General features: G+C 35.9%; 1 protein-coding gene and 2 long non-coding RNA genes across 3 annotated transcripts; 2 read left to right on the top strand and 1 right to left on the bottom strand.

Moving 5' to 3' along the window:
- Window positions 1-11,293: 11,293 nt before the first annotated feature.
- On the bottom strand, window positions 11,294-15,709 carry LOC116160228. Its single transcript, XR_004143164.1, has 2 exons — window positions 13,834-15,709; window positions 11,294-11,540 (listed from the first exon to the last, which is right to left on the bottom strand). It is a non-coding gene; the product is annotated as an uncharacterized LOC116160228 (long non-coding RNA).
- Window positions 15,710-17,342: 1,633 nt separating this feature from the next.
- LOC116179215 lies at window positions 17,343-52,821 on the top strand. The gene is made up of 2 exons (XR_004146975.1): window positions 17,343-17,633; window positions 51,950-52,821. It is a non-coding gene; the product is annotated as an uncharacterized LOC116179215 (long non-coding RNA).
- A 4,438-nt stretch (window positions 52,822-57,259) lies between these two features.
- On the top strand, window positions 57,260-58,204 carry LOC116175185. Its single transcript, XM_031493346.1, has one exon. It carries the CDS (start codon window positions 57,260-57,262, stop codon window positions 58,202-58,204), a length of 945 nt encoding a protein of 314 aa, XP_031349206.1.
- Window positions 58,205-61,119: the final 2,915 nt, after the last annotated feature.

Below are 61,119 nucleotides of genomic sequence, written 5' to 3' on the forward strand. Positions count from 1 at the left end.
GTATTTTTAGTAGACATGAGTAGTATTCCATTTTAATATGGGTAGACAAGTGTAGACACAAACAAATTATTATAATAAATATGAACAGAGATATTATGAATGTATTCTAAGAACTTCCCAGCTTTAAAAAAATTAATATGGATAAAGGGCAATTTAACTGTAATTATGAGTAAAAAGATTTGAAGAAAGTTTTAAAATTATGAAGAGCTGGGACTGTAAAAACTAAAGTCATATTAAACTTGCCATTTTTTACATCAGAGCGATCAGAATCACAGGATTCTTCTTTTTTCAAGTGACTGACCATTAAAACGGCTTAAAAGATTTACATGACATTTCATAAAAAAAATTAGTGTTGACCACGGACGACTGAAATTCGCTGACACTTTGAAATTTCCGGGTGCGTGTTGCCCTCAAGTACGTTTCGCGTCACAAACTGCATGCACGGGATTAAAAAATGTCCCTAATATTTTCAGAAGCTCAAAAAAATGATCCAAAATTAAAACCATTGCTCGAAACGAATTCCTCCTCACTCCACAAATACATTTGTTTCAAAAACTACGTCAAGAAATATTCAAGAAGGGAGAAGCCTTATTATCCACGGTATGTGCCATCCAGGAATTCGCGCAATTAAGAAATTGGTATCACTTACCAATATTACAGTACCAGCTGTAGCAACAGCATTTCTGAGCATTTATCCTAGTACCTAAATGTGTTTGCACAGATCAAGAGAAACAGGTTGAAATTGTACTGTTTGAGGAGGGCAACAGGACTACTGCAAATCACCCCAAGGTCATTAAACATGGTAACACTGAAAACAATAATTACAGGTATCGGCACGGAAGAAGGCGAAATATCACCTATCCCCGTGAAAATAATAATTCGAAAGCCAGTTATAGCAAATGAAACATTTGTAGATTCGACGATTGCATTGCACGCATGTTTTTTATGCGATCTGAGTGTGTGAAACCACCTCTGAGTCTGACTACATGTGAAGGCTTCCATAGAGCAATAAAACGTGATAGGACTATAACGTCAAGAATAAGAATGTTAAAGTATCCATATCTAGTCACGTTTATAAAATGTTGCGGATGTAAAATTTGATGTCTTGATGCCGCTTGTGGGATTTGATCCGATTTATGCGTATTTGGATTTTTCAACCACGCGCTTTGGTATTGTCTTTGTTTGTTTCGATGTTACATTTGGGGTTTATTTTTAGCGGAATCCGGTAGGAGCTTGTCTTATCTCTGTCGCATGGTAATTAATCTTTGGGGTCATGGGGGTATTCGAGGGAGAAGCCTTATTATCCATTCAGAGCATCGTATAAGTATGGGCCAATTTCAATCGACATAAAAACGCAGTGCTCAACATAGGTACGCCTTGAAGGTTAGGGGAAGAGTTTTTTCCCTCGCCCAAATTGTCCTAATATAGTCGCCGAGTGCAAAAACATAAGCGGGTCCGATGAAGACCAACCACGTCTGTTATACATGTAAGGGTATAGCAGAAGATTGGCCCCTCATGCTCCGTAAGAACGATCTTTAGAACCGTCAACACTGTGGCGTTTCAAGTCTTATCTGCTTGCACACTCGCTTCTTATCTGAAAGTGCTTCATTCTATTGTCTTTTAGTCCTGTTCTTTTTTGTTATGAAACGGTACATGTACAAAACTTCCTATATAATTGCAAATTTGTAACGTCAAAACAAAATCTTCCTAAGTGCAAGTCTTACATCCTATGCCGTTAGTTTAGAGAGAAGTGAAGGAAACATTTGGACTTTCAGAAAATTTTTGAGACAAAAAATAATGTTCCTATTTTTTTCAACGCTTACTAAGCCGCAGAAACCTGGAAAAACTCACTGCTGCCTATTCACATTAATATTCAATTCTGATTTTACAATAAGAAGCTTTGCCACAGAAATAAAATGTCATTGTAGGATAGTAGTAAATTATAGACCTGGTTTTTTCAAGTTTGCTTTACTGGCCAAAAATTTTACTTGGTTGCTAATTTTTTCTTGTGCAGAGCATTCGTAAGGGCTTCTTGGGACCGAGTATGCGAGGGATTAATTTTTCAGCGTTAAGTATTTCAGGGGTTTACGCTTTTGAGCAAACTTTGCTCTATAACTTTGGGGTCGCATAGTAGCTTGAACGAAATCGATCCATTTTATGACTAAAGAACGTCATGCACCATGGTCTCAAAAAGTAGATATCCCTACGTAATAATCAAGTGGTTATTCAAGGATCACCGGATAATAGCCATCTGAAAAAGAATTTTTTTACATACACTGCAAGTAAGGCGAACATGTAAAGTACGTTTCATTTAAATTATTACGACTATTTTATGGCGCAGAAACGCTCCAACCTGGCAAAAATAAATGTGTGTAACATTAAAATTTTGCTACTTTATGACTTCACAAAAGTTACCGACATAATAAAATTCGTGGCAATATATGTTGTACGCGTATACTTATTTTTTTTTACTATTGTAGGTTAACTTTTCATTTCCTTTACATTTATTTACGTCTGCAAGTGCATTAATGTTAAAATTTGATGTTATATTGCTAGTCTCATGCTCGGTTTCACAAACGATGATTAAGGTTAATCGTTGAGGCGTTTGATAGTGTCTCACATCATATACTAATGCGTAAACTTAAAGAAATATGTAATTTTGACGTAAATAGCCTAAAGCTAATAGAATCGTATCTGTCTGATAGATTCCAACATGTGACTACTAACGGAGTGATCTCTGATAAATTACGCATTAAAAGAGGAGTACCGCAGGGGTCAATATTAGGTCCACTGCTTTTTCTAATATATTTTAATGATTTTCCTTATTATATAAAACCGTATGCGGACTGCATTCTCTACGCAGATGACTCAACGCTCTTGATAAACCGAGAAACTCTGGAGGATGTCTTGCCCATACGAGATGTACTACTCTCTCTTACAACCACATGGTGTACTGCAAATGATTTAATTCTGAATCGTACAAAAACAGTGGAACTCTTGTCCACATTAAAGAGACACACCTATAATAACCCCGAATCTATTAAGTTTCTCGGATTACATATCGACGCTACGTTAACATTAAAAATGCATACTAGAAATACTTGTAAAAAAATAAGCAGTAACATCTATGTCTTACGGCGATTGGCAAATAATGTCTCAAAGAACACGCTTGTAACTGCATATTATGCCTTAGTCCACGCAATAATCTATTATGGAATTTTAATTTGGGGAAACTGCGCCTCATCCATCGACGTCTTTGCTCTACAGAGGCGATCTATTCGCATACTGGATTCAGTACCTTATAGAGCTGACTGCAGAAACTCATTCCGCGCATTGCGTATACTAACTCTGCCATCAATTTATATTCTAGAATGTGTTCTATACGCTAAATCCAACCAAGCGGATTTCCAAACGCACTCGAGCTATCATAATCATAATACGAGGCATAAAGACAACATTCGAACGCAATACTGCAGACTAACCAAATCGCAAAACCACCATTCGTATCAGGCACAAAATTTTTTTAATATGCTCCCAAGGCATATTCAAAATCTTGACAAAGTGCAAATCAAAAAAATTCTTAAAAGACACCTTATTAATAAAGCATATTATTCCACCACTGAATGTATTCACGATGGGTTTAGTAATCTCTAATTGTTAGTGATTTGTTTATTTATTTATTTGCTTGTTGTTAGTTGATATACGTTGTTTGTAATCTCTACTATATATTTTTAGACGAATGTAAGCGCTTTTGCGTAGTAGCATGTAAAATAAATATTATTATTATTATTATATTATTATTATATTATTATTATTATTATTATTAATGATTAAGAATATTAGAATGTTAGCCACCTTTGATTATACGCTCAGATGTTTTCCATTCTAATATTTTAACCTTAATCATAGTTTGTGAAACCGGACATCAGTGTCTTTAGTAAAGGACGACACGTGGGTCATATCACATACCTATGTGATCATATTATTCACACAAGAGCCAGTGTGATCTCAAGAATTTACGATTATACTGCGATTCGTGTGTCAATTGCCCACAACTTCTTTAACAAGCTGGCCAAGTTACGTACATACTGTCAAAAAAGTAAAATTTGCAATCGTAAATCCCTATTTCATTCATTGAATCACCGGTTTGAGGGATTTGTGGCTTTACTATTGCAGATTTACGTTTTTTTTTAAATTTTGACGTGCAATGGGCGTAACATGTGTTTACAAAAAATTCACTGATTTCGCAATCCTTGCAACCATCGGAGACATTGGAAATGATACTTAACCGTATAACCTATAAAGTCATAAATAACCCTTATTCACACGTAATAATCTTGCTCCACTCGCTCGCAAGCTCGCTCGTGTCGCAAACGTAAACTTTCTGAATAATAAGCGGTTTAACATGATTATAATACTATCACGGGCGATGTGCGAGAAATTTAAATTCGAATTAACCAAACCCCTGCTGTCTGTTAAGTAAGTACCGTATCGACAGTGTCCGCGACTTTTCCTGAATCTACCGATTCCAGTCGAGTACGGTACAATCAACACTAGACGCGACACAACGTGTCTTCTTTTCTACCCGGTAAACCTGGTAAATTCATACCTATACAAAACATAAGCATTTCCAATGCAAAAAACGTTGTTTTTATCTAACCAAGGTTCGGAAATCTTTCCTTTGCGAGTCGGTGCCGTTTTCAGTTATTTATTTTTGGAAGTGGACGGGGTTTCAGTCAAAGGCTGCTCTAGCAACCGCACCTGCCATACACTTACAAATATCCATGTCCGAACCCGGATTCGAACCAGGGACCCTTAGTGCCGCAATCGGACTTGTACGCCACTGCGCCACACAGGCCGGTTTCATGTATCAACACCATACGTATATCTTCCTACACTGGATACAATACGTGGACTCATTTTGAATAGAAACAAATGCCTGGAATCATTTTAAAGTTTTAAATTGAAAAGCATCCCATGGATCGGATTATTGGCGCTTCGAATCAGGTAGATGCGGATGCATTAGGATAGCAAGTTCACCATAACCAGTACATTAGTGCCTACTCTGTGATATCGTTTGAGTAGTCTCTCAAAACTACAAAATCTGCTACCTATTAAGAACGTTGATATTTTCATTTACTGGCTGGGGGCACTTGGAAACAAGGCAGTGCATAAGATAATTAGCATGTTAATGTACAGTTCTATTTAGGCACTTCCGAGATGCTAAATACACGAAGTCAATTTTTGATAGGTACCTTTAAGGATATGCTATTCTTTAATGCTGTCTAAGTACCAATTAAATATGCATTCAATTTTCTGATACGTTTAGGATTATACTCGTACTGGCGACCTTCCAAAGACCAAATGCCACTTAACTAGCCAGTACAGGGGATATTGATGTTTGGTACATAAATAGCCTAGATACAAAATATAAATGCGATCAGTTGCGTTGTAACTTACGGATGTGCTTTGTAATGGTAGCATGTTGCATTTAAATTTTTTCTTAGAATTAGGCAAAGTTGGAAACGAAGGAAAAGGTTTCTTCGGTAAAAATTTATAAACATGCAGATTTTCCGTCGGCAAGTGATTAAACTTGTCATCTGAATTTAAGCACAAAGAAATTATTTGAGCCAGTAACAGTTACACGAAATTTGCGTGACTGAGCTGTTGAAATGTATAAAGACAATTTATTAAATTTGCAGTTTCGAAGTTGTTTGGTCGGTACGAAGGAGCGATTGTTTATGTGCGAAATTACATCTGCGCGATGTTAAAATAACATTAAAGGTATTGACCTTTAAATTTCGAGTACGTAATAAGTAGCCCAGTCAATAAAACTTTTTTGTCGCAACTAATTAGTGGAAAGCTGGATTTTTTATATGTGATACAACCTTATGAGACATGTATTTCCCCAAAAGTCCCCGCTTCTCCCCTTTGAGCTTTCTCCCTCAAAGGTAGAAAAAACAGAGTTTTCATATATTGATTGTAGAATGCTTATTATTTATACCAGAGTGATAATTTTTTTTTAATTGTTCCTAAATAGTTGCCCTACAGTATTTGTTTTAAAAACATTTTTATTAAACCATTGGTTTTTCAGACATACCACTAAAAAGTGAAAAAAAAATGAAATTTTTAGTAAAACACTTTTGTTTTTGCTCTGCAACTTTGTAATTGTAAGATTAAGTAAAAATGTAATATATAACGCATGTAGCACACCTTTTAAGCTTTAAAAATATATAGTACATCAGTCTTATGATTGTACTGGCGTACAACAGAGCATCGCTTAAGAGAGCGCGTGCGTGCTGCTCGAACGCCCCCGCCGCACGTTATCATTTCAAAAATCCACTTAAGCTCCTACATTATATTACATCTTAAAGCCACCATCTCACTTGGATTGTTTTTTTAAATTTATTTGTCTGATTGGCATCACGGACCACCCGCCCACCCACCACACTCGAATGAACATTTGTACAGTTTTATTTACAGAGAGATTATAGTTACATATTCGTCTATTTACTTACAATATTTACAAATATTTGATTGCTACAGTACAGATACAGTAAGTCATTAGGGGCAAATGGCTCTGTATTAGGAACAGGCCTTAAAGCCTTTTTTGTCATTCCATTTTCTCTCACAGTAGCGTACTTCCAACCCCATTCCGTTGGATTAAGTTTATTTCCTATCCAAAATTGAATTTGAAGATAAACTCTCAACAGATGTTGATGAGCTGCACTCGAGGTTGGAGGTAGTTTTACTAGGTCGAAGTTGGATCTGACTGAGCTGACAAAGCAAAAAGGTTATCACTCTGTTATAAATACTAAGCATTCTACAGTCAATATATGAAAACTCTGTTTTTTCTAACTTTGAGGGAGCTGGAGGGGAAAGCTCAAAGGGGAGAGGCGGGGACTTTTGGGAAAATACTTGTCTCTTAAGGTAGTATCACATATAAAAAATCCAGCTTTCCACTAATTAGTTGCGACAAATGGTAATTTTAGGCCTTTATTTACTGGGCTAAAGGGTAAACGGATAGTTAACACACGTATTAAAGAGACATCCATAAAAATAAAGTGTCTTGTTTATGGAAAAATTCTCTTTTTTATGCAGTAACATAAAAAATATTTAAAACCTTGATAATATTCATAAATTGTCGTGATAACAAAATTTGAATTTCTTGCAATGTATAAACATTGGAGGTAGCCGTTGGAGTAAATTTCATTTTGAAGGCAGCTGTTTTGGTCAATTAGTAGAAGAAAAAGTATCTGACGGAAGGGTTCCAAACTGCAGCTCTTCTATACTAGTGGTTCTCAACCGGTGGGTCACAGGACGTGTCCGAGGGAGTTACAGCTATTGTAGACGTTTTTATTGTGTATTGAACACTTATAATTTATAGGGGGGGGGGGGGGGCCAAAAAACCTAAACCTAAAAAGGGGGTAAGGGGGTCGCAGGTTGGGAATTACAGTTCTATACCATTGTCGATGGAAGGGGGATGTTACCGTCTTGTTACTGTATCATCAACATTAGCTACAAGGACGTTCTGTTTACGAGGTACTGCAGTATGTATGTATTTATATCATATTACCAGTTTTATATTTATAAGAAAAATTTTCATAGTTTTCAAACACCTTGACGTTTAAAGATTATTAAGGAAAACATAAATCAGAGATTAACGTCTAGAAAACATTTCAAACAGTTTTTTATTGCATCTGTTTGAACCCATGAAAATTAGATTTGGTCTCGGATTTGGTAGAATAAATAAGTTTTTCATTTAAAATCGAGTTCATTAGAGAAAATATCTACATTCATAGGTTCATTCCGATTATGTGTAAGGTAGTTTTGTTTTATAAAATCTTATGCCTTTTATTGTTATTTCATTTCAATTTAACTTGACTTTAGTTCACAAAGACCGCGGTGAGCATCTTAATTTAATTAGTTGGAATTTCCTAATGAAATAGAAAAAGATGTGTAAAGTGAAATGTAATTTGGAACCATAACATCATATAAATTTTTGCATCAATATATTTGAATGTTGAGATTTGATTTTGCAAGCAAGTTATTCAGGAAATTAAATTTTCTTGCAAGTAACCATAAAAATTATCACAGGAGCTAGCCGTCGGTCATTCAACAAGGTTTATAAAAGTTTATCAAGTTACAATAAATGTCAATAATGATATAGAAGGCATCAATATTAAACTTGTTATTTGTTTATTTGTTTAACCAGACACCATACAGAATAAAAGTTCCAATTACATGGCACTGGGGCTCTGAACAAACATTAGAACTTAAGATCTAATTTGATTTATTATTGCATTTAGGGGATCGTGAAAATTGCGACATTTTCAGCTATCTACGTGCAAAATTAGATGAGTTAGTAGACGTGGGATACTTTCTGACTCGAAGGACCAATTTTCAAATGAGTATAACCAAAGACATATAACTTTTCTTAGAATAATGATTTAAAAAAACTGTTCGACCATTTTGTTCCTTATCTGACCAAGTAGGTACACAAAAATTTCGTGGAATTCTCTCCATTTTCGTCGTCCGGCCAAGAATTGCAGTTTTTTTTTCGAAATTCCAAAAAATGATTTCAGATTCGTGATTTCATGTTCAAAAACCCCCAGACACCAGATTTCGTGGAAATAAGAATTTGCTTGCACCCCCTATTTAGGGCGGAAAAGGCATATCCCAAAAAGTACTCAAAGACGTGCCATCGGTCTTTGTAACTTGCTAAGAAAAAATTAAAGAAGAAATGCAAAACTTTTTAGCGCATTATGTGCTATTGTTTGCATTTTGTCCGTCTGTCCGTCGGGACTCACTTCTGCCGTGTTGAACTTTTAGGGGAATGGGTCCTAGTCCTGGAACTTTTCGCAATAGGTAGCCTATATCTTGAAGGTGTACTAGACGGCCATCAAATTTCGCTGTCCTGGGGGGGTGGGGGGATATGAATTATTTTCTGAATTTCTTACATGCGACAACCTCAGATTCTGCATACGCATGCCTCTAGTGGTGCCATGTAAAACTGGCTTTAACTCTAATGAAAGGGCTCAAAGAAAGAAATTCATTTCTACCAACCACAGTCCTCCTCGACCCCTATAGTGATCGCTTATAATTCTTCCTATCTCCAGAGCGGAGTGTCGGTGGAGGGTACTTATAAAAGCCGATTGGAACTTCTAGACGAAATATACAGGGTTTCAATTTTAAAACCTGCAGTTGAAAAGCTACTGAAAAATGGTTTCCAGTAGTACCAATAAAGTCATAATTCATTAAGACAATTTCAGAAAAATTTAATAACTAATAAAAAACAGATCCCGTTTCTTCGAATTTAGCGACCAAATCTTGAACATAGGCATGGCTTAACATTTCCCCCGGTATGTCTCTCATTAAACGTTCTAGCGGTTCTAAAAGATGATCGATTTTCCGAGCCATAAATGTAAAAGATTCACTAACTTTATAAAGGATTAGGGGTATTACACCCCTTAATTAAACACTATACGACAATTTACAGTGGGCGTTTATTGAACAGTAACAATGGCTCGATACATTGCTCTATTTCTCGACCGTCTTTCTTGGATGTCGCGTACGAAGTCCTCATATGTGGGCCGCGCTCCTTCGCGCACCCCTTGGTATAATAAAGCTGCCTTAGCGAGCCGTAATAAAGCGTGATGTTTTCATGTTTCACGAAGTTCCGCTTACACGGCCATCCTGTCATCGGTGCGTCCTCGCGCCGATTTCTCAGGTTAATCTGAAAATGCAAAACAGCGAAACAGATTTCTGTTGGACAACAAAATTTTTTTTTTTTTTGTTTTTTTTTTTTTTGTTTTTAAATTTTATTTTAGTATTAAATCCTTTCTTTTCTTCTGTTGAATTCATTTTTTTTTTTTTTTTTTTTTTTTTACTAATTACATTAAAAAAAAAAGTGTTTAAAGAAATTCGCGCCGCGACGGTGCGGTCCGAAAAAGTGTTGTTTGTAACGTCGAGTGCCATGCAAGACAACAGACAAGTGAGTTGCAGAAAATTTTGATTACCTAAGTGGAAGCGCAATAACGTAAACCGAAATCGTATAGTAGGGAACAGTTTTCGTTTTTTATTGACTAGCCCTCGTGCGAGTAGGTGCCCGGATGAAAAGTTGTGGCACATTAAACTGTTTACATGCTCACTTCTGTGAGTAGAGTACAATTCGGTTAGAAACTTGCGTTCCGCCTTACCAATACAATGACCACAATTGGAACGTGAGCTTTAGGAACTTAAGCGGGTTCGACGCAAGACCATTAAATTTAAATCGGTCAAGAATTCCAAATACGTTTTGATATACGCGGGAAATAATACAAAAGTTACGACGCAAAACCCGTTTTTAGGAAGAAATTGCCATCGCCAGACATTGAAAACAATGCATTGAATTTCTACTTCCAAATCAAGCATTTATTGCCAAAACCAAGATACCTCAATTAAACTTTTGATTAGAACAGTGACATTTCGTAACCAAGGAAACGCCTCTTTAACTTCTTAATTTATGACGTCTGAAACCCTATTCGAACTGAATGTGAGTGGTAAAAACTAGTTTAAAGTTAAAAATAGAAACCGCATTGACCCTTTAAAAACTCATCATTACCTAAGTGAGGGAAAGTTGCTGTCGTCTTAAAAAAAAAACGCACTTTAATACATCGCGCTCGTCGTTTGGTGTGCAAAAAGAGCAGCTGACCGCGACAACACGTACCTAAGCTGGATGTTCCTCAAGGATTAGGGGTATTACACCCCTTAATTAAACACTATACGACAATTTACAGTGGGCGTTTATTGAACAGTAACAATGGCTCGATACATTGCTCTATTTCTCGACCGTCTTTCTTGGATGTCGCGTACGAACACGAAGTCCTCATATGTGGGCCGCGCTCCTTCGCGCACCCCTTGGTATAATAAAGCTGCCTTAGCGAGCCGTAATAAAACGTGATGTTTTCATGTTTCACGAAGTTCCGCTTACACGGCCATCCTGTCATCGGTGCGTCCTCGCGCCGATTTCTCAGGTTAATCTGAAAATGCAAAACAGCGAAACAGATTTCTGTTGGACAACAAAATTTTTTTTTTTTTTGTTTTTTTTTTTTTTGTTTTTAAATTTTATTTTAGTATTAAATCCTTTCTTTTCTTCTGTTGAATTTTTTTTTTTTTTTTTTTTTTTTTACGTTTCGAATATTTTTTTTTTTTATGGGATTAATTGGGATAATTCAGGAATAAAATCGTTTTTGATTACAAAAAGGCTTTTTTTTTTTTTTTTAAATTGAATGATGATTTCAAAAATATTTACGAATGCTGCTTGCACCTTTTTTTTTTATCTGTTTTTTTTTTGACGATATGAATCGAGTTAAGGATCAACGTGACTTACACTTTTTTCCATTAGCATTCTCGAGGTGTGGAGGTCAGGCATTGGATTCGCCATGAAGAGATACTGTAACTCGTAGTTTGTGTTTGGGTAAAGCGTGCCTCTCTGTTTCGAATGGTGGATGGACTTTTCCATTCTAATATTAGGTGTCCTCCACCAGCTATCTGCTAACCTTCTATACTCTACAGCCACCGAATATATCCAACCAATTGGTGCTAGAAAATAATTAAAATTTATTATAGAAAACTGATGCATTGACAGTGAGCCTTAAGACTTCCCTTGGATTAGGCAGCTCTACTTCAATTGATGCACATAGAACGAATGGTTCATCTATGGGAGACGATGCCCCAGCGCTAAAGGACCATGTGTAATTTGTAAAGGGCCGAAATTTGATGTTTTCTTTTCCCCAAATTCGATGGAACTGCCATATTCCGAACGCTTTTGCAGATTCCATATTGTGTTATGTCTGGATTTGCGATGATTCGCCGAGTAGTGACAGTTCTTGCGATAGGTGTTGAAGGAAATCCTTTATTGAATGCTGCGCATACTCGCAGGCGTGACATCGGCGAACTTTTTGCAGAATGTCCGTTTTTTTCCGCTACGATAAAAGTTGACTCTTCCGAAGGTAATCTGGTATAGTCCACCGGAACGCTCTTGTTGTCATTCGCTTGGAGTTCTAGGTGAAGTCCGCAGATTATACAAAATATTGTAGTTTCGTTATCCCGAGGAATTGATGGGTGGTATTTTAATTTTGCGGGGTAATAATGCATCATGATCTCCTGTGTTCATCTGTGGTCATCTGAACCGAACGACGCCGGGATGATATTCCATCCTCTTATTTGCTACCTTCCGCTAATTCCTTCATCTTTGATGTCGGAACGCGCGAGTTCCCCAATAAAAACATTCCGATGATTCCGGAATTTCAAACATTCCGAGTGTTCCGGAAAGTGTTCCTAAAAAAAAAAAAAAAAAAAAAAAACATTCCGATGTACAGAAATTAAAAAAAAAAAAAAAAAAAAAAAACACCCATCCCAACGGCCATCCTGTAATCGGTGCGTCCTCGCGCCGATATCTCAGGTTAATTGGAAATCGAAAAGCAGTGATCTTTTTTTTTTTTTTTTTTAGTGTGATTAATGTGCTTTTGTAATTATTATTCTTAGAATGGGATTCATTGGATGGGGGTTTTTTTTTTTTTTTTTTTTTAATTTCTGTACATCGGAATGTTTTTTTTTTTTTTTTTTTTTTTTTTTTTTTTATTCCGGAACACTCGGAATGTTTGAAATTCCGGAATCATCGGAATGTTTTTTTTTTTTTTAAATTCCGGAACACTCGGAATGTTTGAAATTCCGGAATCATCGGAATGTTTTTTTTTTTAATTCCGGAACACTCGGAATGTTTGAAATTCCGGAATCATCGGAATGTTTTTTTTTTTTTTTTTTTTCCGGAACACTCGGAATGTTTGAAATTCCGGAATCATCGGAATGTTTTTTTTTTTTTTTTTTTTTTTTTTTTTTTTTTTTTTTTTAATTCCGGAACACTCGGATGTTAAAAATTCCGAATCATCGGAATGTTTTTTCTTTTTTTTTTTTTTTTATTCCGGAACACTCGGAATGTTTGAAATTCCGGAATCATCGGAATGTTTTTTTTTTTTTTTTTATTCCGGAACACTCGGAATGTTTGAAATTCCGGAATCATCGGAATGTTTTTTTTTTTTAATTCCGGAACACTCGGAATGTTTGAAATTCCGGAATCATCGGAATGTTTTTTTTTTTTTTTTTTTATTCCGGAACACTCGGAATGTTTGAAATTCCGGAATCATCGGAATGTTTTTTTTTTTATTTTTTTTTTAGTCCGGAACACTCGGAATGTTTGAAATTCCGGAATCATCAGAGGTTTTTTTTTTTTTTTTTTTTTTTTTTAATTCCGGAACACTCGGAATGTTTGAAATTCCGGAATCATCGGAATGTTTTTTTTTAAATTCCGGAACACTCGGAATGTTTGAAATTCCGGAATCATCGGAATGATTTTTTTTTTTTTTTTTTTTTTTTTTTTTTTTTTTATTCCGGAACACTCGGAATGTTTGAGATTCCGGAATCATCGGAATATTTTTTTTTTTATGGGATTAATTGGGATAATTCAGGAATAAAATCGTTTTTGATTACAAAAAGGCTTTTTTTTTTTTTTTTTTAAATTGAATGATGATTTCAAAAATATTTACGAATGCTGCTTGCACCTTTTTTTTTTATCTGTTTTTTTTTTGACGATATGAATCGAGTTAAGGATCAACGTGACTTACACTTTTTTCCATTAGCATTCTCGAGGTGTGGAGGTCAGGCATTGGATTCGCCATGAAGAGATACTGTAACTCGTAGTTTGTGTTTGGGTAAAGCGTGCCTCTCTGTTTCGAATGGTGGATGGACTTTTCCATTCTAATATTAGGTGTCCTCCACCAGCTATCTGCTAACCTTCTATACTCTACCTCTACAGCCACCGAATATCCAACCAATTGGTGCTAGAAAATAATTAAAATTTATTATAGAAAACTGATGCATTGACAGTGAGCCTTAAGACTTCCCTTGGATTAGGCAGCTCTACTTCAATTGATGCACATAGAACGAATGGTTCATCTATGGGAGACGATGCCCCAGCGCTAAAGGACCATGTGTAATTTGTAAAGGGCCGAAATTTGATGTTTTCTTTTCCCCAAATTCGATGGAACTGCCATATTCCGAACGCTTTTGCAGATTCCATATTGTGTTATGTCTGGATTTGCGATGATTCGCCGAGTAGTGACAGTTCTTGCGATAGGTGTTGAAGGAAATCCTTTATTGAATGCTGCGCATACTCGCAGGCGTGACATCGGCGAACTTTTTGCAGAATGTCCGTTTTTTTCCGCTACGATAAAAGTTGACTCTTCCGAAGGTAATCTGGTATAGTCCACCGGAACGCTCTTGTTGTCATTCGCTTGGAGTTCTAGGTGAAGTCCGCAGATTATACAAAATATTGTAGTTTCGTTATCCCGAGGAATTGATGGGTGGTATTTTAATTTTGCGGGGTAATAATGCATCATGATCTCCTGTGTTCATCTGTGGTCATCTGAACCGAACGACGCCGGGATGATATTCCATCCTCTTATTTGCTACCTTCCGCTAATTCCTTCATCTTTGATGTCGGAACGCGCGAGTTCCCCAATACTTGAGGAACATTCAGCTTAGATACGTGTTGTCGCGGCCAGCTGCTCTTTTTGCACACCAAACGACGAGCGCGATGTATTAAAGTGCGTTTCTTTTTTTTTTAAGACGACAGCAACTTTCCCTCACTTAGGTAATGATGAGTTTTTAAAGGGTCAATGCGGTTTCTATTTTTAACTTTAAACTAGTTTTTACCACTCATATTCAGTTCGAATAGGGTTTCAGACGTCATAAATTAAGAAGTTAAAGAGGCGTTTCCTTGGTTACGAAATGTCACTGTTCTAATCAAAAGTTTAATTGAGGTATCTTGGTTTTGGCAATAAATGCTTGATTTGGAAGTAGAAATTCAATGCATTGTTTTCAATGTCTGGCGATGGCAATTTCTTCCTAAAAACGGGTTTTGCGTCGTAACTTTTGTATTATTTCCCGCGTATATCAAAACGTATTTGGAATTCTTGACCGATTTAAATTTAATGGTCTTGCGTCGAACCCGCTTAAGTTCCTAAAGCTCACGTTCCAATTGTGGTCATTGTATTGGTAAGGCGGAACGCAAGTTTCTAACCGAATTGTACTCTACTCACAGAAGTGAGCATGTAAACAGTTTAATGTGCCACAACTTTTCATCCGGGCACCTACTCGCACGAGGGCTAGTCAATAAAAAACGAAAACTGTTCCCTACTATACGATTTCGGTTTACGTTATTGCGCTTCCACTTAGGTAATCAAAATTTTCTGCAACTCACTTGTCTGTTGTCTTGCATGGCACTCGACGTTACAAACAACACTTTTTCGGACCGCACCGTCGCGGCGCGAATTTCTTTAAACACTTTTTTTTTTAATGTAATTATCTCGGTAGCTATTAGTTAATTATTTGGGCACATCCCACTTCTGATGTAAAAGATTCACTAACTTTATAAAGGATTAGGGGTATTACACCCCTTAATTAAACACTATACGACAATTTACAGTGGGCGTTTATTGAACAGTAACAATGGCTCGATACATTGCTCTATTTCTCGACCGTCTTTCTTGGATGTCGCGTACGAAGTCCTCATATGTGGGCCGCGCTCCTTCGCGCACCCCTTGGTATAATAAAGCTGCCTTAGCGAGCCGTAATAAAGCGTGATGTTTTCATGTTTCACGAAGTTCCGCTTACATAAATATATGAATACGAAAGTCGAGTGTACTAACCTGTACCTACAAAGGAAAAATGCAATATTGCAGAGAACTTCTGTAAGGACTTAATTATTTCATTCTATAGCCGTTATAGAATGAAATAACAAATTTTTCGTATCCTCCCAAATAAAAAAGATATTGAGGTGACCTTATTATCTGAAATACACTGTATGTACTTGTTTTAAGTTTCGTTTTTTTTTTGCTTTTATATTCTTCATATTTTTGTCTCACTTTGATAGCTTGTATTATCTTTTCTTTCTCTTATGCGATATACTTGCACTGCAGTTTATTTTATTATATTGTGCTGTTCTGTTACTGTAAATTATGAACAATAAATACAATTACATTTTTACATCATCAAAAACCTCTAAAAGTGCAGTCGCTGGTTTTACGAGGGCTGCCGTAAGAGTAAACAGTGTCGTTTTCATCATTGTTGATATTATTAATAACAATATCATTTGGAAAATTTATGGGTTTGAAATTTTCAAAAAAATTCCTTCTTCCGTTACCTAGAGTTTGTTAGTTTTATAACCGCAGTTGTAAGGTACTCATACGTTTCGTGTGGTTAATACAAATATTTTTGCTTCCTATGAAACCTTCCTTGTCCACTCAATGTTTTTAAATATTTTTATGTGAATTTTTGTTGGCACTGTGGTAGCATTTAGTAACTAAGCAAGTGTGATCCATGCATTTTCTAAGAATGGCGAACTGATTCAAAATATAAAAAGAATGCAGGTCCGTTTTAAAAAAAACAATTCAAGTGGAAAACAGTTTTCTAAGAAGTGTTTTCATTTTGTGTTGAAGTTGCAAATTTGAGAACCCAACTAAAATCTAGGTAACTTGGTTACAAAACACATTTTTTTCCCTAAAAGGTGAAGTACGTGATACGCTAAATTACGGAAATAGGTGTCTTTATTTTCGGAATGGAGCCCTTTACAGTAGTTCTCTTGACTTTACTACAATAAGACGCTTTATTACATCAGGAATATGGTAGAGGTTGTTTTGCTATTGTCACGGAGCTTTAACTAAATGCTACCATGTATTTCCAAGTAGGTTTGTTGGCCGTAGCGAAATGAAAGCTCACAGTTACAAATTATTTTTGCCAGTTATAATACACAGTTCTCTCTTACGTGTGTTTCTAGTTTTTAAAACATTCAATAGCTACATTTCAACTACGTACCTACCAGAAAATCAGTTTAGCTCCACAAACTAAACATTTTATTACATATCTCATTAAACTGGGTAATTAATGCTAATTTGTGTGCATAAGTAGGACAATAATTAATGCCAATTATTATTTCAATATTGGTGGATGAGTAATTGTGTAGTTGAACGAATTTGTGCTCGCAATTTGAATACGAAATGTAAAAAAATTTGACGATTTTTCAATTATAAATGCACTTAATCGTAAAGTAATAATAATTCATGATCCAATGGAATGGAGGAGTACGTACTTAAATTCAGGTCTAGATAATGTAATAAACGATGTATAACAGAGAGTAAAGAGTAATTTTAACATTGTATTACCTACTACAGGAATAAATTGTTGTTTCTAATGCCATGAAAGTCAAAATACTGATTCAGTTTGATGAGGTCGGCATGAAATAGAAATTAATTTGGCATTTGTTTTTCAGCATTTATCGAAATTCGAGCGTTAGCGGCAGTCGAGGCAGCGAGGTATACACATAACTACATCCCCTTCAACCACTTCAGTCAAGGATTTGCACCTACGGGGTTATATCCAACACTTTATTCGCCAATCTGCTTACCTCCCATGTCTGCTTACTCGGGTGTGTTGCTAAGTAGTGTTCATACAACGCCACCACCACATTCACCTACGACACCAGCCAGGCCAAGAAGTAGAGCGTGACATTTCCCAAATGAAAGCTTAATGTGATGGTGAGTCGATAACTTGATTTATTCCAGTTTTTGAGATGATATTATTAATCGTGAACATTTCCATTTCGTTAAGGTAAGGTCGGGTGTAAATTGAAATTCCACTCGTAGACGAAAATTTGCCGACAAAGCAATTCCTTGTGTCAGCATTAATTCTGCTGCCATTATTTGTGATTTAAAAATATTCTGTTAAACTATCGCCATTTTTTTCATTCATGCCCACGTTCCGTTTATTAAAAGGCAAATCGAAGTTTTAGTTTTAATTAGCGCGAGAGGATACAAAAATAATAAATTTAAACTGACCGAAAGGGAATAGCCTGCTATTGCTATTCTAGGTACCGCAACATTAACCGTGATCGTAAAGCGCAGTTTATATCCATTTTATGGCATTTGTAAAATATTGCATTTCAAGTATAATATATGCACTTGACTGCAGTCTGAGAGAACTCTAGACGACCCAGATCGGATCCCATCTTAAAGCTTTTAAACTATCATTTTGATTAAAACGATCCAATCCCAATTCGAAATCAACGCACACCTCCTAATTTGTTCTCGCGTCTGGCAGCTTTGCAAATTCTTCGAGTGAACAAAGCTTTTGTCGCGAACAAAATAATTTATAACCATTGTTAGCCATCTATAAAATTGACAATTTATACTATTTCCCTATCATAAACAGCTGCCCACGGTAAGAATACAATAATACATGTTATATAGCTTATCCTGTTCTGCACAAAGCCGTCATAAGTGCTCTATAAAAATTATAATTTACAGAGCTATATAAAGATTACTACCGCTGTTAATGATTTTGTTATCTGCCTCACCGTAATGCTGTATAAAAATCATCTTCACGTAAGTGTACGGTAATTATATTTATTCCGAATGGGATTAGTTGTGTGTATTTCATCTCTATGTGTGGTGAAGTACCTAACAATGTAGGGAAATGCACAACGTTTCAAAAGCACTTGAATGTTTTTAACTTGAAGCAAACGTTGACATAATAATTAACAGAAAATTACCATACTACAGTTTTGTACCGGATTTCTCATATTTCAAATGGCAAAGAAACTAAACATTTTTATACGAATTACATCGCATGTTTCAGATAACAAAAATGTGACTTTTTATATGGAACACCCTGTATATTACATTAAATGACTCCTTTTTAATTCGGTGATGCAAGTCAGACCGTCCGCAATGCCAAAATACTTCAAATAATAATATATATATATATAATAATTCAAATTTAATAAATGCTCACAAAATATTACAAATAGGGCACTATAGTAGCTAGATCTGAAGTGTCAATGTTTAAATTTAACTCAATTTTTCGCAAAAAAGGGAATCGACTCGTAATCAGGGAAATTCTTAAAATCAAAACGGGCGTCCGCAGAAAAGAACGGAGCTATATATTGGTTAAATGACCATTCAAACAAATGTAGTAATTACAATTCAAAACCAATATGTAATCAAAGTTATATTAAAGAGCTGACGAAAATAAAAACAATTATCTTTGACCTCTGGTTGTAACGACCTTTTGAGTTCAGAACGGCGCCTGTCTGCCTTATCTGTAGCAGATAACCACACAGACAAACAAACAAGAGGGATAATGAGTAGCGCGGCGCATAAACATTGCGGTTTTAATGTCTAACGTCTGACACTAATCGTGTACTCGTGTACTAAAACTGTTATTAATACTCAATAAGAATCAATAATTTAAATGGCTTTACAAAAGCCGCGACATATGCCAAACAATGTGGTGGAGTTTGTAGATTGGGGGGTTATGGGGAGGGGGGGGGCTAACTGGGTGTTATCCGACCCGAACGGGTACGGCCACAGCTTCGCCACTGGTATATCTGCCTTAGAGGGAACTCTGCTTTCTAGTGATAGCTTCTTCTTCGGGCGTTCATTTGTTTCCGATGTTCCTATCCTTTGGTATCGTTCCCTTCCCTGTTTCTTCCCCTGTTCCTCCCCTTTTTATTGTCCTCTCCCTGCGTTATTTTCGGTTGTCCCCTCTCCCTCCTCCTCGTGGCTACTTGTGCTTATGTCTGATTCTTCCTCCACCTCCAGTATTCTTCTGCTTTCTTTCTTCATTTGATGCTTGTCTCTGCTCCACTCTTCCCTTCTTCCCATGGGAATCCCCGAAGCCGTTACCGTTTGGTCTATGGTGGTGTTGGATCTGAAGCAGGGTCTACCTACCATTCCGAGGCACATAGATTCTTGGCAGCCCGTAGGATATGGTCTTTGTTCCTCCTGTTTATATGTCCCCATCTCATCTGCCGTCTTCAGTCTCCTGGTGATCGCATTTCCCTCTAGTAATTCCCTTATCTGCTTTCTTGTAAGGTTGCTGTTTTCCATTAGTATCCTGAGTGTCTTCCGCTCCGCCCTCCTCATAGTTCGTCTGTTACTTCTTGTTAACGCTGAGGTGTTAACTCCGTATAAGATTGTCGGTGCTATGATCGTGTTGTAAATCATCATTTTCAAGCTGTCCGGTATTTTCTTCTCTCGTATGAAGTTCCGAATTCCATATGTGATTCTGAATGCGTTGGTTATTCTGTCTTTCACTGTGTTGTGCCTGCTGAGTGTTCTGCTTATGTACACTCCCAGATTTAATCTTGTGCTTCATAGTTATCTCCTTCCCTGCTATGGCGATCTTGTCTCCTTCTTGTACTGGGTTTTGCTTCTTGGGTCTCTTATAATCATGTAGCTCTTTTCGTTGTTTATTTGTGAGCCGACCATTTCCAGGTATACCTCGCTGGTTTGGACGAAATCCTCAATGTCTTCTAACTTATCCGCGATTACGAGTAGGTTGTCCGGTAGTGGTAATTGGTCGCTTGTGCTGGATATACTCTCACCTTTTCTACAAATTTCTCCACCTCAATGCCTCGGCACTTCTTGATTACGATTGCCGTACCTCTGCTGGTTCTCTCCTTCTTCCTTGCACCTATCCACCAGTCGTAGTTCCTTGTCGCAGCCATCCCACTTGCTAGTTTGGTTTCTTGTAGACAGGCTACATCTATTCCTTGTTTCCTTAATTCATCGTCAATTAGCTGCCTTTTCCTTGGGTCGCTTGCCCCTTGCACATTCCACGTGGCTATCCTCATGCTGCTGTCTCCTTCTATATCTTGGCTCCTATCCTGGTTTTCTCTTCTCCCCTGCGAGGCACTCTTTCCGGACACTATACTAAGACTGTATTCGTTAGGGACAGCGGCTTCTCTCGCTTTTTCGTATTTCTAATTTCAAAATTCAAAATGTAAGTAAGATAGTATGAACAAATTCTACGGAGTGATACAAGTAACGTAACTAAAAATCGTAGATATCTGTTTCGGACTATGTCTCGGTAGTTTCAAAGACTAATTTATAAAGCAACGATAACTAATACCCTCGTACAATAAACCTAATCTGAGGAATACAATGTAATAGGAACTCGGAGTAACAAAAGTAATTGTGGGCAATGCAGATCAAATCGGGTCTCCGAAGGTAGCGACACAAGAGCTTTCCAACGACATATCACACATTGGGGGGGGGGGCACTATTTATGATTTAAAAGTTGGTGTGGCTGGGGCGCAGAGGGTTGGGGGGGGGGTGCGTGGCTAATTACCGAAAGGGATTTTGATTTTTTCAAATATCTCGTTTATTTACTAAGACATGGGGGGTGGTAAGTTTTCAAATTGCCACCCTGTATATGAAATTTTGTAAATCTCCCACGGAAAACTCGTTCCTTAGTGACTACGTTTTCTGATCTATAGATAGCGCTGTTGTTTGTATATAATCTGAAAAAAAAAAGTTAATCGTAGTAGCAGAAGCTTTAGATAGAACCGCAGTTTGGAAATCGCAATGGCTGTCCGTCCACCCACATATGCGTCCATCCCTCAGTCTGTCTTGATATGTCTAGCTTTTGATCATTACCCACCAGTTAGAATATCATAATAGTCATTTACATAAAACTCAGGGAAATTACACATCACTGCCGAGAAAATATTTAATTACGACGCCCCTTTTCTATAGTACAGATGATTCATTTCGTCCCAAATTAAACGTTTTAGATTAAATTAAATACAAGAATTTCTTAGTTTCAGACGATCACACCTAGCCAAATTTAGGTCCAGAATATTACAGGAATTAGATATCACTCGTGAGGGAATGTATGGCGAGTAATTTTGGAAGAGAAAAGCAATGGAAAGCAGTTTGTGTACAGGATAGAGAGGAAATTTCTAATGTAGGTGAAAGGCTTGTAGATTTTGGAAATCCAAATAAAAGAATTGGAAATAGGGAGGTATAGATGAAGGATTAGGGAGGAGGGATGGCCTGGTCCAAATCGCACTTGTTGGTGGGCTCGCATATTGAACGGCTTGCTTCAAAAATGCATTTTGGATTCGTTTCAAGTTTAAAACTATTTTTTCTATGTATGTATAAAATTTTGCTTTTCGTGCTAGAATTATAACTATTACATACGTATAGTTTTGGCAAATTTTGATGTATTATTCACGAAATGAGCTGTTTCATTGCAATTTTTTTTTAATTGGCTTTATTTTATAGTGGGCGGAGTGTTAGTTGAAGTTCAGTATTACATTACATATTTACTCTTAGTATAAAATTAATTTTTGTTGCATAAACCATCTATTAAAGATACACCATAGAAAAAAATACATTATTTCGTGGTAAACAACCTAAACGATAATTATCGGCATACATAAACCGAATTAATGTACAGAAAATTAATGAAGTTTCTAAATGTGCACACATAAGACTTCCGATAAATATGAAAATATTTGTAATAATAATAAATTCAATAATCCAGTTCGCTTTCCAGTATGAAGATCTTCGTATAAATGTCTAATTATGGTTTGGTACCTAGATTACTACAGATGGGAATAGATAAAATCGATTATAAAGATATTTGCATTTGAGTAAGGATATTATGGTTGTCTTCATTTAGTGCAGTAATAAAACCGCAACATTGAATACTAATTAGATAAAAGTTTTATTATATGTTTAGAAAAAATATTTATATTACTGTGTGCATTGATCCCAGGCCAAAAAGGACCGTACACAAAACACTTCAAACATCTCATATTTTGATTCACGGCAGACGATGGGCTAGAGGAAAATCCTTAAATTCCAAACGGCCATGTAGGTAACTACATTTTCTCTAACACTTAAAATGGACTTTGGGACTTTGAGCCAGAATAAATTAACTGTAATTGAACAAGAAACTTCTCTGTTCGTAGTTAAGAAGAAAAGGGTCCGAATGAACACACAACTTGCGTGATATTAAAAAGACAAAATTTTATTCTACAAACACAGGAAATACTAAAAAAAAACAACCACTACATTCCAATTAAAATGGACATGGGCCACAATATCAAATTAATAAATCCACATGGATGCTCAGAACATCATTATAATCAAACTTAAAATTACTGACCGTTTTCTTCGAGAGAAAGTATCCGAATATGGTTCATACACAAAAATCACTATCAAACTAACAGAAACCAAAAACACCTGATGAACCGTAACGCACAAGGCACGAAGTCGGCCACGAACTGGGCATCTTGACTCCTTTTCATATTCTAAATAGACACTCGAAATTCGATGAAAGGCTTCTATAAACGAGCTGTATCTTTGGCTCAAAATTTTATACGACGAAAAATACTACTGCTTCTGACGGATAGCAGTTCGGCCTCGGTGCGAAACAGAAAGCGTCTTCAACGAAAAAAAAACGTTTTTAAACGGACAGCATTCCGGCCTCTAACTTAAACGAAAAGCATCTTCAATCCGTCTCTCGCGTATTTAAACGGAAATCCCACTTAAATTTCGTAAAATTTCTGTAAGCAATAAAAACTGCATAGAAACGACGATAAAGGGATAGACTTTCACCAACCTGTCTTAAAAACGTCACACTGAAAATCTTTTCTACAAAGAACTTAATTTGTCCACGGCTAGCTCTAATATAAATTTCTTCGATAATGGTTTAAATGAAAATTTTTTACTTTTCCCTTCTACCTGAAAATCAAAATTGAAACTTGCTTACTTAATACCAGGCAATAAATACACAAATGTGGTAAATGAAATGAATATATTCGTAACAATAAATTTATATCTAACTTTCATTTCTTTCCATTATTTCTATTCATAACTTGAATAACCATGAAAAATTAACAATACGCTTGACTTTCCTCATAATAGGATACACATTACGACTAATAAATTTGAACCCATTTACATGAAAATTCTCACTGAGTAAAACAAATCAAACTTTGAATGAAAATTACATAAAAAACTTAATCCTTGGTAATGGGTTCTTAAGTAATAATTTTTTACAAAATAACATAAGGCTTTAATTAGCTAATTCACACAGATTTGTATCTTTTTAAGACTTCAAAACATTTCTTTAGTTATTAATTTCAATGAAAAAACAGGAACCAATTTTAAATTTTATACAAAACAAAAGAAAAATTTTCTGTACCTCTTAAATAATGTTCCTTGGAATTGATCTGTACCGATCTTTCGAGAGATGGCGCCTTCTAAATTGTTCTAGTTTAAAATAAATTGTGGATCTAAAATACAACTGCAGTTGGCCTTGTCAGGGAGATGTTTTTGGAGATGGGCGCCTGACGAAATTCCGCGGGTATTACCTAGCTGTAGTTTTTATTGTTTACTATCAGGAATAATTCCCGTTTCCCAACGTCATTTATACTATATACTACTAGCTTATTCCAATACGTTCGCTGAATCTAATTGTTCTGAGAAGTTGTATTTTCGAAAAGGGAGAAATTTAAATTCTTCATAAACCGCCACCTTGAATTTATATTGATTTATCGGAAAAGTTCATTTGCGATTAAGGCAATGTCACCTTAAACCTTTCTACGTAATTTCATACAAAACGTACAATGAGTTTATTGTTTCACCAGATATAACGCACCTTCTGTTGTGGATTCTTGCACACGGTTACCGTTATTTTGATTACATTATTTCCTCTTGAAACGATATTTTAAGGGAGAACTTTATTAACGGAAGGTTTTTCTGGTTGAAATTAAATCGTACAGTAATCCTATTTTCGGTATTTCACTGTCTGTTGACTATGAGCAATAACGCTGGAAACTTGCCCACATAAAATTCGCTGATACCGGACGGGTCTTACGACTAACTTGCGACTCCCAAACAAAACCTTACTGCTTTTACCAAATACGTGACGTTCTCGAGGCGAACAAGCCGAATTTAACTAGAGTTCTACCACAGGCAAACCTCGAATGCTTATTCGCACTAACCTGGCGCACAACCGAATGTCTGCAAAACATCACCGGATTAATCTCTACCCACTTTTTAATTAATTAACGCACCTAAATGGTGCTTTATTAATGAAATCTGCCATTTCTGATCAAGAATTAATCTGATTCGTTTCTGCCTCACGAATTACCAGGGAGCTAGGTTCATAACACGCAATCCCATGTAGGTTTTATTTTGCAATAAGTTTGCATTTTCTAGGTTTTTACGGGGAAAAGACGTCACGCAATTCTACGGCGGCATTTTTGATCACAGGAATCTCATTAAGCTTTGTATCACCGACAGGCTGTCGCCAAGATTTCCTAAACCCATTAAATGATCACTACGATTTAATGGGCTTACAAACTATGAGTGTTATAATTATTTATTATTATGAGTGGGCCAAGATTTTTTCAAGGAAAATGAATGTATACAAGTTTTTATTAAACCGCAAGGTATAAATATGCCAATGTTGTGTTTTGCATTTGCAAATTGTGCGAAACTGTTCATTATTTACCCGAGGTGTAAGTGTAAATCCACTATTCGAGCGCCCCCATGATCATGCATACTTTTGTAGCCGCCTTTAAACTACGTCATCCCCTGGGTTAAAATTTTCACTACTAGAAAAGTTCGTAATCCTATTTCTCGCCGAATGTATTTTTGATGGCAAAAGAATCATAGCAGAGCCTTTCATTTTCACCAATAGGTACGTAGGTGATTCACCCAGTTAAATTTAATAGAATTAAAGAACGAAGCTTTTTAAAAATGGGACGGGAAGCACTTTCCGAGGCGAGGATTTTGTGCAGTAGTAATTTTATGTCCGTTTTAAAGCGAAATCCCTATAGTAAAAGTAGGACGATAGGAAATCAGGTTTAAAGAGCAAACCGGAACGGTAGCACTTCGGTTACGTTTCTAGCACTGTAAAGAGCCCCCGTGATTTGAACTTGCGGCCATTTTACGACAGTTAGGTAATGGCTCTCGTCTTAGATCAGCGACACTAAAAATGTTTGCATCAAATCCGCACAATGCGTAATAAAATTTATAACGATATTAAAACTTGAAGGGTTAAAACTTGTAAATGCGATTGACGCATAAAAAAACCTAGTTTATAATTTCAAGCTGTTTGTATCCACGAAATCCTAGAGTCAAACTAAGAAGTCGTTAAGGCTGTCGTTAAAGTTGAGTTGTGCTTAGCCGTGTGTTTATTTACCATTTAATAAATAAATTGCTAAAGAGAAATTCCTTTTAAAATTTCATTAAACATTTTATGTTCAAGAGAGACGTCTGATTATTGAATTCCACATGCAAGCTTTTTACAGCTTCCGTTGGCTTAAAGCGCCACCTTGGCATTGGGCTCTCTGAGGAACTGTAGACAGACGAAAAGTAAGTTATAAACGTAGAAATGGCGACTTAATTGAATTTGAACTATAGAATATAATATAGATAAAATAAAACTAAAACCCTTCAAACTTCATCGTATCATAAACAAAATTGAATTGGAAATCTAACGTAAGTTCAATTTAAACCGAGTTAAGCCTCTTCCCGATAAAGTGTGTATACGTTGCAACGTACTGAATAGTGCCTCCGTACGAGCGCCTGCACCACTTTATAGCCAGTTTATGTTTTATAACCTACTGTGTGTATATATATCTACACAGAGACGTATGGAAATATAATAAAAGTGGAAAATAGGTACCTTTTGTTTATTAATATTATTTTTGCAGGTATTGTAAAAGAGATGTAAAGGAATTAAATAGGCACTTTCTTTCCTTTATTTCCCGTGTCGTAAGTTTTAAACAAACTACATTGTTTGAAATCTTAAAGCGTGATACTATTCTGTTGATGTTTGATACCTAGCACTGTCGTTAAATTGTAATATTTTATTTCCTTTGAAAATTATGCTGCTGTTGAATCCTGAGACACACCGTCCATCAAGTCTAAAATTTTACAAATGTCGATAGTCTTATACGGATTAAACAATTAGAAAATGTCAAAATAATTAAAATTGGAGTTCCTCAAGATTCTAACCTTGGACCCTTGTTGTTCAATATCTATATAAATGATCTCTTAAAGATAAATTTTCTTCATCGAACATCATTGCATATGCGGATGATAGTGTACTTTTTGTGTCCACCGATTCAAAGATCGAATCAAGGGACACTATCATTAAGAAAACGTACAGAATTTGTATGTTACAACGTGCGAGTAAATTTTTTACTCGTAGGTTACAACTGATAAAAGTTTACACAATAATTGTAATATTATAATAGTAATTATAATATTATTGTCTTTAATCATTCCAGAAAAGTACAGAAAAAAATGAAATAATACACTTCTACAAGGCGTAGTTCAGTTCGGCAGAACTACCGCCATCTGTTCTTTCACTTAACATTAGAACTATTCCGACTATTATTTACATTAAAAAACAAATTAAACAAAAATACTTTTCCTAGAACCATCCGAAACCACCATGAAATACAATGAGTCAGTTAGATTTGAATTTAATGTTCGAGCAGCAATTTGCGTAACTGGTGACTTTGCGGTTTGCAGAAACATTATTATACACTTTTGTGATCCTATACGTAAAGGATCGTTTGAAAAATTGCGTACTATGCACAGGTGGCGTTACTAGTCCTTTAAACCTTAAATTGAGGTTATGTACATCGGTTTTATAGGAGATTTTCCGATCCAGACAAGTAGGTGACTTGGTAACTATGACGTTGTGATACAGTGTAGCCGTATGCAAGAAACGCCTCTGCCCTAATCTCCGCTCCGGGTCGACACCAGCTTGTTAGTTTACAGAACCGGGAGACATAAACTCAACTCCTACGGCTTCGCTGCCTTGCCTCGCCCTATGAAAAAGGCAGGAAGCACAACATGCTACAAGACGTAGGAGATTGAGTTTTAACTTTTCCTGTCCCGGCTGTGTCCGTGGTTTCGGAGTTTGCGAGATTTAAAATCGCGTTGTATACCTCTCAAGAAGGTGAGGCACCATTTTTAATTCGAACTGTTCAAATAACCCGCCGAAAATGACAAACACCTGTCGTTCACTCACCTTGCATTTTCCGCGCTTTGACTGTATTCGGACAGTTTCTTACCCCATGACCAAATTTCTTACATTTAAAACACGAATTGATTAATTAGATTTGTCAGTATTTTTATTATCGCGTTTGTCCGGAGGATACTTGATTTTATTATATTTAACATTCTCCTTTTTCACAAGCAGCGCGTCACGTGATTCAATGGTGCACCGAAAATTTTCAACCGATGCCGGCAACTGTAGCGTAAAACGGTAAAAGAATGGACAAGTCTTCTTTAATGCCAACGTTCATATCCCTTACTTTTATTTATTTATTTATTTTTCCACGTAATCTAAAAAATTATTGAGATGCGTACTCACGTCGTCCTGATCTGACAGTTTTTGTAATGTCAACGTTTTCAACAAAGTAGCCTTCCTCGCAGGATCTTTCGGCTGATAAATTTCTTCCAAACGTGTTCATCTATCGCGCTCTGTAACGCTCGCGTTGATACACAAAAATAATTTCCGACCGTGCTTTTTGGTCATTTCATAATGACGGTGCCTCGTCAGCTGTGTTTTCCGGTTCTGGTTTTACCGTAGCTCCGCTGACATATTCCCACAAATCGAACTTTGTGAGGATATTTGCAGCTTCCATGTATCGAAGTTGTCCTTTCCAAGGTTTTCGATTCTCGACTTAGCCATGTCGGTGTTCTTTACAAAACTTCACCAACCATAACGTAAAACCTTACCAAAAAATCGTGCGCACTATTTTAAATTATCTTTAATAATTTTAAGTACCAAATCTACTTTTCATGAGGTCATAATCATAAAAACAGATGCAATAAAAAAACTGCTTCCAATATTTTCTAGAGCTTCATATCTTTAAGAATCTGGTAGCGTCACAAAACATTTGTTTTTAAACTCGCAAGAAATTAACGCTATAATGTCCGAAAAAATAGTAACGTCCGTATTGGCAAAATTGAAACGAAACTCTGCGGCAACCGAACGTAGATTCCCTTTGGAACTTTTAGACCGAATCCCTCTAAAAAACATTCCAGACTACTCCCTTCCTATTTGGTGTTAATTAACCACTTCATAAAGATATATAAAAACAAAACTTTAATGAATTGAAATACGTAGAAAAAAGGCGATTATTAATTTCCACTACAGCTTACAAATCTTTCTTAACCGTTCCACTTATCATATAAATTGCCGGGAATCCTCTAATTTTGAGACCGTGTAGACTTCTTATGATATGTAATCCGTAAAACTGTATAAAACGTTATATTTACAACACTCCCCTATTATAAGAATGATGCGTTTCGCAAACTCCTATCCGCAAATTGAAGTAATAGGTGTTAGTTTATCTGAACTTAAACATAATCTTAAGTTTCTACTAAATGATGTCGACAAATCATACTACCAATGTCAGTTTAGATAGTTTATTACTGCTCACTATATTTATTTTTAATTTCTTTTTTCCAGTAATTTAAGCATAATTATCTTTTGTATATGTGAATTGTACACAAAACTTTAATTTTTTGGGGCCTCTCCCGTAAGACTTATAAATAAATAAATAAATAAACTGATTTGCCACGTCCTGATCATAGAACAATGAGTGACGGCGATTCAACGTTCATAGGTACCTACCCAACATCCTGAACAACTTTGCGTTGTCTCTCAATTTATCCCGAAATGACTACGCCACACGGGCCGGCAAGCTTCGTTTGCAAAAAAAAAGCGAACAGTAGAGGGCGATAGACGGCCATAAGATTTGAATTGTTGGATCATTCGAGTGAAATACCTAACAAGTAATTCATAACACATAAGACCATACCATACGTACTTAATTTTTCTATTATACAGAGTGAGCAACAAAGATTGAAGCGTGCCGCTTCAGCTAAATTGGCAATGTGCCGCTCATAGCATATGCTGATTTGATACAAGATACGAAATACGAATAGACGCACGTCACTGTGACAGCGCAGAACGTCATTTTCGTATACAACTCCATACAAAGAAGGTAGTTTTGATATTAATAGGAACAAGCGGTGATGACGCACGCTTCAATCATTGTTGCTCACACTGTATAATGGAATGATTCACTTTGTCGAATGCGTTTCAAACGTGTGTATACAGGGTGATTCCTATAGTACCTGCCACCGTTTGGGAGCGTATAGGGGGTGCCTAGGGGAGTATTTTGATATAGGACACTTGGGGTCGGAAATCTAAAATAAGGGCGCCAGAACCAAATTTATCTTCTGGAATTTCACGCCTGTATGTAGGCAACCCAACCGACCGACGTTTCGCGCGGAGCGATGCAGAGCGAGTTAGCGCGAGGAAGCGACATGGGAGGGAAGGAGGGAAAACGACAGTCAAAAGCAATAACGTTTACAAGTGTTCAACGTGGCCACCGTTGTTCTCAATGCACTTCCTACATCTAGCCAACTATTATTATACTATTGCCATAGTGTTTATTCACTTGATACGCGTCGTTGCAGACGGGATTTCGTCTTAGACCATATAGTACATGGACTGCTATTCGCCCTATGCTTTTAATACAAAATGGATGGTCACGGATAGAGGGCACTGTAGTCGTGGGTATGTGAATCTCAGGGTAAACTAAAGTCGTGTAAACACCAATAGGATCGCTTAAAGAGCAGCTTTATAGTAGCGCGTAGTACGGGAAGCTTTAAATGCTCTTCATTATTTGCTATACGTCCACAAATAAGAATAAGTTTGCTTTTTTTGGGATATCTAGGCGATTAATTAATTGACGTTTGTTAATTTATAGGTTGACAGTCTCAAATCGTGTCTCATCGGACAACTTCGGACACACTCGTTTACCCTGAAACTCACATACCCAGGCGATGTCCTTGACCATATTTTAGTTACAATTAGCAGTCCATGTACTATATGGTCTAAGGATTTCGTGGGTTTAAACAAAATTCTGATCAAGTGTCAGCCACACATCGCCGCCTGAGATCGCTCCGTGTGCACCGCCGGCCGGTTGGGTTGCCTACCTACAGGCGCGAAATTCCAGAAGGTAAATTTGGCTCTGGCACCCTTATTTTAGATTTCCGACCCCAAGTGTCCTATATCAAAATACTCCCCTACGCACCACCTACACGCTCCCAAACGGTGGCAGGTACTATAGGAATCACCCTGTATATGGAATGTACGTCTATAGGCCGTCACCCATAGCACGTACAATAAAATCAATGTGCGAATATAAATTAGTAGCCTTTGAGCAGGTATGAATGAAGAGAAGCTGATCCGTCAATATTACATATTAGAAGTTGGAAGAAATCCTTTGAAATATAATCGACTCAAATAATTCACCAATAGTTTTGACAATGTTGTAATTGGGCGGTAATTTTCAATACAGTTTATATAGCTCCTAATTTATGCATTGGTGCGTACTTCCATAAAACTGGGAATGTGCCAATTCTCTTAGAAAACTTAGATTAAGAGTCTTCTGTACCCACTGCACCCAATGTAAATTTCCATAAGAGCGCCCGCCATAAAAACTCTATTTGTTTTTACAAAAACAATTTTTTTAAAGAACTATTTTATAAATTTAGACCTTTATCTACAAAATGTTCGGACTATTTTTTTTTTAAGTTTATAGCAACTGAATACAGATTGTTTAAAAATTAGATGTTTCGCACCGATTATTGCGCTAATCTGTTTTATTTTTTTACTCTCGATCAAGACGATTTATGGAAAAAGTAAACCGACAGTTTTTTAGATAAGTTACTTCTAAATATGACCCCAAAAAATGAAATCATAATTTTTGTAAATAAAGTCTGTATCTTGGCGGGCGTTAAATCAACAATTTGAGTGTAACAAGTCGCGCCGCTGCACAGTCTCGGTGGGAACTAACTAAGGACCAAGACAGGAGTTGACAAAGCAAGAATATCATCTTATCTCTTGCAGCTATAATCATCTATACACTATAATGTAAAAAAGTTGCGCTTAGGTAAAGAAGACTCTTAAAGAGAGGATATATTGGCCAAAGTAAATAGGTGGTATCCAATCCGGTCGGGGTCCTTTCCGCTGATTAAATTTCTAGAGAGCAACGGCAACGTCGCCTAAGCTTATGTGTGTTGTGTAAAGGAACTTAGGTATATCTGTATCTTGCATCATTATACAAAGAAGCAAAGTACCTACTTCTAAATTGAGTGCACATTTACAAACTTTCTTGGACTGCACAATTAAATTGTCGTCAATCTTTGGTTCATGCTTCATAAGAGTCTTCGATAAGAGATTTACATTATTGGCGCAAGTTTTGGAAATAATAAAGAATTCAAGTTCGAATTTAACACATCTCTTCTTAAATACCTTTATATAGTGAGTAACTTTAGCGCATTTTCCATGCATTGATTAGTACTTCCCAAAAGATCACAGATGGGATTATTTATGTATACAATGGGAAATAAGTGAAAACATATTTATGAGTAAAGGGTATTTTTGTTAAGATCCAATTTGTCATTTTTTGTAATTCTAATAACCAACGGTTTATGAAAGTTGGTGTAACTTTCATAAATCATTGATTCTATATCCAAGTGTGGTAAACGGTCGAATAGCATTATTTGAAATTTAAATGACGCAGCCAGATACGTTATAATGCCTTTTTTGTAGTAAAATCTAATTTTTACTATATGCGACATGTTTGCCTTTCCAACAAAATATATGAATAAATAGGAAAGTATATTGCGCAGCCTGCGCATGTGCACATTAATTGTCAAGATTTTTGCTCTAGTGCCAGAGCTACTCGATTCAAACAGAACGAACTAAATATATATATATCGATAACTGTAGGAGTAATTAAGGCATCGGACGGACAGACAAAGTGGTACCCAACTTCGTTGGAAAATGCAGCAGGCCGGTTTTTTGGTAAATTAAAGAGTTGTGGTTTCTTTACCTGTAGACTTTATTTTGTCAAAATTTATTTTTAATTGACTCAAGTTTTGTTGTATTCTGGAAAAAACTCGATCAAAACTAGACGCTAAAGCTGTCGCGATTTGATCACGCTACTGATTTCGTTTTTTTCTTTGTAGCAAAACTTACGTGTGAAAATAAAATTATCCGATTAAAATTGCAGCTCTTGTGTATATTTACCCCGGATAAGTAAGTGGGTGAAGTAGCAAAGACATACGCAAATATGTTGCAATTATAGTTTTCATTTGTTGGTGTGTTATTTTTCAACTAAACGAAGGAAACACGTTCCGATATATTGATTACCTATTTGTTTTATTACGTTTTTGTTGCCTATATTTATTCGTATGTTAAATGAGCGTATTATGTATGTGTATGTATGTACATATTAAATTTCTCTATTCTGTAGTGATAGATTTGTCGCTTGCAATGATTATCCTTATCTCTACTACGTTACGTTGTAGAATTAATAAGGGTTTCTAATGCTAAGTATATAAATGATGTGCAGTGATTCTCTTCCATGATTATTTTATCTTTAGAGCTTACACAGCTTACAGTGTGTCCACGGATTGAAAGTGTATATGACAATTTTTTTTGGAGTTAGATCGTCATGTTCTGAGGATCGCTCCCCTCAAACTAAGTCATTGAAAAAATGAGTCAAATCAATTAATGTACGTGGTGTTTTTTGTCGAAATCGAAAAATCAGTGTCTTTATTTTAGCAGATATAACAAAAATGTATTAAAAAAGATTGTTTAGAATAAAAGTTATGGAAGACTTTCAATTTTCATCCCAATCAGCCTGCTTTGATTTTTCTTACAAACATAAATTCATGAGGATTGGATGCTGATGAAAAAATCAAAGTAGGCTGATTTGTATGAAAATTGAAAATCTTCCATAACTTATAATCTTAAACAAAGACAACGCTTGCCTTGAATGAAGTTGGACGTTGAAGTCAAGAAGTGAGCTCAATTCTCGCATCCAGTCCTGGAACCACCTGGAACAATCAGACAATATTCCACTGGCATGTATTTAATTTCCTAATGCCTGAAGGGTCTCGCTCTACTCGTAATGTGCTTCTCTATCGAGTACGATCAAGTAGTTAAAAATGATAAGCAAAGAGATATACGATAGAGATAGACGAAATTAGCATTGAAGGGAAGCCAAGCATTTAGGCATCACGCTATCCAGCCATGGAGATATAGAAACAGAAAACCAAATACAAAAAAGGCAATAGAGCAGCATGATACCTAAACGACACAATAGCGATGAACAAATACATCAGGATAGAAACCAAGACGAGGATATACAAAACTTCCATAAGCAACAATAATGAACACAGCAGAAATGAGACGAGGTTAGAACAACATGCAAGGTAGAAAAAATAAACGAGTGATTATTGAACAGGAAAAGAGAATGGAAAAATCTTATAAACAATATGACCACGTGTTAAGGGATTCATAAGATGCAACCCATAGTCAGTATGCAACAATTGGTAGAAAAAATTTCGTATACGGCTTCTTAAGTATATAGAGCTCGTCCCTTTATTTATTAAATTGTATAATGAAAAGCTATATTCTCGGTGGAGAGGATATCGTCTATGGCATAATGAAACTAGGATTCAGACATATCCTTTTTAACGTGTTATACGTGAGCATGCCAGGTATAACACATAAAAGAGACCATAAATATATTTTACAATTTTGCCAACTGAGCTATTACTTTGCGCGTATGAATAAGGTATGGAGTTATAAAACTACCCCAGTTTTTGCTTGTTGAATCAAATTTTATAACGACATTATTTTATATGACAAAGATTTAAAATTAATACTAGCTGACATTGCAATAACACGTTTCGCGTTTCAAATACTTGCAGTAATTCAATCATCCCGGGCGAATTTTACGATTTCCTTCTGATTGAGTTTTCTATCGGTATGTTTATAATTAGTCAAATTTCGTTTCCCTCCCGTTCCCATAATATTTTTTTTTTCAAATGAGAACTAATTTAATAGCCGCTACTTAAATTTTACGACAGTTTTTCAAGTATGAACTACAAAAGCGTACAAATTTGACTTCCTTTTGTAAGAAAGTAATAAAAACGACCACGTGTCTCGTTTTGGCTTTATACTTGCGCCGTTTTCATTGTATCCTTTATCCTGTTCTTGTAACCTATTCAGTTTATTAACAACCTCGTAACAAATTGGGTTAACTGAAAAACCGAACCGTGTCCAAATACGTTTAGTTTCGTTTTTATGGTCTACTTTCTCATAAGTGAAGTTATTAAGAACGTTATGTATTCATAAACGTGAGGTATATCGGTGGGTTTATTTAGCTCTAAAACTTAAGGATCGTTTGCATCTAAAATTTAAATGTTCGAAGACGTCTATACTTTGAAGTTAATTAAATGTTGACCATTTCGTAAACTATAATATTCATCAAATGCAAATTGGATTTGATCTATATGGTACGTATCTATTTTTCGGTCTGTTAATTTGATATTTTGCTTGACACCCTGTAAGAATATGATTGCATTAATGGCAAATGGCTCGTATTTGACTAGACCCATTTATTTCAATATCTTGTAGAGCTGCAGTAGGTTCTTATTATGCACTTTATAATTTAAGAGCACGTTTGACCATGTACTTCCCATTTACAAAAATTCTCAATTTTCCACTCTCACTCTCCGTCGTGTTTAGTATACTTATTTAGCGGTATATTCCAGAATGACTTACGTTTTTCCAATGCCAAGGTAACTTTACTTTGCTGACGTATAGGCGTATAGTGAAGAAGTAGCAGTCATAATAACAGCGAGGTGTAAACGAAAGCAAACCTAACATTATATGAATACGAGGGAATTAAATTGTGAGCTCGGAAGAAAAACATCTTGCTACAAAAATAATTGCAGGTTGGGGGGCATTTGCTAAGATATTATAAAACGAAATAGGTCGTAAATGCAATACGCATTTTACAAGCCCTTCTGAAATTTCTAAGAATCGTAAAATGGATGACGGCCACTAATTATAACTTGCAATCCTAAACTTCCATTTAATTTCATCCGTTTGCGGATTTTATGGTTTAGACGAAGGTTTATTTTTATTTGGTATGATAGCACATCTAGGTACTATGAAAATGGTATTAATAATTCGCATTTCCGAGTTTGTAATTACATATTTTTAGGAGACACGTTTAAAAATTTTACCATTTATAGAAATCCTGACACTTGCGCGGGCAAAGTAATTACTACAGTTATACCGATTTGCGTAACAAGGGATGTAAAAATTGATGGTAGATAACAATACATAAAATAACAACGGTTGATCATATTGATTTCATTCGTGAACCACTGAACGTAATATATTGACACTCGGTATATTTATTTACGTCGTTTGGTATTGCATAACACTTACTCAAAATTCTTACCTAAAACTGTCTCGTCCAGGTTTACCTTGTGTTACTAGTATGTAACGTGGACGTGGACAGGAAATAAAAGGGGACAAAATAAACCTAAAAACAGCCCTAACCACGGCTGCTCACGGTTACGTTTCTAAGAGCTGGTAGAATTGTAACTTTTAATAGGGTTATGTTTACGATATTGTGAGTCTTTGCAAATATAACTGTAAAACCGAAAAATACCCTTTTCGTAGGTTTATGTTACAACCCCCCCCCCCCCCCAACACACCTCAATACATTATGGCAGCTGGGTTAAGTTAGAACCTAATTTGTTATATCGCCAAAATATTGTGCTAACGTGTGTAATAATCCCCAAATGTTGTGCGCTTCTCGTTTACGAGAAAATCGAAATTTTTCGTTAGGGGGTCCAACTTACTACTGGAACACCATCATTCTCATATCCACATGACACTAATGAAGGTCATAGTTTTGTGCCGATTTGTGCGCCCAATACTTTTGGAGTAGTTCAAAATTTCTGCAGGGATGGCCAACTTAACGTAGCACAATCGGATCGAATTGAACTCTATGCCATAGTTTTGTTACTGTTTTGTGCTGATTTATGCATCAATGCCCACGTTTTGTGCGCCTTCTGTTTCTGAGAAAATGAAAATGTTTAGTTGGTACTGTAACATGGTCAAGGATGCTGAGTAAAGGGGGCACAAAATAAATCGGGAAACAAAGAACGAATAGCCTTAACCAAGCTGATAAGAGCTGGTAAAATTTAAGGTGCCACTAACTTTTGTTTCCCTGTTAGGGAGCCGTGCTCAAAAATAAGAAAATAGCGCTCTGGTGGTCGAAGAAACTAAGGCTAAAATGAAGGGGAGAAATAAGAAACACAATTAAGAGGATCATAACATAATTTAATAATTTAATTTCGGCAAACTGTTTGCGTTGGGTTTTTTTTGAGGAAAAAAATAATCTAGGGGAGGAAAAAGGGATGGGGGCTAGGTAGGAACTATTGCATAACGGGTAACAATCAACGATTGCGGTGTGCGACGAACTACAGGAATTGAATGACAGTTCTACAAAAAATATACAGGATGTACGAACAAAATAATCACAAGGGAGTACTTACACACGATGAAACGGAAGCACACACCGAAGGATTGTAATAATAATCGTGGAACAATTAAACTGCGTGATTTGAGAAATCGATAAATCCCCAAAATATGGGCGGCTTGCAATAATAAAACATCTTGGAGCTTCTGGTGATCTCAAAAAAATTTGGGGAAAAATCAAAAAGTAACGAACACTAAGCGGAAATAACAAAAAGGCGGGAAAATTAATACAACAAACAAACGATAGAGGACGCTACAGAGAAAACCAAAGAAGCGACACAGAACGTAGAAAGCAGGCAGGGTGAAAGATAAATGAGCATAAAACCATAGGGAAAGGATTAAAGAAGCAAAACAAATAGGAAGGGGGTAAAAACGGAACAGTGAATATAAGGAAAATAAAGGAGAGTTTCGAATATTTATAATCACAAAAGAAATAAAGGAATTCTAGTGAATGATACGCCACTGGTATAAAAACCACCAACAAAACCCAAAAGAAATCCTTAATTATAAAACTAAATATTAACCCTAACCTAAAATAACAACAAAAGAAAAACAAAATAAAATCCTATGAAGGCGACAAAACTAAATAATGACTAAAGGGAAAAAAGAAACGTAACAAGGACACAGCACACAAACATCATAGTTTTGTGCTTGTTTGTGCGGATTTGTGAACCAATTCTGATTCGTTTTAAAGTGCGAAATTTCCTTTAAGTTAGTAGCAATCTGTCGATTACCTAGTTAATATGCATGTTAACTCATTCTAAATAGTTAAAGTACGAAAAAATATTGAAAGGAGCAGTACAAACACGCGATTCACGTAGGTATACAATAATTAATGATTTCATTGCAGTAAGGTTCTAAAGATGTTTTAACTAAATGCCTAATTTAATAAGTTTGATTCAAAACTTTTAATTTGTCTTGAAAATTAGATGAGACCCCGAGCCAATTACAAAAATTAGGTGAAGAACGCGATCCCCAGAATTTTCCCATCACGGTCAGGTGTCGCGATACCTACTCATATCTCTCCAATATTCTGGGTTGCTTTTGTATGATGTGCAACTGCATCACTTGATTCACTTATTGCAACCTTTAGTTCGATGAGTGAATGAGATTTGCGATTTCAAATAAAAATAAGACAACAAGTTAAAAAGTAATCGTAAACGATTTACATAAAGCGCATTTCCACTTGCATTCATTTCCCATTTGTAAGATGCAACTTCTGTTAAAATCGTAAAAATCCGGCCACAAATATGAAAGATAGCGTTGCACATGGGCAATCCATTTTTGACGTGCTACTTCAATTTCAGTTTATGAGAAGAATTTCATTTCAATGCTTTTCTAAATAAGAAAGTTGGAACTGCGCATGCGCAAACCTAAATTTTTAAAACTAATGTTAGATTTTCCTTTGTTCCAACCGCCTAAGTATCAAATTTCACTTAAATGGTTCCATAGATAAAAAAGTTGGCACTGCGCATGCGCAAAACCAAATTTTGAAATTGGCGTTTGATTTTCCTTTATCCCAAGTGCCTATGTATAAAATTTCGTTTAAATTCTTCCATAAATAAAAAAGTTGGCACTGCGCATGCGCAAAACCAAATTTTGAAATTGGCAGTTGATTTTCCTTTATTCCAAGTGCCTATGTATCAAATTTCGTTCAAATGCTTTTATAAGTAAAAAATTTTGCAATTCGGTTTATAAATGGTCGAGATGCGAAAAGGGCACTGTGAATTTTGAATCGGTTCGATTCAANAAATTCCTTCCTTGGTACAAGACTCGACACCATAACGAACCAAATAGCGAAAAAAGTAGAACAATAGCTCTTAAGATAAAGAACTAGTAGCGTCGCAAAACGAGCGGGCGGACGGACGGACGGACAAAGTGGCCACAATAGCGCATTTTTTTTTATTTTTGTGGAAATGCGCTAAAAACCAATCTGGTAATCTGGTGAACGTGCTGACCATAACTGTTTTTAAAAAACCACTCAACGGAACTGTACAGTCCACTGCTCCCCTTCACTTTATTAAGCAATCCGGGTTATAGTACGCTACTGAAATCCATGCGTTCTTTTTGCGCTACCTTGTATGGAGTGTTTTCCTATCAGCACCCTAACTCTGTTTTGATACAGATTATTTACAGATAAGATTAGGTATACTTCCTGCGGATCAGGACGGGCTTAACTGTTTCCTTTTCTACAAATTTTTACCTACTATACTGTATAGATTTATGTTTATGGTCGACAGATAGTGCAAATTCATTATTAGGTTTCAGGGTGAGTTTTTATAATGAATGAAACATATTAAGAACCTCAGAATTGCAATTTTACATGGAGACTTTAATAAGCTTCATTATATTTTGGAAGCAAAGTTTGTCGCTCTAAAAATCTTGCATAAATAAGTTTTTGTACAGTTATAATTTTTGAGTTGAATTTTTTGATTATTATAATGGAAAATCTAGGCGGCTATGACGTTCATTAAAAGGATTTTCATCGAATCTAAATTTAATTCTACTACTTGCTGCAGGGTATCCTATCCAACTTTTCAATTTCAATTTAAAATCCCTATTTTAACAATTCTGAGCATTAATACTGTACAAGTACAAGATTCGAGAAATTAGCGAAGTTTGATCTACTGACTCTAAATTTAATAGGTTCCTTCTGTGGACCAAGAGAAACATACTTAAGTTTCAAGTCCCTAGGACCTTCCGTTCAAGAGTTAGTAGATTTATTGAAAAAATATTCACGTGCAAAGTTACTAAAGTAGGGTGCCAAAATATCCGCGTTTGTTTCCAAGATGGTCCGTTTCTGTTCTGGCGAACAACAACGTTTTGAAAGTGTGTCGGGCTGTAGGACAGTTATAACTGCCGACTATGTATGTATACGATTGATGCGCATTATTTTTATTTACTGACAAAGTATAAAACTAATAACAATAATAATCGCCGATAGGTAATCGTGTACTTAATATGCAGTACCAGTAAGCGTTTTCTTTTTATCTTCTACGAGTTCGTTTTGATTGACTTTTTTTTCTAGTATCCACATGAATTACATTTGGCAATAAAATCGCTCGTTTCATAATGAAGCTATTTAGTGTTTCATTCCCGCTAGGCACTTACATGCGCACACATGTTTAGGAATGTTAAGATGAACCAAATCCTGCACATAAAACGAATTTCAAACGTAATAAATTGGCAAAACTGCAGATGCATTAATAATTTGGTTTAACATGTAGTTAATTTTTTTTATAGTGACACCGAGGGATACCCTTAAAAATTTTACGATTATGAACGCTTTTATTAGATATATACCGGAGGCCACCTATATTTAATACATGCAAAGTTAAACAAAGCAAAAGTTATTCAAAATATCTGTGAAAACAAGCCGTTAATGTCACCTACCACATATATTACAAAGTTTATACCGGTCAGACTTAACTCCTTATAAATGAGCCGACAATAAAAGTTTAACCAAAACAAAACAAAGGTGAAAAATTTTAAATGTAATAAAAAGTCTGAGCCAAAAGTAACCCATAAAATATCGACCGTTCTCGTTACAACTTCCACAACAATAAACTTGCTTCGTGTATTTAAATTGGAAGTCGAAGTACTGGTCAGCTCTCTTCCTCCTTAACTTGCCAATTAAGCTTGCTCACTTGTTAGCCATCAAGAAGTTTTATAGTATATTGTTTCACTGCGTTCAGTTTACGTGGAGGAAATTCGGAAATGGCATTTTAACTGTAAAGAAAAATCATAAAGTATTAACTAGGTATATCTTGCAATGTCGCCGATTATGCATGGCCAAATGTCTGTATAAAAGAAAGTACCGATTTTAAGTTTACTCCGAGAAGATATTTAGATTTTATTTGTCCAATTCATGACGATAGGTCGAGAAACTTTTCTATGTCAATAAAATGTTTCCGCATAGTTTCGTTTGTTAGTATAATCTTCGCGATTTTCCAATCACAAAAACGTCAACGTCGAAATTTTACTGTTTCAGTAGTAAATTACTCTGTAATTGCAGTAGATTAAACATAAAATCGCACTGCCAGTTTTTTCAGATTATTTGTTTTTTCTAGTTTTATTGCTATAATCTTTGTATATAGATTAAAAAAGGAATAGTGTTCAAATTCTGTATGATCCTATCACCTAATCGTGAAAGAATTGCTATGGGCATTTACGAACGTTTTGGTGGAAGGAGTGAACAAAATGCACTGATTCAGTTCAACTCGTGGAGTTTCTGGGAAAAGGACTATCAAGGAAAACCAGCATCGAGTGTCCCCACTTCAAGAACCCACATTAACACGATATTATTTAAACTGTAATTTGAATTAATAACAACCATTTTGATCTTTTTCGCCAGTCGATTTTGTCGTAATGAGCGGTTTTGGGTTTCAGAGAACCACTAAGGCACTTAAAAGATACGTTCAATTTTGTTAATGATTTTAAAGGGTATTGGTCATAGAGGGTCGCACATTAAAAATAAAACATACTCATTTTCTAAAGAGTAGGTACTTACAAATGGATTTTCGAATAACATTCGGACAAGTCAAGATTTTTAAATGTGTATAATTTCTGTATTATCTAGCGCTGTCTCCAATTCAAAAAATTTTAGATTGTATGAATATGGTATGAACCGGCGACCATACTTTTAAAGTAGATTGCTTGAGAAGTTCAAGAGATTTAGAGAATTTCTAAAGTCTCTTTCACTTAGGCCAACTTTGTCTTGTGTATTTTGAAACTCGAGTCTGTAGTGTCTAGAACCTTTGTAATCGATGAAACAGTTAGAGAGACTCTTTTGTCTCTCGAAGATCTTAAGTTCGCTTTGCCCACATCAATATTTGGTTTTGAGTGTTGTTCTTCAGCGCAGGAGAAGGTTCACAGTTTGTTGATTTTGACGCGAACTACATAATGGGTTTATTCTTTAGCTGGAGCTATTTATTTGTTTTTATGGTTCCCACAGACAACGAAAAAGTGTAGTTTAAAAATACGCGGGTATTGCCCAAAATTGCAAACTTGTTTGGCCGTAGTAAAAACAGGCGCTGGGGTTTGCGCCAGGGGAAAAAATTTAAATACAAATTTAGAGCAACCGTTACAATATTTCCCAAAAGTTCTATAGTGCCTATAGACGAATTTTGTGATCTGTTGATAGCTATCTTCACAAATCACATCAGCGTCACCTGAAGCTTGGAAAGTATTTATCACATTTTTCTGCAGCTGCATCATTAGCAGCTGATTCGTATTATGAAAGTTGGAAAGAAAGTCTTCTTATTTCAATTTCATTTCACTTTCCACAGTATCATTGATACTTTACCCACACACCTCCTGAGCCGGTATCGTCGTCTCTGTTCAGCTGCTTTTATGCTTCCTGATGTGTCATTTGTAGACGAGTATCGAAATTGGCGTACATTTTAAAAATTCTAATGTATAGCTTTTGATTACTTGCAGGTAAATAAATAGCACATCAAATTAAAGGAAAATAATGCTCTATGACTATAAATTATTTATAATTATTATATAGCAATCAGAAACCCATTTATTAATGGGCTGTGTAGTTGAAATTAATTGGATTTCAGTTTTTTGGATGTTTTGAATTAATTTGATTTGATTTAAAAAGTGCCGTGTTCTGAATGCCAACGCTCACTTTCGAATCGAAGATTGCTACCTGTCTGTTATCTGGATCTAATACATTGCATCTAAGATCGAAGAATTGCTACGCAAATGTTTATGTCAAATACCGGAAACTGCAAACGTGCAGGTGACCTGAAATTGCTCTCATCTTTAGCTTATAGTGCCGTTTGTTTTTACCATTGTCGTGACGTCTGCAATTGATATCCTGAATGTTGCAGAAGTATAATTAATTGTAATTTCTTCTCATTTATCTTTGTCGTTAATGTTACCGCGAGGTAATTCATTTAGTTAACTTATTTATCTTTTTGTCTGTAAAATTTGCATTTTTTTTTGTAACCTTGCCCAAAAGGGCCAAATTATTTATTGTTTTATACAATTATATATCTTTGTGTAGATTAATTGTTCATTGACAAGTGATTAACGTAACGATTAACGTTACACGCATTTCATTATGACGTTGATAAATGAACTTGTAGGTATCATTAATAACTATTAGTTATCTTTATTTACTTTTTGGCGTGACTTGTACCCTGGCGCTCAAAATTATATGAGCTTTGGTAAACCTCGATGCTTGTTTCACTGGGAGATCCGATTCTCCTGTCTAGCCGTGGCCTTTTCCTTCTCGATGTTCGCTGCAAATGTACTGGAGGTGTACGTTTCGATGGCATATCTTCTGGGGGTGAATATTCCGGGCAATATACCTCGAGTGTGGTTTCTTTGGAGCAAATTTACCGCACCCATACGGAGATAGGGAAGCCTCACATCTAAAACATCTTTTTTTCGAAAATGGTACGTTTAACGCCGCACCGGAGTTGAAGCTCGACTGGGATACCAAAGGTCCCTGGTTCGAATCCGGGTCCGGGCATCGATATACTTGTAAATGTATAGTGAGTTGGGTTGGTAGAGCAGCATTGGCTGAAACCCCGTCCACTTAAAAATAAAGCCCATAAATTTAATTAATTAAAGCGAAATGCTCACGTGCATTTTGCTGTGACATACGACTTTGTTTAGAAAAGCAAACGCACATTTCACTTCTTAATGGTAAACATAATACGCTTCTGTTGAACAATTTTAAACAAGACGTCTCGTTTCCTGTATGGTTCTCGAAACTGGCCTAATATGGTCTTTTTAGTTGGAGTCTTAGGAAAGATAGTGTATAAACACTATGGAAGGGCGATGGGTATTGTTTCCGTTGCTCGTTTTGCAATATATTATTTACTTGATTCCTAGATCATAACCTATTAAAAAAATCGAGTAAGACAGATGAGACAGCCGAAGACACCCCCACAATAACCTCTTATGTATGGATTCTCATAATAAGAGCATGTGAATAGTTAGTTGAGTCTATTGGAAGTCGTAAAAAATCTCGAAATGGGGTGTTATAGTCCTTTTGGATTGCTTTTGTTAGAAGTGATAAAACACAACCTTTTTCCCACAAACTTGATTATATTAACACATTAGGGTTGCTACCGGTTTTAACATAAAATTATCGACAGGTCTACAAAAGCATTATAAACCTAAAGCGAAGCATTAAAACGGTACTTAATACAGTAAAATTGTATAGCACGAACAAATAATTAAACAACTAATCGAGGTAGAAAAATTGCATGGTGAATTGAAGATTTTACCAGGAAGTCGGGAATATAGATCTAGTATTAATTTGTAAAATTATGAGTAAGAAAAATGTAATGGTAACTTATACATTACAAAATTAAATTTGAGTTGGCAATAAAGAGTACTTAATGCATTTTGTTAATTAAACCGTATTTGAATTAAAATTTGGAAAAAAGCTCGAACATATCATGTTTTAAGAGTAAATAGACTAAATGTCGATCAAAACAAATTCCAATACTTCCTTATCATCCTGATTTTGAAATTTTCTAGAGCGTAAACTTCGTTTGGGGATTTACATGATGCGGAGTTCTGGACCTTCAATTCGCCCTTGCTTATAACCTTTCGGATTATTGCTAATTTGAATTTAATTTTGTAATGTGTAAGTTACCCTTACATTTTGCTATTCACTCATAATTTTACAGTTACATTTTTTGGATGAATCGTCATTTCTATTTAATATAGACTTTATTTTCAAATTCGTCCCAAATTAATACATTTTTATGCTGTATTTTACTGCATCGTTTCAATGCTACACTTTAGGTTTTAATGCTTTTATGTTTTATAGGAGTGGTGAACCCAGTAGAACTTTTTTGACTTTAGAGTTAATATAACAAGGTTTATGGGGAAGGTTTTGATCATTTCTACCTTTTAGAATATCTAAACCTGGAAATGGTAGCTTCAATTTCATCCTGGCTAAAGTATGAAGTGCAGTTCTGACACGGTTTCATTTGTTTTTGGAAAAAGAGAGTAGAGTAGCCAAACAACATGCAAGTGAAAGACATCGCCGATCAGTTTGATTGAAGCACAGTCCGTGATAGAAGTTATGCATGCACCCATAAGTGCCGCAAACAGATTTTTACGCGGATGCATTTCACCAGAAAGTTCAATATAAACGCCCGTCTACGATTTTAGTGCAAAATATTTAAAATATCCCATAAATTTATGGCGACGTACACGTTACGACTTATTAAAATAATTTTGTATAGACGTACGATTCGGTTTTATAGGTTTCAAAGTTGGAGACGGTAAAATAAAATAAAGATCCGTGGACCGCGAGAGGTACGGTTGAGCGAGCTGGATCATCCTGAATTTATGGGCCGTTAACTAACGTATCTAGGAATTACTACCGAAATGAAAGATACCGTCCTTATTTTTTGCACATAAAAAACTTTTTCTAGAAACAAAACAAAATGGGAACCTAACGTTACGTACGCACTTGGGAACCAAAAAGTTAATTTTTAGCCGTAATTAGAGGCTAATACCCAACGCGCAGAGTTACATTATGATACCAAGTCGTTCAGGTACATAATACGAGGTGGAACATGCTTCGGCCATAACATGATTTATAACTACACAACACTGGGGTTTTATTACCTATCATTCGAAGCATTTTAATACATCTTTTAACGTGTGTACGTAGGCTATCGGCTCGTATTACATTTCCTTTCTACGCTATTGTTAACAACCGTGCACTAGTTTCGTTTGATATTTTTCTAATGGGACCAAGGAAACAAATGAATTGGCACAACCTCATTAACGAAAATTGGAAAAATTGGAAATAGTTCTATTCCCACACTAGTTATAGTTCTACTTACACAAACTTCAGAATTAATTGTCATTATGGCGCAAAATTAAACTGCATTACATTTCCAATTTCATTTCTACCTCTATTTGAACCAATAATTTGTCCTACAATATTGTACACTGAAAAAAATGACTTCCTTGTGGTAACAAATTTAGAATTGCTACATGCATATTGTTGCAGCAGCAAAAAGAAATGGTTTTTAGAACTAAATAATTTACTGCTTTAGTTTTCCCAAGTAGTTGCGATTTCCTGGGGTTAATAATGAAACTTTGTTGGAGGATAGCAAACATTTTTTGTTAAGAGCGCCAACGAGCATTTTGCATTGATTCCATGAACATAAAAGTATGCCTTCATAACAAAAAGCAGTTTGCTGATAAACCTAATACCACTGTATTTGTGACAACATACTAAATTCCTTAACTTGAAGGACGAAAATAATATAAAATTTTATTTATAATACTGCAATCATGCAATTCCCAAGTAGTTGACAGGATGTGCTTATCTCACCTTGCCTTGCATGTCCCAGAGTGCCAGCCAGATGTGAGAGGACATCATTACAAAGTACTCTGTGACCCTGTCCAGTGTCATAATTACTAGCTCATTTTTTCACGGTAAGTCGCCAATCTTGTACCTACTGAATTTCGGTTATTTACATTACGAACTTTTAGTATTTTAATGTTTTTTCAATGGCTGAACAAAGTGTAGGTGATATATTGGAACAATGAGGATTCCCAGAACTACTTTTGGTGTTTGAAGGTAAGTGTAACTTTAATCCATAAATTGTTTTGAACTATCTTTTGTTTTCCGGCATTTTCATTTTTAGATTTATCGAACAACGACAACTCGAAAAGTGCCGGTCTGATCAGAAACTGGTCGAGGAACTTTTTATTCAGTTTTCTTTGTATAACACCATCCCATAGTCCGTGTGCGCGAATTTCGAAACACGCTGTATATGTAAAAGCTATTTACATGTAGTGTAGGTGTAGGATTTAATAAATGTGTATTTAAAAAAAAAGTGATTTGTTTTAATTGACATCACCAAAACGCGTTGACGATGCAGAGAGAGCGGAAAATTTATTGTTCCAACCAGGATTCATAGTTAATCCAACTAATCATTTGAGACAATTTATGAGTTTCCAGCATAAATGGTATGCTACTACAACAAAGATAAAAAAGGACAAATTAGGAGGTCCAGCAAATACTCGTTAGTTTATATAACAATACCGCTCTGCTGCTGCGACTAAGCATTACTTGTTACAGGGACAAATTTTTTTGCAAGCTTATTTAGTTCCTCAAACAAAAATGGTATGCTTTCTTAACTAACTTGTATAATTTGTCACAAGTAATTGTTTTAGCTACTGGAACAAATTTACTTCCAACAAGTTATGTTGATTTCCTACAGCAAATATTTTTGTTGAGGCTATAGCTACTAAAAAAATTAGTTGGAGTAACTAATTGTTAGTTGCGACAACATTTCTTTTTTTTCAGTGTAAAGCAATTATTTGTTTGAAATAATCGCAGTCCCTTAAATGTTGCTACGAGTAGTTCCAATAGTTCTGGAACACAACATGTTTGTTGTAGTGGACTGGAAAATAACAATCCTTGTATACGAATTCACGGAAGAAAGCGGGTAAAAGTGCGTTCTATTTTTTGAAAAATGCGCTACACAATTCAGTTGTAATGTATTAAGTACTTAATAAGCCATAACTTTTCTATAGGCACGTTTTTTTTAAATCTACCATACGGTTGAAGACGCCGAACCAAAGTTTTTTCGATTTTCAGTAGAGATAGGTACTTCTAGTCCAGGGTAATTAGCTTATTCAAACTAAATACAAAATATAAAGCTAAAAATTTGTGTGAAGGTACCTAATGGATAAGTAAATAAAATTCTATGGTCTTGCAGCACGTGCATGTTGGTGGACAGCCACCATTCACGGCCATCGTGGAAGCTATAAAAAAAGTAGTTCAGCCAAAAAATTTACTAATATCTCAAAAACCGAAACCTCCAACAGTTTAGTTGCCTAGTCTGGAGGGCCCAGGTTCGTTGGGTTGACTATTATAAAATGAGTAATCTTGTACATCCGCCTTTTCGTCCCCTTCAACTAGTATGGAAGGTCTGTTGCAGCATGTTTCACCATTGCATTTTCCGCATATTTTTCTACCATCCCCAGTCAGTAGCAGGAAAGTCTGTCCCATGCAAAGACTAAACTTGGTGAAAAACTCTATAACTATGCTTGCTGCTCCAGATGTTGGTGGTAGTACCAAGCGATCAAACTTTCCACAAACTGGTTGTTTAGCTATAACCTTTTTTATAAAAGGTAAATCTAGTTCCATTAAAGTCATCTGAAGAAACGCGCCCGTTAATTAACAGTTTGAGGAAGTAATCTCCCTATTGAGCAATATACTCGTATTCTTCAGTTCCGCGACTACACCACCCACCACACGCTGCAAGACCAGAAATTATGAATTGCTATACTAAAAGCTACCTGTTTAACAATTATCAGCTTTATATTTTGTTTTAAGAATACCCTACGTATAATTATTTTTTAATTACCCTGGACTATTCGTTAAGCGCTCAGATCTGTTATTAATGACTTCAGAAAAACGTATAAAGGAAAAAGCTGTGAGTAGTTCAGTACGTGGGTCAGCTAAATAAGAAGAAAAAAGAAGTATTAATATTAGTATTATTACACTTTAGTCAGTAATTCGTATTTGAAAATATTTTTAAATTTTCGCATTTGAATATAAATCATTTGTCTGAGAAAACTGTATTGGTTTTATACGGTTCCTATGCCCATAAATTATAAGGCAGTAGCATGCTATATTTATCGATGTTTACTTTCTGGTAGATCATTAATGGGGAGGGGGCTTTTCACACATAAACATTTAAAGGCCGCCTGGCATACATTCAAAATCTACGCTATATAATGCAAGAAGAATTAAGCCCTTAGAGTGATTCTCTGAAATATTGCATTTTCCGTTTGTAGATACCTTCCCTCAACATTTTCGGGATTTAAGTGTCTCACCTAGACGATCTTTTCGCCCTTTTGAGAGTACCCTCCTTCGACACTCCGTTCTGCAGATATTTGCACTGAAAGTTTACATCACCAATAGATATATCCCGTCCTGGTTTCACTTCCTTTGTAAAGTGTCCTCTTCCGACACTTCGTTTTCAAGATATTCGCTTCGACTTCACCAACAGTTATGTCTCGCCCTGCTACACTTTGTTGGTTAACAATTTACTTTGTTTTGGTTAAAAAATGAAAATTGCAATCAGGAGACTGTCACAAAAAAATATAACATTGAAATAAATTTCTCCGATAACTAGCTCGATCGGTTCGTGTTTTATTTTACCTCCCTTACGTTGGTTTGCATAGGAATCATTACAAAAAAATGGAATCTTTGCACTGTCCAATTCAATAACAACGACAGAAACTTTTTATATATCGAATGAAAATAAACACGAAAAATAATTGGAAACTTTAAGTGTACATCTTCTTAGTCACAGTATTTTTTTATGAAATGACTTAAACCTGGAATTCCTACCTAGCATGGACATAAGTAAATCTTCCTAAGGAGGTATAGCCATATCTTTCTTAAATTTAAATGATTCAGTAGCTTGTACTGCAAAATAAGTTTATTTTACTTTATATGGACACACTTACTCGTGGAAACCTTCTAAGTTCGACTCTCTTAAGAAATAATTAGAATTCGCTTGGATTCCAGAAAAATAAAAAGTCTAATAAGACTGGTTGCAAACTCAGAAATTTCTTCCTATGGGAATACAGAACAAAACATATACAAATAAGTTTACATAGGTTTTCGACGACTTTGCAATCTCTTGTTCTGAATTTTTATCTAGTGGTATTTCAAAATTTGTTCCCTTAAATGCATAATAAAGATGTCGATTGAAAATTTGTAATAACAGTGCAATATGGTAACGAACGTTGTCGTGCTAACTGGCGTTGAGATCTTTGTTTTCATCATCATGGGAATTAGGGAAATGTACGTAACGGCCTGTGTCGGCGGAGGTAGTGTGGGACTCGCACTAAACCCTTTCTCCCTAATACTGCGGTGTTTTTCCTTTCACGTAGGTAGCCACCCAGCATATTCATCGGAAGTATGTTGAATGCATTTTTAACATGGTGACTCTATAATCACCACCTCCCTTGTTCTTCACGTTCCGGTCTTTACTTCCTTCGCGATCTGCACTATACTTCCTTTCCGGAACCCATACTGGCGGCTAGTCAGCTGAACAGGGCCCTTCAGTTTCTTGGCCACAATTCTTTCGGGCCGTATTGACCCAACCGCTAATCGCTCGTATTGGCTCGTCAGATGTCAGAACGAGATCCTCTCGCATTGACTGACAAAATGCGACCTTGCTCGCCTTGACCATCAAAACCAGAATCTTCCTAGCACAACGGTCCAAACGCGAATCCCCCAATTTTGTGCAAAGCTTATCCCGTCTCTCTACACTAAGCTAACTTAAAACGCCTATTTCATGACGGAGAGCAAGGACGGAGATACTTCGTTAATCTGCATTGGCTCTCCAAATCAAACTGGTATACAAAACATGTTGACATAGCAGAAATTTACGTATCTCCTCCTGCAGCGTCAGATATGAAACCCTATAGTACCTCTTTTTATCACGTAAAACGATACCATTCACCGGCAGTGGGGCGCAGGCTGTGCTGAATCTCGACAATCGACAAATTAAAATATTGAACATGACATAATGAATATTTGTTTGGTTGAATATGAATGAAACCTTGACTGCATTTAACCTTTAGAATATATTCTTCCGCCTATTTTAATGGGATAACAACGTAAAAAATTAACGTAAAATAGCCCTCTCGTTACACACCCTGATTCAAAGTCATCTCCGTTGATCTGTTAACCAATTAACAACAAGTGAATTTGAAATGTACTGTTTTTTGAGTTTATATTCTATTCACAGGGAAGCCCGATCAGGCAGCACTTAGACACACCAATGACCCATTGTGCCTAACCCCTGTTTGTATCTACGTCATGTTAAAATCGGGCAGCTTTTTCAAACCCAAATATCCCATACACAATTTTGACTTTTGAAATACCTGATGGTATTTATTTAAACAGTAATTTTTAACAGGTAGGTACTTCAATAGATTTTGACCACACGAGGAAATGATCTGTTCTAGTGTGCTGTTCCTCTAATATTTTCAAAAAAGAACGATCTCCATTGTTACCCTCTGCGATGGAATCTGGTCTTCTTCGAAGTTATTATTTCCAAAAAGTTTATAAATTTGGTATTTGGCAATACTTGGACGGAAATAGAATTACCATTTTAATGATTTTCAATGGCTAACAACTTGTTCACTAATCATTAAAGAACAAGTTGTTCTCCAGTCACCCGTTAAATCTTTGGTTTCTCTTCAAAACCAGCATGTTTTGTTCAGCACAACAATCACCTTTTTGTTTGATTACGTACTGTTTATTTATATAACCACTTTAAATGATATGCGTCTTTGGCGGATATGAAATTAATTTATTACACTTTAACGACATTCACGAACTAAACAAAACTATGTTTATTAATTAAAATGAGAATTAATTCACGTAAAAAATTGAAAGGCCATTATAAGATACATTAAGAACTTTATTGTTAATTCATTAATAAGAGATAATTATAGTAAAATAATTTACGACCCATAAAATTGCCTCTACCGTGTTGTTTTGTATCTTATTACCGTTGGTTTGTCATGGTTCATTATTATTTTCTTTTTGTTACAGGAAAACTTCCACTACTACAAATTGGAAACTAAACCGAATTACCATAATTAAAATTTTTATTGTTACAGTAAGTAAGTATGTAAGTCTAATCCGTCTCTATGTAATATATTCGTCCTATTGCAACAATAATGTTCGCCTGAAGCAGCAATAATAATGGAGCACAAAACATCTTTACTGACAACTATTTAAAAATGTGTGCGATAGTTAGAAATAGTGCATTTAATTTTACGAGTACACGGGGGACTACCATCGAGAAAATCCTCCATTTGTTTGTTAAATAGCGTTTATGTTTGCATTACGTACCGAATTCTTACTTTAGTTCCTGGGAGGTTTTCTGTAAAGTGTTCTCTGTCTACTCCTCTCCTGTCCCACGATCTGGTGGTTGGCAACTGTAACGAATATGTGCATAAATTGTTATGGGTTTTTGCCATTAATTTAGATTTTGAAAAATGCGTGGCCAAAATGTGTTTTATTTTCACATAAACTTAAGTATTTATTTTCCTTATAAGATTGAAGATTGTATATTTTCGTAGTTTAGGTACGTTATTTAATACATGTTGAAATGATGTTCCATTTTAAGGATCATGTGATAATATAAATAATTAGTTGAGTAATCATTTTTACTAATAGGGCCGTGATATTAAATGTAAAAAGTTTACTATAATGACCATATAATATTTGTTTTTGTTTAAAAGCCAATTTATGATGATAGTCTTTATCACTGTATAGTTAATCACACGATTAACGTGTGAATGTCCATCGTTTTGCATGCGTTTCATTTACGATACCTTGTGTATGCCTAGAGTAATTACTGAGCATATGCTGTACCTATAATAAATTTTAAGTATGTAATAAAAAGTAACTGTATTTAAGTATTTTTTCCTCAGTGCAGAAAATAAATTGTGTTTCCGTTTTTTCAGTACACTAAACTCGTGCGCCTAAAATTTTACTACACTTTTTCAATGCAATTAGAAGTTTGCGCGTAAAACGCAGGCATTATGGGAAAAATTACCATTTATGACTGAATTAGACCGGTAGTAATGTATTAACTGGTGCAAAGAAGAAAATGTTTTATTACATAATAAGAAAAACGGTGCCTTTCAATTGCTGACATGAAAATACAAGAACTTAAATAATAAAAGTTAGCCAATAAAATACGTTTATAGTCTATAAATTTTCTATCGTAAAATCCTTTAAATGTGTAGGAAGGTAGTGTATTTGATGGGTTATCTGATATCAAGGTAGGTATCGTTATGTTTACTACATTTTCCTTTATTAACAATATTGGGATGGTTCACACCTCGCCGAATACGACAAGCTGATCTAAAATAGTAAATCTGGATCGATTTTGAGCATTTACAAAAATTTCAGGTTGCAACGCTTTCTAGTAAAAAGTGCTTTCCAACACGGGCAGCCAGTTTGACAGAAGTTGTAATTGTTCATAAGCACATGAAGAGGTCGTGTATTTTTCACCCCAGAGTAGCGCATTACCATTACATTTTCTGACCCCTACTCCTGAAAAATACAAAAGCATTTATTGAGATGGAATTGAAATTCAAATTCCAAACATTACCATTGAAGAATGAGAATTGGATGGATCAAGATATTCTGATCCGTAGATTCGTTTGGGCCACAGCTCTTGGTTCAGATTCATGATCAGTCGCTTTTTAGCGCATTTTTGCAAATTTATTTGTAAAAAGGTAGCTTTTAATCGCATTTTGGCCGGCTGGGTGGCTGGCAGGAAATGCGGGCCCTTAGAAGAATGATTGTAAAAAGAGTAGGAGTTTACATGTACCTACAAGGGTGTAATTCACAACTTGAGTGACGAGGCTACATGATGTTGGGTCGGCGAGATCTGGGCGCCATCCTCGAGCGTGTTATGCGGTAACGTGGTTTTTCAGTTTTTTCTTCTACAGTTTTGGTGTCGTCGGAAAGATCTTGTAAACGAGTACAACTCCTACGTGACGGAATTTTGGTTTTATTCTTCCTAGGGGCGCAATTAACCACCTCTTACAAAGCGCGCCTTCGAGGGGTAATCAACTTCGGGCGCCCAAAAGTTACTTAAAACTCAAATGGCGCTCTCTCTTTCACGTGTCTCTAGCTTTGAGAAGTGCTTGAAAATTGAGTACTGTTTTGTGGAGGGTTTTCAACGAAATGCACCAAAATGGGTCAACGGAACGTCGGACGCGGATACCGACAAAGGGAATGTGGTAGCCTTCGACAAGATCTTATTGATTGTGGAACTAGTTAATATAATACTGATCTGCCACACAAAAAAGTCGCTTCGATCTCACACGAGTTCTTTGATAATTTTGTTTATTTTTGACCGCATTGCTCAAAGAATTAGAAAAGGACTAAAGTCAGAGGCAGTGTTTAAAGGTCGAATGTGGTGAAACTGAAATCAATTGTTTTCTTTCAGTGCTAATGCTAAAGTACCAGGTAATTATAATCTCTGTTAAATGTTTCGCAACTGTTTAAATACAAAATATGGCAATATTTTATAGCTCAACAGCAAAAGCCACTTTCACGACAATCTAGTTACAACTTCTATACATGAATCTTTTTTCATGTTTTTTTGTCGAAGCAATTGTTTACGCAATAGAATTTTTTTAATTAAATCTTGTGTAAAAAGGGAGTAAATCTCAGTTTAAGGTGAACATGTCACGCTCTAAATTGTATACCTACTAGGTGCCAGAGATTATTATTTTAATAGTATAAGGGGCAGTTTTTTCTAAGGAAATCGTCGGACAAAAGTGCTACAAATTCACTGTAAACTCGCTATTGACTAAAACGTCCCACTGAAATCAACGCTTAGGGCTAGCAATCAGGCGCATACGAACGCTTCGGCACTGGGTAATCTTGGTTGCAAGACATTTCAGCTCTGAGATACCACGATACCAGGGCATGTCGCCGCAGCTCAGCTCCATATTAAAGCGCAATGGACAAATTCGTAATGACCAGCGAAAAACATTTTAATAAATATACCTCTATATCGCCTTAATATTCATGATAATAATTCATTATCGTAGTATACATTTTTGCTGGAACACCTTGTATGAAAATACTGATTTACTGAATATTTTGTAAGTATAAATTTTGGTTATTCAACATTAACGCTTTAGAGGTACATTTATGGAAATTCAAATTTAGTAGCTCAACACGAGTTTTTATATTGCATCTTAGTCTCGCGCCCGAGCTCTGTCGAATCCAAAAATTATAAGGGGTGGCATGATGGATTGCAGCCTGACTGTGACTGGTCGTGTAGAAGTTTCTGTAAAACTGAACTTTTTTAGTAGAGTAGGTATCTCATTGAGAGGAGTTCGCAACGAATGCTCTTCCATTTTATTCACAGAATGCGACGGAAAAGATATTCAGGTAAGGGATAGCATTAAGATCATACCTGATAGCTGGACAAAAATTTCGGCCTAGTCCTCTTACTAAAACCCTGCACTAATAGATCATCTCTAGTTGAAGCTCAGGTTCCCTCATTCAAAGAATTTTGAACGGGGTTTCTCTTACATTTAGGCGCTACCTTACCTGAAACACATTAAATGAGGATTATCAAATGATTTCGGGGAGGCTCATTATGCTCCACTGGAACAACGCCAACAGCAATTCAGCTCCCACCTACATATTGCAATTCCGACAACGCCGCCGATATTGAAAGACATCGAACGGTTGGTTTATGGCTGGACTATGAACTTTTGTAGAACACTAGTTGCTAACCTACCTATGAAAAAAGCAATGTATACAGTATATATTAAAAAAAACAGCAAACTCTTATGCAGCGTTGAATTACATGGTTAAGTATATAAATTAATAAATTTCTATCGCAATTTCATTGATGAAATCAGAAAATCAACTGAGCATCCTGTATATTTTATCCAAAGAAGATAAATTTCTTGTTAACTCATAACTACCCTAAGTTATAAATGAACGTACCTTATTAAAACTAAATAAACACAATTAAAATACTTTCGATCAAATTTTACCCTTATAAGTTTGACAACGTTTACTGGGGAAAAATGCGAAGGTGCTCAAAATGCAAGCAAACTACTTGTGGCTGTTGAGCTTGCAAAAGTAAAACAAAAACACCAATAAACTACAATAATATATTAAAATATCGAACGCATTTCGTCTGTCCTCATCAGCGAACAAGCGGGCTATATGAATACGTCCCTATTTATACTACTTACAAGTGAAAGTGAAACTTTACGAGCTCTGATTCGCCTAAAGGAAGGTCTTGCTGTTGAAAGACGTCCGATATTTTAATATGTTGTGTTTTCGTTTTATTTTTGCACATGCATATGTTCGCAATTACAGATTAAATTAAGTTAATGATCAATACGATCGATAAACGGTAAGCTATAAAAATATTATTCAAGAAACAACGCTTTTTTATAAACACCAATGAATTGCAACGGGAAGTAAAAGAAGCGTTAAAAGGTGACGAGAAATTCAAAAACAAATGTACAACGTGACAGGAAAGGGAGGGTAAAATAAACTGCCTCTTACTTGTGTTTTTTTAAATAATTGAATGTGATAATCAAAATTAATTAAAAGTGATGGGGGGAATTTTCGAATTTTTCCCCGTAAGCGTTTTCAAAATTATGAGATCACCCATTAATTATTGTCATTTTTCGCATACTAATATGTGATCCACGCTGAAATGTAATGTAAATCCGTCTCAAATTGTATTTTAGGTACTTACCTAATATTTATTTTAAAAAAGAAAGAATGTCCCGTGATAATTTACCTCAATCATAAATTAGGTTCCGAGAAATGCATTCATGCAGAGCTATAACTGATGGTAAGCTCTGATTCATGCATGGGTTCATCTCGTATTTGAGACTCCACAAAATTTATTCTGTACCCTTCTACTAGTTTAGATATTCCTATGTGAATTATCTAGTCATCCAGTCTGACATACTAAAAATGTCACGCAGAAGAGGACTAATTCGAGTGCGCGCCGTCGTAACGAGTGGTCGATCGCGATTATAAGTGTCAATTAAGAATAGAACTAATTTGTTAATATAAACCAAATCGTGAGGGTGAGTACCACCCATACTTGCCGCCGCAATGCCAACTGCAATCTGTGGTGTTTGTCGGGTGGATCTTAATCGTACAGATAAAGTTATTCTTTGTGCTAGTTGGTGCCAAACTTACTTTCACACGAAGTGCGTTAAAGTCAGTGACGATGAAGTTAAATTTATTAACTCAAAAAAGAACTTTAATTGGTTCTGTGACCCCTGCGCTATCCACGAATCACACAGCCTCAGGAATATCTTGACTAACATTAACAAAGTGACGATGAACTGGGATAGAGTTATGGAAAGTCAGCACGAAAAACTGATGAACCACGAGAAGCTATTAAAGGATACTTTAGACCAAGTAAATACCCAAAATGTCAGCATCAGCAAGGATCTAGCGCAAGTTCTCCAAACTCAATCTGAAGTGAAGCTTACGTATGCGGACAAGTTGAAACAGAAAACCTACGACCCAGTTATCATCGTTAAGCCCAAGGACGCGAACCAACCGTCCAAGCAAACCTTCACCACCCTCAAAGAAAATATCGATCCAATTACCCGAGAAGTTACCGGAATGAAAACTCTACGTAGAGGAACCATTGTTGTTGAATGTAAAAATAAAGAAGCTGCAGCCAAACTTAAGGAGGAAGCCGAAAGGAAACTGGGATCCGACTACATTCTTTCCTTACCAAAACAGAAGATGCCGAAGATTAAAATCGTAGGCCTCAATGACAAGATCGGGAGTACCGAAATGAAGGAAATGATTCTCGCGCAGAATCAATTCCTCGACGAAGCCGCGTACATAAACGTCGTACACATAACGGAAGATAAAAGAAATCCTAACAGGTATTTGGCTTACGCTGAGGTTGACGGTAATAGTTACCGGAAAATTCTAAGTGAACAAAAGCTTAACATAGGATGGGACCGTTGCAGAATTTATGATGCTGTGACAACTAGAAGATGCTACAAATGCAATGGGTTCGGACATAAGGCAACTGACTGTAGCAAAACTACTACCTGCCCCAAATGTGCGGGAGACCATGACCTAGCGAGCTGTAAAGCTTCGGACGCGGAAATTAAATGCAGTAACTGTGCCAACGCCGTTGAGAAACTAAAAATGAAACTGGATGTACAGCACCCGGCCTGGAGTGTTGATTGCCCAGTCTACAAAAAACGACTCGATCAAGAAAGAAGCAGAATTGATTTTTTAGGCCATCCCCAACACTAATCAAGCAAGGAAATAGGTACGGATCAACGCTCTCAATCTATTACCAGAACGTAAGTGGAATGCGAACGAAAGCGCAATCTTTCAAAAATAAATTGGCAATTACAAATTACGACATTATTCTACTGACTGAGACCTGGTTAACGGAAAATTTTCATGACGCTGAGTATTTAAACAATCAATATGCGGTCTTTCGCAATGACCGTAATTACGAAGAAATGAAGTGCACCATGGGAGGCGGAGTTTTAATCGCAGTCAAGACCGATTTGAATGCTGAAAAATTGGAATTTCAAAGTGATCTAAATGAAATATGGGTCAAACTTAAAATTAATAATACTTCATACATTATTGGTGTTGTCTACTTTCAACCGAAATCTGGTATTGATAAGTACGTGAGTTTTACCAAAAGTTTAGAAACAATTGAAAACATGTTGCATTCATCGGAAGTGTTAATAGCAGGCGATTTTAACCTACCACAAATTGTTGACGCCACGTATAATTTCGAAAACGCGAGTGCTAAATGCAAAGTAATTAAAAATATAGCTTCGATGTACAACTTAAAACTCATTAATACGGTTAAACTTAAAAACTGCAATAATAGAACCCTTGACCTAATTTTAACTAACTTAAACGCGGAAATTAAATCTGCTGTCGACTCACTGGATAAAATTAATCCACTTCATCCTGCACTAGAAATGGTCTACAAAGTCCATAGACCAGCTAAGCGAATTACCAAATTAACCAACTTCAATTTCAAAAAAGCAGATTTTCTTAAAATGTACGTCCTTTTTCGCGATGTCAATTGGAAGGAGTCTCTTATCCTGAAGAATTTCAAATCGGTAGATGATGCAGTAACTAGCTTTAATCAAACGGTAATGAACATTTTCGATGAATGTGTCCCCAAAGTACAATTAGGAGTGCCAATAAGTATCCTAGCTGGTTTAATATAGACATTATTAAGAAAATCAAACAGAAAAATAAGTTTCGGTTACAGGGCCCATCGGAAGACTTCATTGAAGCCAGAAAAGAACTCAAAAGAATGATCCACATTGCTCATAAGAGGTACATTAATCAAATTGAAATGGATCTGCGGAAGAATTCCAATAAATTCTGGAACTACATCAAGTCGTTGAGGAAGAATAGTCAACTACCTGGAGTTTTTGAGTACAAAGACACCTCGTTAACGGACGCCAGAAGCATTGCGGACGCCTTTGCATCCTTCTTCGAGTCAGTCTACACTATGGAGAGGAACGATGACCCGGAAGATGACGTGGAATCGGACCTGGTGCTATCCAAATTGCACTTGACTCAGTTACATGAATCCGAGATACTGGAAGCAATTAAAAAATTGAAACCGAGGTCGGCTATAGGCGAAGATGGAATCCCACCCTACATCGTGAAAGGATGTGCATCTTTATTGGTAACCCCCTTACAACATCTATTTAATTTAGCTTTGCAAACATGTACATTCCCTGAAGCTTGGAAATGCACCAGAATAACACCAATTCACAAAAGTGGAAGCCGAAAATTAGTTGAGAATTATCGCTCAATTGCAATTATACCAGCAATAGCGAAAATTTTCGAAAGAGTGATCTATACTAGACTTTATTCCCATCTCAGCAGTATAATTGCAGATCAACAGCACGGTTTCACGCGGAACAGATCAACTATTACAAATTTAATGCAGTTTACGCATTTCTCAGCAGGAGCCTTGGATGAGAGAGCCCAGGTGGACTGTGTTTATACAGATTTTGCGAAGGCATTTGATACAGTATCCCATCAAGTCTTGCTCCGTAAACTTGTTTTAAATTGCGTAAGTAATCCGACCGTCAAATTCTTAAAATCATATTTATCTTTCCGTAAAACAAGAGTGAAATTCAATGGTGTGAATTCAGCCGAATTTTATCCCTCATCAGGCGTTCCCCAGGGAACACTTCTTGGTCCTTTTCTGTTTCTCTTATACATAAATGATTTACCGCGAGTGATAAAAAACTCGAAAGCACTACTATTTGCGGACGACCTAAAACTTTTTAATAAAGTCCAATCCCCAAGTGACTGTTTAAATATTCAAGAGGACATTAACTCAGTAATTAAGTGGTGTATCAAAAATAAACTAAAACTAAATATCAATAAGTGTAAAGTCCTTACTTTTACTAGATCGAAAAATCCCTTACTTTTTGACTATAAGATGAATGGAAAGGTATTACTACGAGTCACCTCCGTTAAGGACCTGGGCGTGTTTTTCAATACCAACCTTAACTTTAACTTACACATTGAATACCTAACAAATGAGTGTTACAAACTTCTTGGTTTCGTTATCAGGCATACACTCAATTTCATGAATATACAGACAATGCTAACCTTATATAATGCGTTTATTAGATCCAAGCTGGAGTATGCTGCATGTATCTGGTCTCCTCAAACTCTCAAATACTCAGACATGATCGAAAAAGTGCAGAAAAAGTTCATCCGAGTAATGTTTTTAGGTCAACCCAAAATTATCCACATTTGATCTCTTACGGTACCCAGCTTAATTACTTAAATAGTACTTTCGGCTTAGATATAACGAGGTTAGAAACCCGACGGTACATTGCCTCCACAATGTTTGTCTTCAAAATTTTACACAACTTGTTATACTCTTCCGAATTACTTCAAGAAATTAAGCTTAAGGTACCATTTGTTAAGCTAAGGCAAAATAATACTATTTTTGTAGTTAACAACACAACTTCCCCACTTATTAAGATCTTGATCGCTTTAAATAAGTTATCCTCAGTTAATGATATCGACTTTTTTCACGATCCCCGAAATTCAATAATAAATAAAATTAGATCCTAGTCCTAATATTTGTTCAGAGCCCCAGTGCCATGTAATTGGAATTTTTATTCTGTATGGTTTCTGGTTAAATAAATAAATAAATA

The sequence above is a fragment of the Photinus pyralis genome, unplaced genomic scaffold, assembly GCF_008802855.1.
Source record: "Photinus pyralis isolate 1611_PpyrPB1 unplaced genomic scaffold, Ppyr1.3 Ppyr1.4_LG1, whole genome shotgun sequence".
Lineage (NCBI taxonomy): Eukaryota > Metazoa > Arthropoda > Insecta > Coleoptera > Lampyridae > Photinus > Photinus pyralis.

Coding starts and splice junctions, on each gene's coding strand:
- LOC116175185 (XM_031493346.1), top strand. CDS start 57,260: ATGAACTGGGATAGAGTTATGGAAAGTCAGCACGAAAAACTGATGAAC.